Raw genomic sequence first — 60,948 nt, 5'->3', positions numbered from 1 at the left:
TTTTTTTTTTTTGAGACAGAGTTTCACTCTTGTTTCCCAGGCCGGAGTGCAATGGCACTGTCTCGGCTCACCGCAACCTCCGCCTCCCACGTTGAAGCAATTCTCCTGCCTCAGCCTCCTGAGTAGCTGGGATTATAGGCATGCGCCACCATGTCCAGCTAATTTTGTATTTTTAGTAGAGGTGGGGTTTCTCCATGCTGGTCAGGCTGGTCTCCAACTCCTGACCTCAGGTGATCCACCTGGCTTGGCCTCCCAAAGTGTTGGGATTACAGGCATAAGCCACCGTGCCCAGCCTAGTATGTCCTTTTAAAAAAACACATACATAGATATTATTCTTCTATAGAGAAAAGGTTTGCTTAGATTTACCTTGAGGGTCACCACTTACTCACTCACTGTGTCTTCTTGTTTTCAGATTCCCCTCTGGGATCATTTTCTTTCTATCTGAAGTATACTTTTAGAAGTTCTTCAGAAAAGAACTGTTGGTAAGCTCTCAATTTCTGTAATCTGAAACATTCTTATTTTGCACGCAATCCTGAAAGTCAGTTTTGCTTGATTTAAAATTCTAAGTTGGCAATCATTTCCCCCTGCACTTTCAAGATATTAGACTACTATTTTCTAATCTCCGTTGATATTGTTAAGAAGTCTGTTATAATTCCACAATTGTAGGTCATCTATAATTTTTCTCTGACTGCTTTTAAGAGCTGCTTAGTGTGGCTAACTCTAGCTTTACTTTTAAAGTAAATTTTTTTTTTACTTTAAGTTTTTTTTTACTTTAAGTTTTTTTTTTTTACTTTAAATTTTTTACTGAATTAAAAAAAAATTTGCTTTAAAGTAAAGCAATTTTTAAATTTGCTTTCCTGCCTGATGGTATACATTGCACTTTCAGCATTTTTGGATACCAGTATTTCACTAGTTTTAGAAAATCCTTGGTCTTTATCTCTTTAAAATTTGCCTCTTCACCATTCTTTCCTTTTGGAACTCCAATTATTTGTATGTTATAGTTGTTCATTTTAACCTTTATCTCTGTTAATGACTCTTTTATATTTTCTATCCATTTGTCTCTCTTTTGCATTCTGGGTAATTTTTTTAGCTTTTAAAATTCACTAATTTTCTCCAATCTGCTGTTAAACTCACCAAATTAAGTTTGTTTCTGACAATTTTTTATTTCTGAAAATTCCATTTTTCATCATGCCTGTGCCTTTATAGTATATTATTGCTTATTTATCTTTTGCAACTCTATTTTTTAATTCTTTAGATACTTAATATATCATTATCCTATGTTTGACAATTCTGTTCTTCGAAGTCCTTCAGGTTTTGTTTCTACTGATTCTCACCTATGGTTTATTAATTGTAAATATTCAGCTTCTTATTTGGTTGATCTGAACTGAGGTTGCTTTTCTTCAGAAAGGACTTGCATTTGCTTCTGCCAGGAGCCAAGGAGAGCTTTTGGTTTGTTGGTTTGTTTGTTTGTTTTTGATTTTTGTGTGTGTTCCCATTTATTTTCTGTCCTGATGATTTCCCTTACTTCCTGCAAATTCAGTATTGCCTTAAAAAGTATGTCTTTTGTTTAGGAACTATTGTGTTTTAAGCAGGAAGACCCTTCAGGAAGTTAAAAGCCCGAATGAATTCTGTAGTTGCAGAAGTTTTAAATGTTGGCTAAAATTAGATTTTTAAGAATAGACTCTTCATATATGAGAATTATAGATATAAGTTAGGTTTCTGGTCCAATAAATGCAATCAACACTCAATAAGCAAGAGTGTTGATTATTTACTTTATGGGACGATTGGCAGTGGAGGTTTTTGGTTACCTAGTGCATCAAAGTTCCATTTGTGACTGTTCATTTCTGAACAGAGAAAACAAAAATGAAGCCAAGGCATTTTTGAGTGACTATTAGAGATGACACTGAACTAAGACAAACTACCTAGAATTATTAAAGAAACTGGTGAGGGAAAACGGAATTTAGCTAAACAAAAATCTACTTTGCACACTTCCCAGGAAACACAATTTGGTATATTTCACTCTGGATAAAAAATGGTTATAATCAAATTTTGATTTTGTTTTTTAAACTGTATCAGTTTTTCTGGTCTGCTCCCTTTACATTTTCTCCAACAATTATTTTCAACCGTTTTGTCCCTCTTCAACCCTCAGAGCCAAACCTTCCTCCTCCCCTGTTGTTCTTAGCAGAAGGGATTGACTGTTTTTTAAAAAGAACAGACAGCATCAGAAGGGAACTGTCACATGCTGTGTCATCACAACTAGCCCCTCCCCTCAATACTCAGCCACTTCTTTTCCCCTTCTCTCCTAGTTGTAAAGGACAAGCTCCTCTTCTAAAGCCACCTGTACTCTGCACTCCATCTCTTCCCATGTCCTCCAGGACATGTGATTCTCTATCATTCTCTCTCTCATCTTCCATCATTCCTTTTCACCTTGTTTATTCCCAAGAAGCATTTAAAACATGTTTAGGTCAGAACTATGGAAAAAAATAACCAGCCCTCCTTCAACCCCCACATACCCCTCCCGTTACCCATCCTTTCTCTTTCCCTTGCTTTACAGCCAAATCTCAGAAGAGTTGTCCAGAATTACTGTCTCCATTTCGTTCTTATTTATACTCAATCTGGATTTTACCCTCAACATCCCACTGAAATTCTCACCGTTAGGTTTCCATGTTTCCAAATCTAGTTGACATTTATTGGTCTTCACCCTATGTGATTTCTTCATAGCATTCAACACAATTTCAAACACTCACAGTGCACACAGCACACACACATACACACACACATACACACATGCACCTTTATCTTAAAATGTTAGCTACAAGTGAGCCAACAATGTTTAGTTGAATACACTGTATTTAAAAACCAATTTATTTATTGTAAGACTATTAATATAATAATTATTCATTATTACTGTTATATATGTGTTAGTATAAATTATTTCTACTTTATGTTTCAATTTAGACCTTACATTGATTTTAAAAATTATATGCATAGGTAGGTTATATTATTTCTGAATTTCATTTCAGAAATTAGTAAAGAGATTTTCAGAAGATTTGTTAGAAGTCAGTGATTGTGGATGGGACTGAGAATTTCTGCTCTAGTGGAGCCAACTCTCTCTTGGTTGAGACCAGGGAAGTGGCCCAGCACAAGAGAGCTTCTGCACTCTAAGAGCCAGCTTCATTGCTTTGGGAAAAAATTCAACGTGTCAAACAGCTGAATGATAACTTTCTCTCCTGAACTGATATGCGTGATTTTGGTGGTTCCTTAGTTCTTACATGGGCTACCTTGGTAGTGGGTATTTTTCATCTATTTGATTACTTCTTTGTAAAGTTAACTCTCCCAGCTTTATGCATGGGAGGACACAGAGGAGTAAAGTAAACCTCCAAGTGCAAGATGCTTTTCACCTTGAAAATTGTTTGTCATGAATGTATTTCCTGGCCATGGTTCTTTCTTTGGAAAATCCTTATCATGAACTCAAAATGACAGGGCTGTATTTTGGTTATTGTTCCCAAGAAATGGTTTTTAGCCACTAGACCTCTTTCTTCCCTGGGTTTCTTGTCCCCTCGCCCTGTACCATAAGGCAGTCTGGTTGCTTCAGCAGGAAGGCTTGGCTGCATGATAGTTGGGTGGTCTCTGAAGAGAGTTCCTTTTGTTTTCCTGATGGACCTAGGGCCAATGTGCCGCAGCTCTTGTGAAGCACAAAGTGTGAGGCTGTGGCTCCAGGATGGAGTGTTTCTCCCTCTGCCTTTAAGAGAACACAGGGGTCATAGCATTATGCAGACGTGTACCTTGCTGGGGCTGCCAGGGGAATGCAGGCTCATGGGGAGGACTGAGGGGACAGAGATGTGTGTGTACTGATTAGTGTGCCATAGACTACAGCACAGCAGAGGCAAAGAATGCTATCTAAGCTCTTGTTGCTCGGAGTGTCCGAGGATCATCACCATCCAGGTCACCCAGGAGCTTATTAGAAATGCACAACCTCATGCCTTACCCCAGACCACAAATCAGAACCTGCATTTGAACCACATTCCTAGGTGACTCCCAGGCACATTAGAATTCAAGAAGCTCTGCTGCTTTTACCTGCACTCGAGGCCTCAGCCTTCAGACCACTCCAGGAAAACTTTTCACATCCCGACGCCCCCACCCGACACTCTGTCACCTGGATCTTGCCCATTTCCTCCCTGGCATGTCCCTTAGTCCCTTAGGTCTGCACATCTGTGCTTCCTCATGGGCCAGCTCTAGCACAGATCACTGTGTTCATCTTGGCAGTCCCAAGTCCTTGCACACTGCCTGCCTGAGAGGAGGCTCCAAGCTGAAGGCTTCTCGAGTCAGTGGACGAATGGATACATGATCTACATGGCAGAAATAAAAGCCTGAAGTTTGCAGAAGGTTAGGTGTTTATTTGCACTGCTTTTTAGACCGTCTACCAGGTTAAAAAAAAAATACACAGACTCCTTTGAAGGCATAGATTTTAGATATCAACATCAGACTGTGGCATTTGGGATTTCCAGAGCATGTCGTTGAGGCACTTTTGTACCCAGAGGCACATGGAATTTACCAGGCTGTGGGGATGATGTGCTCTCGGGTTGCTGCTGCCAGTAGCCTGGTGAGGTAGGGAAGACAGCAGTGGATGCAGTCAGGGCCCAGTACACAGCCTGCCTGCCTTTCGTGTGCTGATTGTCCAGCAGGTGGCACCTGTTCCCTCCTGCCACCCACCTTAGAATTGCTTCCCTCTTGATAAGCACCTTCAGCCAGAGGTGGGTGGGAAGGGGAGGACGTGCACTGGGTTCTGCTCTGTGCCAGCATCTTTGGTGTAAGGGGCCATTCCCTGGCCCAGGGCAGGCAGCCAGTACCCACTGGGGTTGGGGATCATTGGTGGGTCTCCATTGCCCATGCTCTCCCTGCCTCTCATTAGTAGGGAATCGATGGGCCCTTGTTATGCCAAGGCAATGCTAAAATATCTGCTTTACCTGCCTCCTTCTCAGCAAGGCTGTCTGTGGGCCACAGCTGATGCTCCATCAGTGCCAATTTATGAGACAAGTTTCTGCCGCTCAGCCTTGGCATGGCGGATGGAAAATACCTGCAGGAAGAGCTTCCCCGGCATGGCCTTCCCTGCATCAGTCATGTGCCTAATGAGCTATCCTTGCAGTGGACTTTTCTCCCTCTTTTCACTGAAGAACCCTCATGTGCTGCATAGACATGAGCTCATGAACCTCCCTGGGGGGCAGGGGCAGCCTCATCTGTGACACTCTCTCTGGGCAGCCTTCACCAGCCCTACTCTCTTCCTTCCATCAGAAGATGCCTTCGGGCCTAGGAGACTCATCAAGACCTCACCCTCTTTCTCTTCAAAGATGCTTTTTTAGTGGCAGAACACCCTGGTTCTGCAGAGGGTTGGGGGCTCAGCCAAGAACACCTGTTTCTTCACAGGGGAAGTAAGCTAGAGTCAGGAGGAAGCAGCAAGGATGGCCTGTGACTGGAGGACAGACGTCCTGTGGCCCCGGCGGTGCTCTTCCCTCTTGTGCTTTGGGGCAGCAGCATTTTAGGTTTGTAGCTTTGGTGGAAAAGTCGCTCCCCACTGTTTTGAAGTGTAATGCTCTATGAGGAGGAAGTTGGAGCCGGTGTGGTTTTCTGGGTCCTCTGCCAGAGGACATTTGGAGTCCCCAATATTTTTCCTCAGGACTGACTTAATGAAGACAGTCCTTCAGCCCAGGCAGGGCTCCACTCTGACGCCCGCGGAGCTTTACTCCCTAGAGTGTTTTCTCTCGCTGTCCCCCTTGGGCTGATTTCTAAAGGGTCTGCTGTAGGCCTTCCTGGGAGTCGTTCAAGCTAAAGGTGGAAAGGGTGAGAAGGCACAGTGGTTTAAAGGATGCTCATCACCAGGTTAAAGGAGGGAAGGAAATTACACTTGTTCTCAAGCCAGGTTCACTAATGGCTCTGGTAAGGAGGTGACTTCACTCTCCCAGGAGGATCCATTTGCAGGCTCCATGGTGACTTCTGACTTTCAGGGAAAATGTCTCCCCAACTCAGCAAGGATGAGGTGGAGCAACTTCAGCCCAATCCCTCCATCCTCCCACCATCAGGCGAAGGACCAGGCACAGACTCCAGGCCGACTGCCTGATTTTGCTCCTCCCCAGGCCTCCTGCTGCTGCCCCAGGTGGAGGGAAGAGACCAGCCCCCGCTCACATGCTCCGGGGCTGGCTCTGGGCAGAGCTGTTGCCTTCCCTCCCCCTTAGAGCCCCAGCTCTGCAAGAGCCTCGGGGAAGTAGCAAAAGGGAAGTTGTGGGGGTGGGGTGGGAAGGGATAAATCCAACCCACCACAGCACAAGCCTCTTCTGTACAAAAAGTGTGTGTATATCTCTGCAAATGTCACAATAGCATGATCTGCTCTTCTCTTAACATACGGCACTTGCTTTTAAATCTACAAGTTGAAATCTCAGAGACCCAACTTTTTAGCTAGCTATGTATCATTGCAAATCCTGTTATATATGTGGAATATATGTAAATACATATACACATATGTGTGTATATCATTCTGAATAGTACTGCATACATTTGAGTCCCAGGAATTTGGACTTCAAACCTCCTATTTGCACACAGTTATACCGCTCTGCACCACCAAGAAAAGAAAACCTAACAGGCTCAGGGCACCTTCCCTCGTGTGCCTGGTGTCCAGAGCCCAGGGCAGGCACCTCATACGTGGCTCGTCTTCTCGGCCAGGGAGTGGTCTGTGGGCAGCGTGAACCTGATGGCACCGTCCCTCTCCCAGCCTCTCCGGATCCTGGCGAGTCTGCGGCTGATGCAGGGCAGGAGAAACAGGGTTTTGGCCAGGATGACGACGCAGGGCACCAGCAGCGTGAGCGTGAAGGTGGGAGGCAGGTAGAACTTGTAGCGGCTCTCCTCGAAGGCGCGGGTCCAGCCATAGGTGAGCGTGTGCAGTGTGCTCAGCACCAGGGCCACAAAGCCCAGCGAGGACTGTGGAGGGAAAAAAAGGCTGGAGTGAGGGCGAGGGGATGACAGATGCAGTGATCCTGCCAACGACTCATCTGCTGGCCTGGGAGAGGGGAAGGAGGGAGGCTTTAGTACTCACCGCTATGGGTTGGAACCTCAGTCCTATCACTCTCTTAGTGGGATCTTAGGATAACTCTCAACTTTCTGTGCCTCAGCTTCCGCAACAGGAAAATGGGAATAATGCTTCTATGCTGAAGGTGTCTAAGGACTGACCAATTCACACGGATTCTATACAGTAACTATATGACCATGCTTTTTCCTTAACTTTGTTATTTGTTATCTCTGGAGGCTGCTGGATGATTTCAGATGGAATTAAGTTCAAAGAAGTTTAAAAAGCATTTAAGGCCTGCTGCAGTGGCTCTCACCTGTAATCCCAACACTTTGGGAGGCCTAAGTGGGTGGACTGCTTGAGCCCGGGGGTTCGAGACCAGCCTGGGCAACATAGTGAGACCCTATTTCTACAAAAAATACAAAAAAATTAGCCAGGCTGTGGCAGCATGTGCTTGTTGTCCCAGCTACTTGGGAGGCTGAGATGGGAGGATCACTTGAGCCCAAGAGGTCAAGGCTGCAGTGAGCCAAGATTGTGCCACTGCACTACTGCACTCCAGCCTGGGTGACAGAGCAAGACCCTGTCTCTAAATATATATAAACATATACATGTATGTGTGTGTGTGTGTGTGTGTGTGTATATATATAAATTTTACTAGTTATGTGTGTATTTTAATGTATATTAGAGGAACAAGTGTCTGCTTGCATACCAAAATCATAATTTCACAGATAACATTTGGCCTAAGTTAAGATAAAAAGTGGATTGATTTTAAATTAGCTTGAAGATAAATGGAGAGTAAATAATTTACAGATGGCATGTGGATTTGGCACCAGTAGTGAAGGGGACTCATGGGGCCTGTGGTCTGGGTGACCTGCCACCATATAGAAAGCCCCAGAACACCACACAGATGCCCTGTGTGCATGCCAGACCTTCACCTCCCACCCCACACTGGGTTATAAACACCCCGGATGGAAACCCCGCTGGGCCTACTCTTCCATCTGGAGGAGATTAGTGACTATGGGGAGAAGAGACCACCCAACTCCAAATGGAAATGGTCCCGGCCATTTTACAATGGAGCTTCGCACCCCTTGAACCATGTGTGGGCTTTTGTGGGTCACTTCCAGCCAAGAGTGGCTGATCCACCACCCAAAGCATGACTTTCTGTAGGAGCTGCAATGTGAAAATGGCTGGGAAGTGCTGCTCTATGACTCCGGCCTCTTGGCAGTATGAGTTCTCATGGACACGAAGGAAGAGATCTACTGTTGGTGCTGGTTCAACTGATATGAACCCTGGGCAGGCCACTTAATCAACTTCAGTGGGAGATAAGTAATTTCCAAAGCCAAAGTCAGAGGGGGAAGCGCTGAGTAGGTGCAGTAGCCTCCATCTAGTCCCCTAGACAGGGCAGGCAGTGACACAGCAGAGGGCCCGAGAGCGAGGGAGTAGTGGCACAGGGGTGCTCTGACTGAATTCTGCGAGCACCGGGGAGCCACTGAAAGCTTTGGAGCAGGAGAGACCTCCCATGTCTATTACACAGGGATGGAAATGGCAATGACCCATCAAGCAATGAACACATACGCATTTTCTCCAAGGAGACATTGTGAGGGTGTAATTTAAGAGTGGCGGCACACTGAGACCTCTGGGTGGTCTGCATGGACTGGGCCTCCTGGATTCCCTTCTAGCCCAGCTTGTTGGCATCAATCCAGAGCCTCAGCTGACAGACACTTCTCATTTGCACTCCCCTCAGAAGTGTTTCTAAGTGGGTCTGATTCCACATTGGGCCCCGTTCTTGCTCCTCCCTGTGTGTGTGTGTGTGTCCCTTCGTTTGCACCTGCTTCAGGACAGACACCAGGACAGTGAACGTCAGTGAGTGAAAGAACATGGCGTGGGAGAATTGCTTGTAATGCTTTTGCTAAAGATAATAATAAACATTTTCCAGTGGCTGCACACTACAATTTCACACACAGGTTCTCACGTTCAACATTCTTGGGCCCACGTAAATTAACCAAATAAAACCTTCTCTGTCCTTCCTCACCCTGTCTGGTTCTTCTTGGCTTTGTGTCCACTTCTGGAATCTTCTTCGCCCGGTCTTTAACAACTTCTGGCTCACCACGAAGGGTGAGGATGCCACAATTGGCTTTGTGCTGTCACCCACAGTGAATTCCTATCATTTTAATGTGGTTACCTCCCAAAGAGAAGCCTCCTTGACTGTCATGTCAGTTGCATGTAAGCAAATCCTTGCCGCTTCCAGAAGTGTCTGTCAAGAATTCCAAATTCCCTGCAACTTCTGAGCCACCCCAACTTTTCTAAATTCTAATCTCTTGTGTGGAAGACTGTGGTTAAAAAGATCCCCAGCACTGACCATCAAGAATAAGTCTTGGCTGGGTGTGGTGGCTCATGCCTGTAATCCCAGCAGTTTGGGAGGCTGAGGCGGACAGATCACCTGAGATTGGGAGTTCAAGACCAGCCTGACCAACAGGGAGAAACCCTGTCTCTACTAAAAATACAAAGTTAGCCAGGTGTTGTGGCACATGCCTGTAATCCCAGCCACTCGCTTGAACCCAGGAGGTCGATGTTGCAGTGAGCCAAAATCACGCCGTTGCACTCCAGCCTGGGCAACAAGAGTGAAATTCCGTCTCAAAAAAAAGAGTAAGTCTTGAAGCCAATCACCCTGATGTTCCCCAGCCAGGTGCCCAGCCCAAACTAACTGTGGGCCCTCCCACCCCTCCTCATTGTGGACTTATTGGTGTTGCCAAGATGGCTGGGTGATGCCCTTTATCCCCAAGAGTTTATTAGTCTGTGGCTATCAGACTGTGGTTTTCAAACCTTGCCACACATTAGAATCACCCAGGGAGCTGGGTAAAATACAAGTGCCCAAACCCCACTTCCAGAAATTCAGATTAAATTGGTTTGGGGCGGGACTTGGGCATCTGTTTTTTTTTAAGGTTTGGCAGATGAGGCTGATCGGCAGCCAGGACTAAGCCACTCATTTAGGAGACGGTCATCACCACACCCTTCTAGCTTCAGGGTGAAAAGTCCACACGGGCCCCACTGCTCAGGTCACTTGACTGGGAAAGACCTGGACCTATCTGTTCCTTAGACAAAGCCCCACTGAGAGCCTTTTGGCACCCACCTCTGTGTCGTGGGCTTTCCCAGAAGGTGCAGCAATGGGAGCCCATCCAGGCCTGGAAAGCCAGCCTTAGTAGCCCCAGTGAGGTCTTTGCATCTCCCTCAGGCGACATGCCCTGTAGCTCCAGTGTTTGGTCTCTGTGGGCCACTGTCCCCAGCCCCTGATCTGGAGAGTGATGAATTTTGCTGGGCACTCTGGGCTCTGCACAGGGACAGTGTGGAGACACTGCTCCCAGGCCCACCAGCGGCAGTCAGCTCCTCCTGTTCATATATCCTCATGCTTGTGCCATTCAAAATCCCATGGTGCAGACAGCAGGAAGCTGCAGCCTCAGGCTAGTGGTTCATACCAAGGGCTGACAGCCAAAGGCCAGCCAATAACAAAGGGCCTTTGACTTTTCTGTCCCAGTGGGAAGCTTGCATGATTCCAGGGAGTTTGTTTCCCAAAAACTCTCCTTGGGAACAATTTAAAAATCCCAGAACCCAAAGAAGCCCAAAAGGAGAGGGATTGTCATGAAGCAATCAATAAGATCCCCAAGCTAGGGTCATTTTTATTATACATAAGCTTGTTAGCAAAAAAGAAACAGCCAGGTCGTTGCAGCTCCTGCTGGTACTCAATTACTATGGCACGAAGGGGCTTTGGACAATCGCTCACGAAGCTGGGGTCAGGCTGGTCTTGTCATTATTTCAGGCAGGTGGCTGGAGTGGGCAAGGTCACAGGCAGTTCCTCTAACTCTGGGAGAGAACTTAGGTTCTAAAAGCTGAACCCTCATTTTTCTGTGCAGGTGAGCTGCTCTGACTGGAGTATTTTGCAGTCTAATATCTAACAATGTTTAACTGGCTGAATTGAAACAGTTAGCACAACCCAAACCAAACCAAAACAATAACAAAAAAATACCCAAAGGAAGGCTGGGTGCAGTGGCTCACGCCTGTAATCCCAGCACTTTGGAAGGCCAAGGTGGGCAGATCATGAGGTCAGGAGATCGAGACCATCCTGCCTAACACAGTGAAACCCAGTCTCTACTAAAAATACATTAAAAAAAAAAATTAGCCAGGCATGGTGGTGGGCGCCTGTAGTCCCTCCCAGCTACTCGGGAGGCTGAGGCAGGAGAATGGCATGAACCCAGGAGGCGGAGCTTGCAGTGAGCCGAGATCGCGCCACTGCACTCCAGCCTGGGCGACAGAGCAAGATTCCGTCTCAAAAAAAAAAAAAAAAAAAAAAAATTACCCAGAGGAACAGAAAACAAAATGTAAAACTTTGAAAACAGCTTTGGGAACAAAAGGATAAATGCGAGCACAAGTCACCTCTTTGTGGAATCAACACACTGTTTCAATGGTTTTTAGCTAAACAAAGTGTCTGAGGTGTTCAAACGAGAGCGACTTCACGTTGAATGGGGGGCTGGGTAAAATAAGGCTGAGACCTACTGGGCTGCATTCCCAGGAGGTTAAACGTTGCTAGTCATGGGATGACATAGGAGGTCGGCTCAAGATACAGGTCATAAATACCTTGCTGATAAAACAGGTTGTGGTAAAGAAGCCAGCCAAAAGCACCAAAACCAACATGGCAACGAGAGTGACCTCTGGTCATCCTCATTGCTCATTATACACTAATTATAATGCATTCGCATGTTAAAAGACACTCCCACTAGCGCCATGACAGTTTACAAATGCCATGGCAATGTCAGGAAGTTACCCTATATGGTCTAAAAAGGTAAGGAACTCTTAGTTCTGGGAATTTTCATCCCTTTCCTGGAAAACTCATGAATAGTCCACCCCTCATTCAGCATATAATCAAGAAGTAACAATAAGTATAAGCAGTTGAGTAGCCATGCCGCTGCTCTGACTATGGAATAGCCATTCTTTTATTCCTTTGCTTTCTTAATAAACTTGCTTTCACTTTACTCTATGGACAGGCCCTGAATTCTTTCTCGCATGAGGTCCAATAACCCTCTCTTGGCGTCTGGATTGGGACCCTTTTCTGGTAACAAAAGTATTACAGATCTAGGGGTCAGCCAAGGCCCCTCAAGAACCACGGCTGTCCCCATAGCCTGGTGTCTGCTGTGGACATGTGTGTAGGGGAGGGTGATGGGGCTCAGGTAACTTCTCACTAGCCATGCTAACTTTAAAGGAGAAGATTGCAGCTGACCTCAAAAGCCAGCATGCCACTGTTGGCTGCATGCATCCTGCATTTAACATGTCCAGCTCAAATCCTCTTGATGACCATATGGGGTGGACACAGGCACAAGTGAGCAGCAGAAGCTCCGAGAGCCTAGAAAACTTGTCTGATGATGCAGGGCAGGTAAGTGGGGGTCTTGGGACTGAAATTCATGTCTTCTGTTTCCACTGCCTGTGTTCCCTGCACTGGAAGTTGCCACACACTGCAGCGTGCGCACCTATCAGTCACTCAGGGAGCTGCAAAAATAGACTGCCAGAGCCATCTCTCTGCATCTGAGTCCATGGATGGGAGGCAGCCCTGGGTTATCTATATTTCTCCAAGAGTGCTCTGGCTTCAACCTATTTGACAGGGACTCACAGTAAGAATCATGTTTTACTCTACTGTCCGGTAGACAACGAGGTATGCTACATCTGCAAATGTAACTAGCAAATCCATATAACTGAAAAAGTATCCTGACACCATGCAAAACACTCCACTGTTTTCTTTGTCATTCTATTTTATTTCATTTTTAAAATGCTGCTTGTGATCCGTGGAATCAATTGCGTGACCCACTGGTGAGTGTCCGCCAGTTTGCAAACACTGACCTGGACCACTTTTAGGTGCAGGGTTGGGGTTCCTTGGCCTCTATCTCACTGTCTCCTACTGAACTCAGAAATGGATGGTTGGTAGCTTAGTCAGGGATAATGGAAATGTGGCCAGATACCCTAAGAATAATAGCAAAATGCTTTTTATTTTTCTTTCACACATAATCTCTTACTGTGGCTCATAAAATCCCTGTAGGGCATTAACTCCATTTTTCAGGGGTGTAAACTGAGGCTCTTGGAGCAGACATGCTCTGCCCACAGTTACAGAGCAGGGTTGTGGGGAGGGAAAGCTGGAACCCAGGCTTCCCTGGCGGCGCTGACATGTGCCTCCTCCATATTGACATCTGCTTTTTGTGGATGGAAGGCAGGCATTGATTTCCACAAGTAAAATCCTGCCTTTCTACCCACCTAACCCCCCCCCCCCCCGCCCCGCTCTTGCAGTGGCAAAAGGACTGTCCTATTTGTATTTCCACTCTTTAATATGTAAAGTAGAACGCAGCTGCTAGGGTCTCAGTCAGCTCTTGCTAACAAAATCAAATCCACCGGCTTTCTCTGGCAGCCACAGCCAGGGCATGTAATCTATGGCTGCTTAAGGGAGCAGCTTTCTGGTGAGGGGAGCAGCCTGCAGTCCGTTTTAATTGTGGATAAACCATGCACGCTGGATACTCCAGGTGGGAAGAGGAAAATCCTAGATTTGGGTTTGAGACCCATGGGGATTAGTGGCAGATAAATAAAATTCTTCCCCTTCTCGTATGCTAACATGTGTCAACCATGAGCCCTCCTCCAGGGACCTTCCGAGATGAGCAGAGCCAGGGAGATTCAGAGGCAGACACACTTTAAAAAACACACGGCTACAACTCTGTGTTGTTCCAATGGATGTGAAGCATCCCTGGTCAGGAGCAATTAATTTGGATTACATAAGAGCATTACGCTGTCACTGTCCCTGAGTCCTGTACCACATCCTCCCTGCACAGATTCCTGTTGATAGTGGGGGTGGATAGGATGGCTGTTCTCTGCCCTGATACAATGGCAGGATACAGCATTAGTCAGCTCCCACTCATGGGAGGGGAGGAGTTAATCCGCCAACACTGACCGCAGATTCTGTGTGGAGAACAGTGGGAGATGCCAAAGAAATGGAAACAATGTCCCTGCCTCCGTTTCCTTTATCACGGAAAGATGGCTCTGCCTGTCTTGTTCTCTATTGCATCACAGGCCTAGCAGGATGCCTGGCCTGCAGTAAGTGCTCAATAAATGTTTGTTGAATGAACAAATGCAAAAAGAAACTTTTGCCACTAGCAGCATTTCCCAGAGTATGTTCTGTGGAGTATTTTTTTTTTTTTTTAAGAGACGAGGTCTTGCTATGATGTCCAGGCTGGACACTTGAACTTCTAACTCCTGGAAGGATCACTCAAGCTCAAGTGATTCTCCCACCTCAGCCTCTGTTAGTAGCTGAGATCCCAGCCACATGCCACAGCGCCCAGCTTGTGGAGTGCTGATAGCTGTTATTTGGAAAAAAGGAGGGGGAGGGTGCTAACGCTCCAATAAGTCTGATTGACAAAGGTTTGTTTGTTGTAGATGTTATTAGAATCTTTGATGTACCAAAGCGCATTGTGATCTCTTAGGGGGAAGTGAATCTTTACTCAAATTCATTTCATGACAGACCTCCTTTTTCTGGATTTTTTCATAGGAATGGCATCCTTGGGAAAAAGCTGTGTCCCATCCCCTATAAACTGGGGTCCTAATGCTTGTCTCCCAATCACGCTGCGTGAATCAAGGGGTTAAGGGGTAACAACAGAGCCAGGCTGAGATGAGGGGTGGAGGGTGGTGGGCTAGGCTTGCTCACTTCCTAGCCCACTGACTCCTACCTAGACCAGCAAAATGTCCAATGACTTCATGTCATTCAATTTTGTTTGGAAAGCTCAAGAATTCTAGAAGCTGAGAACGGCGGACCCAGGGCTCAGTGTCCTGGTCTGTAATTTTTTCACATGCCTGTGTCTGGCTCCCTCATGTGCTGGGAGGTTAAGCTTGCAGCAGGCAGCCCCTATCAAGAGGCTCGGATGGGCCCTCTGGGTCAGGAAGGCCTGGCATCTCACTGAGTGGTCCTGCTGTGCAGATGATCAGAGCCCAGGCAGTTCTCGAAGGGAGAGCACTTACTCATGAGAGGTGGGCCAGGGCCACGCTGAAGCTGGCTGGCAAACGAGAGACTACTTTACCTGAACGAAGCTGAACTCCCTCCAGTTGAGCGAGTTTGCAATGGATGGCAGTGAGGTCACGGCCAGCAGGGACAGCGTGCCGAGGGCCAGCACTCCCAGGGAGAGGTAGATCTCCATCCGCCAGACCTCCTCCTCCACCCAGAGGTGGCTCTTGTTGGCCAAGACCTGACATGGATGGAAGGAAAACCATGAACACTGTGGCAAAGGCTGGTGCCCTGGGAGGGCAATGATGAAGGACACAAGAAAGACACACGGCAGGCGCTCACACTGCACCTGACATTACCTGGCTCTGTGATAAGCGTTTCTCAGGCATTAATTCATCGAATCCTCAAAACCACCCCACCAAGTAGAGATCACTATTATCCCATTTTAGAGATGGAGGAAATGAGGCACAAAGATCAAATCACTTTCCCAAGGTCACATGTAGCTAACAGATGCAGAGCTGGGATCAGGACCCACACAGTCTGGTGCCAACGACCGGGGCTCCTGGGGCTTTCACACATCTGCCCTGGGGCAGCCAATCAGAACAGTCACATCAGCAGAGTAAGGAGTCAAACCAGAAATACAGCCCTTAAGCATGGCTCCGTCTCACGGTTTTCTGGCCCCAGAATCCCAGGACAGGGGAGAGGAGCTCTCCTAGCTCTGAATCCCCTCAGCCAATGAGCTCACACCTTACTGGCTGCTTCCCTTCCCAGCCTGTCTCACCCTGGGCCCTCTGTCTTCCTGGACCCCCACACTGCCCCCATCACTGGCTCACACTCAGGACATACAAAGACACATGCAGACACTGAGCCCCCAACACTTCCTGACCCAAAGCTCTCAGCCTCCCCTCTTCCTACCCAGTTCTCTACTTCTGCCTGAGGCACACAGCCTTGGCTCAACTTTGCCAGGCAAGAGAGACTGACGGCCATTCACCAAGCAGTTCAGTGACCACTTACGAAGCACCTACTGTGTGCCAGGCCCTGGGCTACAGAAAATAAAGATACCTGCCCTTACCCTGCCCTCACAGAGATCTGGCCCCCACCACCAAGTTCCAGGACATATAAATTGGGGAGCCCCTATGAACCTGGAGATTTCTGACCCTTCTCTCCCCACCTTGCCACTGAGCCCCCTCCTAGCCCAGCCAACACTCACTCACATAGTGCCCTCATGAGGAAGAACTTTTATCAAGGTGCAACGAGGCCAGGTAGCAGAGTTCCTGGAAGTCAAGGTGTTCTCTGTGAAACACTGCAAAATGCCAGTACTTTTATTCTATAATATCAGCAGAAGAAGGAACAGTATTTCCATTAGAAGATGTGACTACACTTTAATAGGCAGCCTCTCAAAACAGAATGACTCATACAGGTTTTTTGAGAAAAAATTTCAGCAGAAAAAAAAATAACATGAGCTCAGTTACCAGATAAAATATTAAAAGTGAATCCACTGGGCTGAGCAAAATGGTTGTACAGCTTATAAGAGAAAGTTTAAAGAAACAGAGAAAGTGCCATCCATTGAGCACTTTTCCTGCAATTTGTGAAAAATGATTGCCTCTGTTCTATTTTAGGACAGGCCTGGCTCACTTTGGTGACTTTAAGCCACTAAGGGACCAGGAGTCTGGGGACTCAGCCTCTTGTCCTGACCACCAGTGGCATGTGACTCTGGCAAGTCTGTCTCTGGGCCTCAGTTTCTCTACCTAGGAGGTTTGGATGAGGTCATGTCTGCAATTCTCTTATTTTGCTTGTGTGCCTGCTGTGGTTGAAGTTACCATTAGCTGGAAAGGCGTGCAGAGGGCAGAGAGGTCTCCTCCGTACCTCTGCCCAGAGAAGTCTTACTCACACCTCACAGCATGAATTGGGTAAGTCATCTCCTCGCTGGAAGTTGTTTGTTCTTTAACTCTGCTTCATTAGTCATTCCTCTCTGCGTCTCAGGAAGATCAGGCAGTTAATGTCACAAGTCAGAGTTTGGATGATTATACACACATATACCACATTGGCTTGCAAAATGTCTTGTTTTTTTCCTGTAACATTTCCAGTCTGCAGTGACGCTGGGAAGGGAGGGATGAGGTGGGCAAGGGAGCAGTGGATGGCGAAGACCCGCATGAGGACTGAACCTAAAAGCCAGCCTTAGGAGTCCGTGAGATTCTCAGCCAGCCTATTAAACCACAGTGCTGTGCTCAGAGCTCCCTGGTGACCAGTGGCACACATGGCTAACTGGAACACAGATGTAACAGCTCCCCTAGTAAGTCTCTAGGTTTAGAGATGATCAAGTTCGCCACCTTGAGAAGGCCAAGGAGAGTGGTCATCAACAAGAGATGGAAAGACAGCATTCAGGTGTGGGATTTCCCTCTAGGTCGCAGGTCAGATGCTGAAGGACCAGTGAGGCTGCAGCATTAGCCCCTCTCCATGTCTTCACAGTGATTGATGGATGGGAAGAGAGTGGTACCGACCCACTGCCTGCCAGACTCAGAGGAGGAGGGGGTGGCAGGGTGTGGAAGGGCAACCTTGGGGTATAGAGACCACATGCCTGAATTCTGACGCCGACTCTGCCACTGGTGGGCAGTCATGAGACCCTGAGGCAGTCCTTTTCCTGGCTCATAGCATCATTGTATCTTGCTGTGTTACTGCAGGACTAAAAGCATTACATTTGTGGAATGAGTAGCATGGGACAGGCACACAGTGGGCACTTAATGTAATAAATGGCTGTTGTTCTTAGTGGCAACAAGGCAGTTAGACTAGTTCTTGCTCCAAGCTCTACGTGCACTCCTCTTAAGATGCCGGATACTGGCTTTGTGGTGGCCAATTTAAAAATCAGTCACTCAGTGAGCGTGCACTGTGAACCTGTGTTAGGAACCATGGACACCAAGGTGTGGAAGACCCAGTCATGGACTTCTAAGTCGGGTATGAAGTAGTGTGTAAGAAAAATAATAGAAGTATTTACAAAATACAACAGATTACAGAGGCAGGTATGGGGAAGTAAGGGGATAGTCTGGGGGAGCTTAACAGAGGTAGGGTTTTGAAGGAGGAATAGGAGTTTGCAAGCTGTCAAGGTGTCCCGGGGTAGGCATTCCAAGCCAAGTGGAATGAGCTCTGCCCATTTAGAGGACAGAGTGGGACCCAAGTGTTGACACGTCACAGGAGAAGGGGAGATGAGGCTGCGGAGGGAGTCTAGCTGCATAGTGAGGGTTCCACCATTATCCCAAGGACATTGGAGTCACTGAACCTTTTCAGCAGTGACATGGTCAGATGGGAGTTTCAGACCATCCTATGCCAGCCATGTGCAGATGTAGCTTGGGGTGAAGGTAATAGGAGAACAGTGTGCAGGTTAAACATTTCTTTGATCTTGATCTTTGATTTTGATCTTGAAATGTGTATTTCCAGGGAAATACACAAGCAAATGCAAATGCCCTGTACTAATATCAGTTATTGTTGGTAATAATACTGTCTGTAAACATGGTCTCAAAGGTTTTCTCTACAGCTGGCATACACCTTTGCCTCCTAATCTGCAGACTCAGGGCTGTAAGGAAATCTTGGAGGAGTTTCTTGTGCCTAGACTAATGTGCTCCCTCGACCCAAGGGCCTAGTGGGCAGTTGGGGTGGTGAGTGGCCATGTGGGGACCCTGTGGTGAGGTGCCCATGGGTTGGCAGCAGAAGCCACACATCAGGCCTGACCCACCCAGGAGGCCCTGCTGTTTGGGGCTGAAGGCAGAACAGCCTCAGGTGCCCAGGCCCAGAACGGCGGGCATGGCTTACCGCGGACCATCCAGAATCTGCTTGGGCTGCTGTGTGTCAAGCCCCTGCCTCCCTCTGACCATCCACCCCGACATACCCACATCAGCCCTGGTTTTGCCCTTAAGAACTTTGCAGAACAAGTTTAAGCCCCTTTGCGTGAGAGGCCTTTGGTGTCTCTGACTGATCTCGTCCTGTGGGAGGGATGGTTGCCTGACAACCTCACCAGGGCCTGCAGCCCTAAAGATTTTTGGGATGCGGGGAAAATTACCTTGCATGTGCCCCTCTGTGCCCTGGTATTTGCATCAGGGCAGAATTGGGTTAACAGAATATCAGGGAGAGCCTTGGCAGGGCAGAGAATTTAGACAAAGGCAGTTGAAGGGTGGCAGAGGAGGGACGGAGCAGTGGTGTGTCTTTTGCCCTGGGGGGTAGTGGGCACCGTCACCGTCTTTCCCACTGCTGCTGGAAATGCCCGCCAGCTCAGGGGAGAGGGAGTGGGCTCCTCCACGCAGATCTGCCCCCTCCTGGGCAGCAACATTGTACTAGTCCCCAGGGAGCCCCGCAGAGCTTCCTGCCAAGGGGCTGGTGCTTTCTAGAAGTCAGTAAGAAAATATCATCAAAGAGCATCAAAAACATTAGCACTAGGAGAGAGCTTGATCTCCACATCAGGGCCTCGAGGACAAAAGAGGGGCAGTGACTCGCTCAAGGTCGGGACCTTTGTTCCAGTCAGCGATGCTGGAGAGCAGGAGTCCAGGCTCTAGCCTTCAGGCCTCCACACTGCCCCACACCAGCTGAGGCAAGGAGCCAGATGGTCTGTGTCTTTCTTACTCCTTTCTGTGGCCCCAGGGCCTGGCAGAGTAGGTGCTCAGTGAATGAGTGAATGAATGACCTAGTTCTGAAATCATTTACTCAATTGTGAATTTGGTTTGCTTGTAGAAAGCAGCGTGGGTATAAGCATGGATCTGGAAAACAGCTGGATCTGAATCCCAGCTCTGCTACTTACTGGCTGTGTGACTTTGGCCAAGTTACTTAACCCCTCTGTGCCTCAGATTTCTCATCTATGAAATAAGGATATAATAGCACCTGGCCTACAGGGATGAGATGGGGTTAAATGAATTCACAGTGGTGTACTCAGCTCTTAGAATGGTTCCTGGAACACAGTGAGCTCTTGTTAAGGGTTCATGACTGATTTCTTCCCTTCCTCTCATTTCCATCAAGCATCTTGCTTTTCTTTCTGAAGGCTGGGGTTCTTCCTTTGTCTTAGGAAAGTCTGAGCCCACAGATGCAATGATGCCGGTATCTGTGGGTGGCAAACGATGAGGGCAGTCGAGTAGCTGCTGGCAGAGAAGCAGCAGCCCTGACAGTGAGTAGGGGCTGAGGTCTGTGGTTCTCAGGAGGTGCCCAGCCCTGCTTCCCAGTCCTGCCAATCCCCCATCCTCGGAGGGGATGGTCCTGTGCTAGGTGTTTAGGGGAGGGCCCAGCCTCACCAAGGTCCCTGCATCCTGAGCAGGAGCAGGAGCTTCAGGGGCTGCCAGGCTGGAATGAGGGGTGGATGAGAAGTGTCTCACCAGCACCTGGGCCGAACCCTGTTGGGTGACTAGCGTCCTGGAGTGGGCAGGACCTATCCATCAACCAGCCCCGGGCTGGGCACTGGAGGTGGAATTAATTTGGAGAAAATAAAGAAAGACGGTGTTGCTTGAAGATGTGAGTTTGGGACTAAGAATCAAGCCCCATGAGCTTACGGACCAGGAGGGAGCATCAGGGGCCTGTTTCTGTGGGCACAGGTGCCAGCTGATGCCTGGGTCCCCACCTGGTGTGGCCTGAAGGCCCTTCACTTCCCAGGAATCCTGCTGGCAACCAAGCGCCATATGGATTTTCTAAATGAATGATTAATGCCACCCCCAGTAAAAAAAACAAACAACAACAATAGCAACAAACCCAAAGCTGGAACGCTCACTCCTGCAGCCTTCCCCATCTCAGCTGATGGCAACTCTGTCTTTCTGGTGCTCAGACCCAAACCCCAGAGTCATCCTTCATCACCCACAAAACCCTGGGCCCATTCCAGCAGCAGTTCCATGCACTCCAGCTTCACATGTGCCTTCAGGATCTCCTTGCTCCTCCACTGCTCCCACTGCCTCCAGCCTCCACTGCCTCAAATCTGGGCATATGCATTGCCTCCTCGCTGGCCCCAGCAGCTAGCTGCCTTTGACCTCCTACAGTCTGTTCTCGGCCAAAAACCAGAGAGAACCACTTAAAATGTCAGGCAGATCAACACCTATATTCAAACCTTCACCAGCTCCCTATTTCACTCAGAGCCTAATGCTGAAGCTCTTCCTCTCAGGCCTCGCCTGCCACCCACTCCTTGTTCAGCTCCAGCCCCATGGGCCTCCTGGCTGCTCCTCCAACGTACCAGGCACACTTCTGCCCAAGGACTATGCCCCGTGGCCTGTAACACCACCCCAGCAGGTCACCGGCCCCTCTCCCCTCCTTCCAGCTCTGCTCACATAGCACTCACTCTGCAAGGCCTCCCGGACCATCTTCAAAACTGCACCCCCACCGCCCACCCCTGCTTTCCTTTGCGCCTTAGCACTCCTGATCCTCTCAACGCCCACTATAACTCACTGCTGTATTTTGTTTAAGTCTGCCCCAACTGGGCTGTACCCATGGGGGCAGGAATTTTCATCTGCTTTGTTCACTGATACTCAAAGTCTTGGGCAGGAGGATGTGGGTGCTGCCCCATCAGAACAGAATCTGCAATTGGCACCCGGTAAGGCTGCACCCATGGGTATCGGCTGCACCTGGTTGGTGGAGGGCGCTGGACAAGCATGTGCTGAGTTGCCAGAGGGAGGAAGGGCATGGGGTGGGTACCTGCTTGACTGCCAGGTTGACCAGGTCGTAGCGGTGGGCACGGCGCAGTGGCAAGCAGAAGCTGTAGAGGGCGTGCAGGGCAGCGCAGAAGAAGCTGAGCAGCCCGATCTGCTTGCGATGCTGCAGCCAGTGGTCCAGCCAGTCGGGGAAGCGCTGGTACTTGGTGCCACGCCGCAGCTGCAGGGCAGCCGCCAGCACGCCGGGCAAGTACACTAGTGACAGCAGCACATAGGCCACGCACGGCAGTGTGGTGTTGACCACGGACACGGGCAGCTTGAAGAACTTGTTCTGGCTCTCCTGCACATAGGGCTGCAGAACGTCCCGGACGAAGTTGTAGGCATAGAAGCAGATGAAGAGCCCCAGGGCCAGCAGGGTGGGCACCTTCCAGGCCGGGAGGAGGCGCAGGGGCATGGCCTCCACCTCCCGGGCTGATGCCAGGGATCCCATGTCCACGGGCATGAAGCCCATGGCGAGCGCCATCTCCGAGACAGCACGCTTGGCTTCTGGCTGGTCACTGCAGATGGGCACCTGCGGGAGAAAAGTGGGGCAGTCAGACGGGGTCACAGGCCACAGGAGTGGGCAGGGCCTCACTGAGCAGCTGAGGGAACTGAGGGCCAGAGGGGCAGGGACTTGTCCAAGTGAGCTGCCAGTCAATGGTACAGGTGGGAGCCAATGGGGTTCTAGCTCCCAGGCCAGGGGTCTTTTCTCTGCTGCCCAGGCCTCCCAGCCTCTGGCCCAGCTGCCCAGCCAGGCCAACTACTCAAGGAGGGAAGCTGCCAACAGTAAGCGTCTTGCTCAGCTCATGGACATCAGCAGCCACAACCAAAATGCTCATCCAGGTAGTCCCCATGGGCCCCCGACATGGCTGTCTCCAAGCCTGTGGCCTGCCTTGGGAGACACTCAGCAAAAGAGTTTTGCATATGGTGCAGAATGGGCAACTGTGGCTGCAGCTCCATCCCTCAGTTCAGAATCACCCCCCTTGATGATGTCCCTCGGCTCAGCAGAGCCCTCAGCCAGCACATAAGGCCTTCTACAAGCCAGCTGCAGCCTGCCCTCTCCGCCTTGAAGCCCACTGCTCTGACCCACGAGGTCCCCCTGCAGGCACATTGGAGTCCTCAGATCCCAAGGCACCCCATGGGCCTTGTTGACACTGCATTGGTCAGTCTAGTCTCGAAACACAGACTGAACACCTACTCTATGCTGAGCTTTACATATATGATCTCTCAGCCTTGCCATGAGCCCGCAGGTAGGTACTATTGTCTTCATTTTTCAGGTGAGAAAACTGAGGTCTAGGAGCATTGTTTCCTATCTCTGTGCCTTTTCAGATTGTTCCCTCAGACTGGAATGCACTCCCTGCTCCCTGAGCCCGGCAGCATGAGGTGGGCCCAGGTCAAAGCCCTCCTCCAAGTCTTCTCCAGCCAGCTTGCTTGCTCTGTTCCCTCCAGGCCCTGCACCCAACACTCTCCACTGTTCCTCCTGGTCCATACCTGGGAGTCCCATGATGCAGCCTGCATTTAAGGTGCTGTAGTCAGGTATGGCTGGGCACCTTTAAACTGTCCTACAGAGCCTGGCACCTGGGCTCGACTCACTGGTGGAAGTTCTCACACATGGAGTCTGGCATTCTTTCGCCAAGAAAATGCATTAAAAACCAAGGTGGCATTAAAAACCACTTTGTCTTGGTAAGAGCGCCTCGTGGCAAGAAATGTATGCAGCTCTAGCTGTTCCGTGGAGCCATTATCTAGCCCCAGAAAAACCTGCTGTTGACTTTTCTGAGAAATCAGTTCTTGGAAGCCCTTAGAATAAATAAGATAAAATTTGAGACATGCCTGCCTTCCTCAGGGCCCGGTACATAAGTGCGTTACTTTCCTCCTTCTGAGTCCAATTCTAAAAGCCAAGTTTCTCTCCTTCTTGGCTCCAAATAGCAAAAAGCCATCAACCTTTTCCTCCTTGCCCTCTAGGAAACCCTGTTACCATAGCAGAAAGAACATGGGTTTCAGATCCACAGCAACTGGGTTCAAATCCCAACTTACCAGCTGTGGGATTTTGAGTAAGATCATTAATATCTTTAAGCCTTAATTTCCTGTTCTGTAAAATGGAATTTTGCAGTGATGCAAGATTAGCTATGATAATATACCAAAAAATCCTGGCATGCTGGCAGCACTCAATGAAAATTAGCCATTTATATTTATCGTTATGATGGATATTATTCCCCCAGAACCTACCTGCCTGTTACCATCCCTCGGGCCAGCCTGCAGGGTCCAGGCGGAGATGACATTGAAGGCCTTGACCACTGTGCAGGTGGGGAAGAGGGAGGCCAGGTACTCAGCATTGGACTCACGATGCTGAAGGTGCTCTTGCTCTGTAGGGTTGCTCACATCCACCAGGATCTTACCCGCCAGCTGGTCACTGAGACTGCACAGTGAAGAGTAGTGCTCCCGGAACACAGCCACAAAGATGACCTCCGGGGAGCTCACTGCCTCCTCCTGGAAAGTCACTTGGGCTGCTGAGGGGAACAGCCCGGCTGTGCGTTTGGGGTTGCGGCTCCCCACCACCACTTTGAAGCCAGAGCCCACCAGGCGTGTGGCCAGGGAGCGGGCAAAGTCCCCGCTACCCAGGATGCCCACTTTGGGGGCCTCATCGGGGACCTTGGCAAGGCTGCTGTCACTGTCCACCAGGTGGAGGCTGATCAGTGGCTTGTCCATCTCTTCTGGCATTTTGGTGGCTGCAAGAGAAGTCAGGAACCTGGTCAGTGGAGGGCTCCTGGACTGCCGCTTCTGCCACCTCCCTCCTCTTATACATCGTAACTACACGGCAGTCAGACATTCACCCAGCAGGTGTTCACCGAGTGCTACCACGTGTCAGCACCGGGGGAACAAGCTGAGCACAACACAGCCCCTTCCCTGGGGAGAGCTCAGACTCAGGAAGAGCAGGGAGGACTTCTGCCCTCCACCCTTTTTCCCTCCTGCTGAATTATTTCCTTGGGAAAAACTGGCAGAGTGAGAGTGCTGGGAAAGGGGACTCTGGAATTTCCACAACCAATGTGATGCAGTGCCATACTTCTTTTCAAAAGGATTAGGCAATGGACAGTGTCACTAGGCAGGAGTGACCATCTAACCCCAACCTCACCATCGCTGGGTGTTTGATGACCAGGAAGGGTGAGCATGTCCCTATGCTTGTCTACATTTTGCATCTTGGAGCAGTTCTTCTTATGCTCTCCCTGAAGCATGGTGAACAGCTTGGGGGCAGGACCTCATCTCATCTGACCTTGGACCTCACTGTGTATCATAGCCTGGCACGGAGGCAGTGCTCAGTGTTTGCTGAATGAATGAATGAACACCAAACCCTGATCTCTGAGGGCAGGACTGAGAGACAAGTGAATGGACCCCAAAGATAGAGTGGGTGCCCTGCGATCTTCTTTGCTGGGCCCAAGATATGAGTGGATGTGGAGGAAACCCTGAACTCAGGCCAGCAGTCTACAGTAAACATGGATGGAAAAATTATTATATATTAATTGTCACCAACTTCTAACTAAAATTTGCTATTTCCTTTAAGTACGAAGGTAGGCAACATAATTTTTCATTAATACTGACCAAGATCATATCATAAATTTACCTGTAAATAATTTATCCTAATACTATTTAAATTGAGCACAAATTTAAAACTATGCTAGCCAGGTGTAGTGGCTCACACCTTAATCGTAGCACTTTAGGAAGTCAAGGCAGGAGAATCACTTGAGGTCAGGAGTTCAAGACCAGCCTGGGACACACAGGGAGGGCCCATCTCTTAAAAAAAAAAAAAAAAAAAAAAAAAATTAGCCAGGCACAGTGGCACACGCCTGTCATCCCAGCTACTCAGGACACTGAGGCAGGAGGATTGCTTGAGCCCAGAAGTTGAAGACTGAAGTGATCGCACCACTGAACTCCAGTTTGTGTGACAGAGCAAGACTGTCTCAAAATAATAATAATAATAATAATAATAATAAAGTAAAAATAAAATTATGGTAGACATTAGATCTGCCACTAGAGCTTGTCATTTAAAGTGCTAATAAAGAAGCATGCATACTGCTACTGTAGTCTTTTAAAAAATATTTTCACGGTGTTTCCATATAATATGTTTCATTTGTAACCCTAAACTATTTTATTTGGTGCATGTAAGAACATTATTCTGAGCAGAAGTCCACAAGCTTCACTAGCCTACAGTTCCACAGGGCTCAAGAACCCCTGCCAGAGCAGCTGGGGTGGCTTTCAACACCCTGCATGGGCGTCTGCCTCTTCCCACCTTTCCACGACACTCTCCTGGAACCTCTGGACACCTGACCAGGTGAGGGAGTGGGTCCGGGGACTGACACAAAGATGGGCCAGGGAGACCAGGAGGCTGGGCCTGGCTCTGCTATGAAGCAGCTGTGTGTCTTCAGACAAGTCTCTGTGCCTCCCTGGGCCCCAGCTTCCATCTTTGTCAATGGAGATCACAATCTCTGCTCTCAGATGACAAATAATGCAATCTTAAGAGGTTTTCAAAACTGTGATTGTTCCTTTTACAAGGCAGCAGCAGCAGCAGCAGCTCCTATTAATGGATGCCTACCATATACCCATTGCTGCTGTCAGGCCTTTCCTCGGGTGATGGGCCTCCGGTCCTCACAAGAACCCCAGGAAGTAGATTCAGTTATCATTCTCACTTTACAGAAGAGGGAACTGAGGCTCAGGGAGGCTCAGGAACTTGTTTCAGGCAGCACAAATAATTGAGGGGAGGAAGAGCAGGAGGCAAGTCTGTCTGCCTTGGCAGTCAGAGCTTCACTCCGTCTTACTGCCCAGACAGAGAACAACGAGCTTTCCAGAGATGGCCCAGAGAGCTGCAGAGCTGGGACCACACTGGCTGGGCCGAGAGGCCAGGTGGGTGGAAGGGGGTGCATTCTCAATGTCAAGAGTCAGGGGACATGTGTTCCTGTCCTGCCTCTGCCAGCGTGGGAAACTCCCTTGGCCTCTTGCGCATCTTTAACGTGGTTTTGAAACATGGCCCTGCCTGTCACAGGATAGCAGGGATTGGCTGAGCTGAGACACTGACGGGTTGCTTTTGTGGGGATCATGCTTTCCGAGTCCACAGATGGGGGTGGCACACCTGCACACACATGCAGGCACCTGCCAAGACACTCACGCCGGGCACAGCCACCCTGAGAATAGAAGACAGTATTTTCTGCCTGGTTCTGGGAGCGTTTCCTGGGTGGTGGGCTACATTTTGTAGGTGACAACGGGCATCCTGACCCATCCTATAGTGAGTCCACGGCAGGCGGGTCTGCACCAGGCCCCTACTCAAGGCTGCTTGGTCCAGGAGCCAGGCTCTGGAGCCAGACCACCTGGATTCTGGTCCTGACTCTGCCTCATGTTAACTGTGTGACTATGGACCTATCTGTGTCTCAGTTTTCTCAGCTATAAAAGGGAGACCATCGCAGCACTTCCCTTATGGGCAGGTTGTAGGAGTAAATAAGTCAATTGTGTAAAGCACTTAGAACAGTGCTGGGCACATCATAAGCACCCAGCAAATGGCATTCAGTAATCACTAAGCAAACACTGGCTGCCAACAGATATGAAGCTCCGTGCCAGCAGCAGGGCCCAGGCGGAGGGAGGGCAGAAGACCCTGCGGGCACCCCTTCGGCGCCGGGGAAGGAGGATGAAGAGCTGGTGACAGTTATGTCAGCCCAGGAGCCTTGCAGATGGCCTCAGGGCTCACAGGCCAACATCTGCAATTTGGGCTGAGGTGATTTCAAATCCCTCTTCTCCTGTGGTCAGGAGGGCCAAGGCTCTTCTTGGGGTCAGTCAAGGCTGGGACAGATACACCCAGGCCTGTCCCCAACCACAGGGAGACACAAGCCCCGGGGAGTTTTGCCCTGATGGGGAGGAAGAGTAGCCACCCTGAGGCCTCCAGACCATCTTTCCAACATTTGCTAATGATTTGGATGATCCTAGGTAGGACCCCTCTGGACAGAAGCCTCTCCTCTGTCTCTGCCCTCTCTCTCCCCACTCCCTCCCATCTCCTGAGTGACTTTGTGCTGAACATTCCTAAGCATATAAAGATGAGTGAGAAGCGGTCCCCACCCTGAGGGCTTACGATCTAGTGTGTGTTGGGGGAAAAGGGGCTTGAATAAGACCCGCCGCCAATGACTGGACATGGGGCAGCTAGAGACAGAGCTCAGGAATGGCACAGGTATGGCCCGGGCTCTTCTCCAGGGGGCAGCCGAAGGGGAAGCCAGGGCAGCTTCACGCAGACATGCATCTGAGGATCCCTGAAAAACCCCGAATGATTCACCTCAAAACAAAACTGAGCCAGCCCAAAGTGAAGCAAGGCAAGAAGATCCAGATTTTGAGTCCTGTCTTTGTTGAACCCCAAACCTAATCACAGATGGGAAGGGATTGCTGGGGCTGGGCCTTGAGGGTGTTGCTCAGAGCCTGACTCGGTGTCTGCTCCCTTCCAGGGAGCTGATATGGAAGCCACTGCAGCCGAGGGGAGCTGGTCCCACCTCTGCCCCTAACTGGTGCTGGGACATAGAAGGTCCCTGGGCCTCTCTGGGTGGTTTCTCTAACAGCAGCTGCTGTACCAACTCAGCTCCAAGCCCCTTTCAGCCCCAGCAGTCTAGGGAACTATGAAAAGTCCTAGACTTATGGTCCTAAGGGGCCCTGCTTTTCAGCCATAGGATAAATGCAAACTAAAAGTTAAGCACCTCTAAAGCTTCTCTTGCCACCAAAATGCAGTCTGTGACAGGAAACGCCAGGTTGTAATGCTGCCTTGTACTACTCCCTAGGCGGCCTCTTCCTTGACCTTTCTGATGCAGGGACAGAGCCACTTGGCTAGGAGGAGTCAGGCAGGTGGGCTGTGGGTGGGGCTGCTGGGGAGAAATCATGGCCTCGCACACCATTCAGTAGCTGGGTGCCTTTGGGTGAGTTACATAGCTTCTCTGTGCCTTAGTTCCCTCACCTTTAAAACGGGAACACTAATTATACCTCTCTAAAAGCTGTTTGAGGATGAAATGAGTTAATATGTGTAAAAGCTCAGAGCTCATTTCTGACTGGTTGTATGTGCACTTGTGTTTCCTAACCTTGTATGCATGTGTGTGTTTGTGTGTGTGCACGTGTCCTATTTTTGTGTGCATGTGTGTTGTGTGTACTCTTCTCTAACTTCTTCACTGACAGTGGCCATGTTCAACTCTTCTGCCCCCTCCTGATGCTCAGCATGAACCCTCCTGCTGAAGGCTGGCAGGGGTTGGGGGCAGGACAGGTGGTACATGTCCTGGAAGTCCCAGAGGCCTGTCCCTGCGGCCTGAGGTGAGGGTGTGACTAACCCTGTCTGGGCCCTGGTTCCCTGAGGGTTCTATTTATAGAACTGGAGAGGGAGCAGACGGGATCAGATTGCAGCTCTGTGGGCCAAGGCCTGTCTCCTGCACGTAGACCTGCCCACCTCTCCTCCCAAGCTGTGGACAGAACTGCCATGGAGGATCGGGTGTCCTGGTCCCCTCTGGGTCTCTGCCCAGGCTTGTCTGTCCCCTCCTTCTTCCCGGCAGGGCTACAGCCTGTGTTTATGGCTGGGAGCCACGCCTGGCCCATGGGCCTGCCTGCCAGCTCCTGTCTGCTCTTGCGCAGGCCACTAACGGTTGGCGGCATGACATCCACAGCCCCGTGGCCTCTTCTTCATGGACACCGATCACCTTTCAGACATGAGTGGCCAGGGCAGGCTGTGGCCACAGAGGGTTTGCTGTGAGGTCAGTATGGATTGAGGTGCTGGGGCCACTGGCAATCAGAGGCTGGCTGTGGCACCCTGCAGCCAGATGGAGGAGGGGTGGCCTGCAGGCCAAGAACGGGGCGCCTCCCACGCCTCCCATGTGGGGACTGACTGAGCAAGGAGAGAGAAAATAACCCAGTTCTTGTCCTCAAGTAGCCCACAGTTATCTTCAATTTTTAAAAAATTTTTGTTTATTTATTATTTATTTATTCATTGAGACGGAGTCTCGCTCTGTCGCTAGGCTGGAGTGCAGTGGCGCGATCTCGACTCACTGCTACCTCTGCCTCCCAGGTTCCAGCAGTTCTCCTGTCTCAGACTTCTGAGTCTGAGTAGCTGGGACTACAGGCGCGTGCTACCACGGCTGGCTACTTATTTTCAATTAAAAAAATTTTTTTTATCTGATCAGTAAAATTACATTTGGGGGCACATGTTCCTATCACATTTGGGGGCTCTATTTCTTTATAAGTAAAATACATTTAAAATGTACACTTATGCAGCAGTGCCCTATAATGTATGTGGTATAAGTAATATGTAAACAAATGTAGGTGCAAGGGAGGCTCTGTATGTCCTCCCTGCTCCCAGGGAATGAGCCTTAACAAGCCCTGAGGAAGTGCACACACACCCTGGAGACCTTTGCCCCATGGGAGAGCCAGGCAGTGGACTAAAGTGTTCAAGGTCTCCTGACAAGGGCACTGACTTCGGACAGCAGGGACTGGGAGGATTCCTGCAGGAGGTGGGCCTGAGCTGAGCTTTGACGAATTGAGAGTGAGCCCAAGAAAAGCACTTCAGAAAGAGGGGCCTGCATTGAACAAAGGGGGCCCAAGATAGCCCAGAGTGCAAGGACCCATCAACAGTGCATGTCCCTGGGTGAACGAGTATGTGCCCACAGCCAGCACCAGGGCTCAGCAAGCCACAAGTGAAAACATAAATTCTTGCACACAGCCTGGCCAACATGGTGATACCCCATCTCTACTAAAAATACAAAAATTACCTGGGTGTGGTGGCGGGCGCCTGTAATCCCAGCTACTCCGGAGGCTGAAGCAGGAGAATCGCTTGAACCTGGGAGGCGGAGGTTGCAGTGAGCGGAGATCAAGCCACTGCACTCCAGCCTGGGCGACAGAGTGAGACTCTGTCTCAAACAAAAAAACAAACAAACAAAAACAAAAAACAAATTCTTGCACAGAACTCTTTTCTAGACTGAAAACGTGTAGAGAGGGAAAGAGGAAGGATCTGGATCTGGGGTCTACCCTGAGTATCTTCTCACTGGGAGGTACTGGACACGTCGGTCCTATCTCTAACCTGTTTCCTCATGTGTAAAATGAAAATACCGATTTTCCCTCAAGGGCATGAAGTAGCCAACGGCCGTATACACCTGGGGCATTGCTCTGTGGCTGGGATGTTTCTGGGAGTTCTTCCCCTGTGGTCTTTTTCTCATGTGCTCATTGTCCACCCCCCGCCCCCACTTCCCTGAGCTTTGGGAGGGCAAGATTGCTGTGTTTTGTTCCACATGCACCCAGAACCCCGCACCATGCCTGGCACACGGTAGAGGTTCTGTGCATCTCTCTGCCTGACTGCACACACCACTGGAGCCTATGTAGCCTCTGGGGGCAGAAATCCTTCCAAAATGCAGTACAAAATCAGATCCTCATCCAGCACCCCAGGGATCACCCCAGCATGCCTGGGGTTCATTTTCAGTTTTCACAGAGCCTTTGTATAAGCTCTGCCTCTTCTCTCATCCTCAGGACTTTGTGGGCACTGTCTGTCTCCTGCTTGCCTCTTAAAGCCCCCCAGGTCCTGCTAATTCGCTGCTGACGAAATCGAAAGAGCACAACATCGAAAAAGTGAAAAGCCAACTCAGAATGGAGAAAAGTTTGGCAAATCATATAACTGATAAGGGGACCTGTTTCTAAATATCTGAAGAACTCTTACACCTCGGTATTAAAAAGACAGACAACCTACATAAAGTGGGCAAAAGACTGGAAAAGACACTTCTCCAAGAAAGATACACAAATGCATATGAAAAGATGTTCAGCATCATTACCCCTCAGGGAAATGCAAATGAAAACCACAATGAGATACCACTTCACACCCACTAGGATGGCTACAATGATATATTTTTTTAAAAGACAGGGAGGATGTGGAGAAATCAGAACCCTCCTACACTGCTGCTGGGATTGTAAAATGCTGCAGGCACCGTGGAGAACAGCCTGGGAATTCTTCAAAATGTTAAACAGAGTTTCTATATGACCCAGCAACTCCACTCCTAGCTATATATCCAAGAGAAGGAAAAACGTATATCCACACAAAAGCATTTTCACCCATTATTCATAATACCCAAAAAGTGGAAACAATTCAAACGTCCATCAACTGAGGAATGGTTAAACAAAATGTGGCCTATCCATCCCGTGGGTTAATATTCAGCCATAAAGAGAAACTAAGTAGGCATCCATGCTCCAACAGGGATGAACCTTGAAAGCATTATGCTAAATGAAAGAAGCTAGTTGCAAAAGGCCAGACATTACCTAATTACACTTATATAAATGTCTAGAATAAGCAAATCAATAGAGACAGAAAGTAGATGAGTGGTTGCCAGAATGGGGGATTTGGAGAAAATGGGGAGTGACTGCTCACAGGTACACAGTTTCTTTTTGGGGTAATAGAAATATTCTACAATTGATTATAGTGATGATTACACAACTCTGAATACACCAAAATCATTGAATTGTTTCATTTACTTTTTAAATAACTTTAATGAGCTATACCTCACATTACCATACAACTCACCATTTGAATGGGTGAATTGCATGGTAATGTGAGGTATAGCTCAATAAAGTTATTTAAAAAGTTGTTACTTAAAATAAAAAAGGAAATTGAGATAAGGCAGACCGCTACTAGTGTGTGTAAACCAAGAGTAAACATGTTTTGGATGAGAGCTTAAGCACGCTCCATGAGCCTAAGTCATTGGATGGATTTTGTAACACCAATGTTGGTGGCTGCTGTGGTTTGGAGGCTTGTCCCCGCAAAACCTCATGCTGAAATCTGATCTCCAATACTGGAGGTGCACCTAATAAGAGGTGTTTGGGTCATGGAGGTGGATTCCCTCCCTGGCTGGGGGGCGGGCAGAGGAGCAAGTAAGTTCCCTGTTAGTTCTCACTGTATTAGTTTCCTCGAGAGCAGCTTGTTAAAAAGAGCCTGACACCTCCCTCCCCTCTCTCTCTTACTTCCTCTCTCCCCAGGTGATCTCTGCACACATGTTGCAGATGAGGAAATGGGACTCAGGAAGCTGAAGTGACTTGCCCAGGCCACCAGCTAGCAAGTGGTCAGGTGGGATATGAGTCCACTCCTCTGCTGGGCCCTTGCTGGCTGACCTTGCGGGTTACTAAAGTGACTGATACTAAAGAAATCCAGAGCATTCAAATGTTTGTCTTCCTTTTGAAAAAAACCTTTTCTCTTTACAAATTCCCCAGCCTCAGGTATTCCTTTATAGCAACACAAAGACCACACTAACACAGTGGCTCTGCAACCTTCTGAAGTTATGTCCTATTTGTTTTCCGCATAATTGAGGTTCCTAAGCCCCATGACCTCTGGACAAGTGAGGCTTATATAATCAGTACCATTACCTGTTGTTGTCGTAAAAATGGTGCCTTGGGCTAAACTGTCCTCTTGGCCTTTGCTCACACAGCTACTTCTCTGCCATCCATGCAAGCAGAGAGCCATTCCAGGGCCCAGGGGATGATGTGTGTGTGCCAAGTGCTGGGGTCTGAGGTCCACCCCACCAGCTCCCAGGTCAGATGTGTTCCAGGGGGAGTGGGGGAGGCACCGTCTGCTACTCACCCACATGGCTGAGGGTTTATAGAAGGATGTGCAGGTGGAAACATGCACACAGCTGCAAATCTGCTAAGTGGGGCATTAGATCCCTCTTCCTCCTAAAGTCATCCCTTCCTTAACCAGGTAGAGGATCATTTCAGCCCCTGAGACTCTCTAAATAACACAGCTGAAGCCACAATTGGTCACTGAGAGCTTCCCTAGCCAGGCCAGGCCACTCCCCATGATGTAACCAACAGGACTTGGGCTCGGGAAAACGTTAGAACACTCTGGATTTATTCAGGATCAGTCACCTTAGTAAACTGCAAGGTCAGCCAGCAAGGGCCCAGCAGAGGGATGGATTTTCATAACCCACCTGACCACTTGCTAGCTGGTGGCCCGGCCAAGTCACTTCACCTTCCTGAGCCCCATTTCCTCATCTGCACTATGGGGTGATGTTCCTCACTTTAATGAGGTGTAGTAAGGATTATATGAGACAAATAAAGTGCTATGCTCTGGGCCTGTTAAATTTACTCATTTTTTATTTTATTCCTCTCTAGGATATTTTGTAATTTTTTTTTGTCTGGGTAAAGCAGAAATAGATGCACCCAAATCAATACACGGTGTTCTCTGCCTAATGGAAAAATTTACTTTAAAATCTTCTTAAAATGTGCTCTAAGATAATGGCCTGGAGGTACATGCCCATTTCTCCCCAAGACAATTGGAGGAAAAGACCTGCTGCTATTTGGGACTCGGGAGTAGGAAGAAGTGGGAAGAGCAGAGCAGGAGATCTGGGGTGGAGGGAAGAGTAGGAGGGCCTGCTGCTCAGGGCCACAGCCCTGGTGGCTGGGCACTGGAGCACTGGGGTCAGCACTGGCCTCCTTGAGCTCTCTAGGGGATGCTGGTCCCAACATCTGGCTCCCTGACAGGGACAGTCATACCACTGGGGTCTCCAGGCCACTTACCCTTACAAGGATCAAGCCCACACCAACTGCTCCTCTGCCTCCATGGCCCTCCAGAGCAAGATGTCTCACTGGACAGTACTGTTTTCTTTCCTGTCTATCTTCTCCCCAACTCCAATCTCCTCAAGGTGAGAACTAAGTAAAACTCACTTTTGCAAACCCCAGCACTTAGGACACATCAGGTCAAACTTGAGCTGCATCAGGGTCACCTGGAGGACTGATGAAAACATATTGCTGGGCTCCACATCCAGAATTGCTGGTGCTGCTGGTGTGGGGACCACACCTTGAAAACTACTGCAGTAGGTGCTCAGGAAAGGGCTGTGGAAGGGGTGAATGAACTAACCACTCACTTGCATGCAAGAGCAACTCAGTTTTGACTTTTTTTCCCCTGGGTCTTTACAGTTGGCCCAGCTCCCAGCCCACTTGGTCCAGAAAGTCCTCCCTGCTCACGGGGTCTTCGAGTATCCATGCTGTCTCTGAGCTCCTCTAGGTCTTGAGGGTCACATGTATATGCCCTGTCCCTACACACCCCTTGGCTGCCCAGAGCTGGGTCTCTCAGGTGAGAAGAAGGCGATCAGAGTCATCGTGGCATTGTTAGCTGAGTCAATAAAACAAACCCCATGTGGACCACTCCCTGGCTACATGTGGGTCATTAGGCCCACTGCGGGCCTGGGAGAGGAGCAATTCTAGGGGACCATAAAGATCTTGGGGATCCAGGAGCCCCCTAACACCCTGACTGGGAGGATATTCCCAGAGGACAGAGTTTCCTGGCTGACCAAGAATCCAGATGGCCTGCCTGCCATCCAGGAATCTCTCACTAGCGTGCTTTGACAGCCCAGCCTGGGAGAACTGCTCACTGGGACAGTTCATTACTACCCATTGCCAGCGTATGGGAAGGATGATGGTCAGTGCTGGTTGGGAAGGGGAAGAGGAAAGCCCGTCAGTCAGCACCAAGGCCAGGGGCTTGAAGCAGCAGAGCGGGGGGTGGGGCATGCTCAAGCCCTAGGGTCCCTATGCTGCACAACTTTAGGAGGTGCCATTTACATAGTAATCCCTGTGGAGGGCACCCTCTGGAGGTGTGCATTGCACAGCCTCTGCAGTTTTATGCAATGGTTCGTCCTGCCAAACCTCCTCTGAGAAATTCTCTTATTCGTTATTCCCAGAGTACCTGCTGTGTACCCAGCATGGAGCAAGGCACTGGGGCCATGCAGGTGGCCAAAGATGACCTGCCCTCTTAAGGCTTTTAGGAGAAAGGCCAGCTACACAATGCAGGAAGGAGCAAAGTGCTGGAATGAGGGGATGACCAGGTGCTACGGAGCCAGGGAGGAGGGCTTTACTTTGCTCAGGGAGGCTGGAGAGCTGGCTTGTGGGGGCAGCCAGCTCCCTATGGGCCGGTTAATCCAGCCAGGTTGGAGGCCATCAGGCAGTGGCAGCTGAATCTGCAGCCTCAGCATCTGGAGCTGGGTGGTTTCTTGCTTTCCAGGGAGACCTGGAGCTGCACAAACCCTGGGACTGGTGGGTCTTGTGGGCTGTGGCTGTCCCCACCCCTCCCCTTGTTATGGCACAGGATTTGCTGAATCAGGGATGGGCCTCATCCCTGCTCCTGGGCAGGGCGAGCCATTGTGGTAAGGAAAGGGCAGAGTTAGCCAAGACACACAGAGGCAGCTCAGGGTGTCTGCCATGGAGCTCGGCCTGCCTCATATCACCTGATTTTTTGGCTTAGGGATGCATGCCTTATCCTGGTTTGTCCAGCTGTTGCACTGCCTTTTTCTGGAAGCCTCTGAGGGGCCCTCCCCTGCCCCTCAGTGGCTCTTTCTTTGGATTCCCAGGGATACTGGAAATCAGCCTCCACCCTCTAACCGCTCTGCATGGAAGAGTCATGCAACCACTTCCCAACCACCTGCCATGGGCCAGCTCTAACTTTTGCAAGAGCTCTGACTTTTGCAACAGCTTTGATGTTCGCCGGAGTCCCAAGAGCTCAAAAGGCTGGTCCAGGCAGCCTGGGAGCAGCTCCTGGATTCCACCTGGGCCTAGGACAGGGAGGACTTCATGCTCTGAGACTAACTCTGCACCTTTTGTCACATTAACATTGGAGGCACACACTGGTTCTCTTGTCTGTCACCTCATTGGATGGGGGCCAATAAAACTCATTTCTGTGCCTCTAACACCTACCGGGGCCTGGCACACAGTAAGTACTCAATACATTTTTGTGGTTTGAATGATTTAAGGACTAGATTCTGAGGGGAGTATTTGTGAGTTGGGAGGGGAGTATTTGTGAGTCATAGCTGTTCTCCCCAGAACCTAGCTGGGGCTCTCTTGTACTCAGTGGTGATGAAATAATAATACTATGAGTTTCTAATCCCTTCTGCAGCTTGGTGACATTGTTAGACCTGGCCAAGCATTTTGCTATTTGATAAACTTAGTAACACTGAGGACTTATGCAAAGATGAATTTAAACACTGGAAATAAATATTAACAAAGAGACTGCTGCAGATCTGGTCAAAGTGAAAATCAAGCACCAGATCTAAGGTGCACTGAGGTGCAGCCTGGTATGGGGGTACTCATGGAAGAAGGCTTCAGAGATGCCAAGTCAATGGCTTCAGGGTTTTTGGAGGCTTCTGGGCCAGGGCATGGCAACCACTTGGAGGGGTCTGCCCAGTCTCCATTAGGTGGGGGTGTCAGGGCAGGTGAGGCCCAGCTGCTGCCATTGGCAGATGTGCTGTCTCCTTGGCCCTTCCGAACCTGGGTCTGCCTGGTCTATGCCTCTGGCCACTTCCCACTCAGAGCTCTTGCTTGCTTTCTGCTCAGGTTATAGGCTTAATCTTTTTGCCTGGGAAGTGCCTTCCTCCCAACTAGCGAAATTCAATAGGAAGCCAATGCCTCTAGAAGGCAGAATTAATTTCCCTGCCTCTGACCCCTTGGCTCTGCAGTACAGGTAACAGAATGCAATTAGCATACGGTGATGTGTACTTTCCCTTAGAGGTCCCGGGGTAGGTGGTGGGCGGCCCTACTCCCCATCATCTAGATCATCCCTCCTCACATGCTAATGTTAGTATTAAAACTAACACCCTTGGATATGAACAATCTACGTCTCCCAGTCAGGTAAAGTGAATAACAGCTTCTGCAAAGTCTTTCCCATTTTATGGATCTGAAGTTTGCAATAAAAGTAAAAAGCAGGGCACATTTTATGCAAATAAGAAGTTTTCAGGGAAGTCCCCCACCCTGTGACTGCCCCATGTAGAAACTCCGGACCTCCCCTACAGCATGAATTCTGTCTTCCGCAACAGAGAGGAGCTGGGCAGGCACATCCCAGCACCTAACAAATGCCTGGCATGGCTGCAATAACCAGGAGTCAAATGCAGAGAAATAGCAGCGAGGCGAAGTCGGGGATCGTGCCTGCGGATGTGGGCACAGGGTTTGACCTGTGGAAGGCTATCATTCCTTCTACTTTGCAGAAGAGAAAACCGAGGCCCCGGACAGGTTAAAGGACCTCCTCGGGGCCCCGAGTCGGCTCTTGCCTGCCCCGGATCCACTGTGCCCTGGGCCCATCCAGTCCCTGCATTCAAGCTGCCTCTGGGGTGGGGAGGGTCTGCTGCTCATTGCTCAGGATGTGAGTAACAGCCAGTCACCCAGTCAGCACCAGACTCTGGTGTCTTCTGCTGTCTTCCTCTTGGGTTTTCTGTCTCCTCACTGAGCTGCTCCAACTCATGCTTTCCAGCCCCTCGTTCTCAGGCTGTTTCTGCAAATCCAGGGCTGCCCCCTATCCCAGAACCCCCAGGCTTCATTCTCACTGGGCCTGGGGTCCAGGAGGCCCCACCTGATCCCAGGTCCGTTTTGCTATCCCACCCCTAGCCTCCCACAGCTGACCTGAGGGGTGAGAGGCCAGAGGATGCCAGTCTCAAATCATGGTTTAAAAGCTCGGTTATAGCCACACACATCTAATTGGTATGTTTCTATTTTCTCTGTGGGCATTTTCCCTTTCTGATGGACTCCTACAAACAGTTTACTGTTATATTTCTTGTAATACTGCCTGGAATCATTATTTAGACATCATTAAAAAATTATTATATTTTTAAAAGGAAGGCTGAGAAGTTCCTACAAAAGAGAATACAGAAAGCTCAAGCACACCTGAACCAATCTCCACAGAAATACACATGCGCACAAGTTTGGTCTGATGGAAAAGAGTTTATCATCACACCACTTTGCAAAATAAAAGTGAATGAATAATTTAGAGAGCTTTTTACAAACATCTAGATTTTCGAATCATTCTAGAAAAATCCGGTTCAATTACTTGCAGCAGCAGTTCCATGCGAAACCAATGCAGAAATGTTACCAATAAGAAAAATTTACAATTCCCAGTGGGCCTGCGTTCCACAGAAATGCATCATAAACATTAACATCCTTAAACACACACACACACACACACACACAACTGTGTGTGATAAATCCTTGAACCCTTGAATTTTAAAAGCCTCCTGACTTAATAACCTGGACTCCCTTTCCTCAAAAGGGGACCATGAAAACGTGCAGATGATACATATTTCCCATTTTATGCTGCACTTTTTGCAGCCTGTTCCAAGGCAGTACAGATCTCTGGGAGGTGTCGAGTTCCTCGGACCTCCTGGAGATTCAAGGGGCACCCTCCAGCAGGCCAGGGGTCAGGGGGTTGGGGAGCTGGTGGGAGGGGTTTGCACAGGACCCATGCCACCTTGGATCTGTGTCCTAGCCAGACTTACCAACAGCAGGCTGGTGCGACATCTGGCTGACGTGAGGGTCTGAGGTGCTCAGGTCACTCGACAGCCTCACTGTGAGGTGAGCCACCCTTTCTGGCTCAGTCTCCAACCAGGACAGCCTGGCTTTGCTTCTGACTCTTGGTTTCTCAGGAGGTGAGGGGCCTGCCAGGGGCTTGCACAGCCAGCTGCCTCCCCCAGCCTGCACACCAGCTCTTGGCCACAGGGACTGGACTGGGAGTGGTGACTGATGCTTGGTTGGAGAGTGCACTGAGAGAGCGCAGCTCTGGCCTGCTGCTTCCTGCTTGGGGAGGAAACCTCACTGGTGATAATTAGTGGCTCAGACTCAAGTCTCTTTGCTACAGGAACTGAGGCGGGACGACCAGTAGAAGCCAGGATGCATAAAATGAATAAATGTCATCTAACGCGCGCACACACACGTGAGAGAGAGAAAGAAAGGGAGAGAGACGTTTACTCTTCGGGATACAAAGGCAAACATAATGGCTGCAGAAAGTGGCAATTTATCAATTTCTGTGGGGGAAATTTATTGCAGTCACCATGGCTGCCACTGGCTTAGTGATAATGCTGTCAGCATTTGGTGCCCACAAAGGCTTCATTGTCATCTTTACTTGCTTGTCAGTGCTCACAGTGGGGAGAAAGACAGACAGACAGACAGACCCACAAACAGATGACAGCACTTGTCTCCAGGGCGAAGCATGGACAGGGGCTGAAGAAGACACAGGCACGTTTCTGCTGGCTGGGGATGGCTTTTCAGTGGACCTTGGAGGCACATCAGCAGCCCAAAGGAGGCTGCAGGTTTGGAAGCTTTTGCATTGTTGAAGTGAATTATGTGCAAGTCCATTCTTAGGGATAAGTGTATTCTATTGTTTTCAACTTGTTTGGAACCTAACCATCTTGGAATAGGGCACATCTAAGTATCCCTGGCATCTTTATCTCAAGCCCGCGTGCAGAGCCTGTTTATCAGATCCCTGAGCATCTGATAAACAGGTTCTGGGCAGGTTTCCTCTATCATCACCAAACACCAAGCCAAGGCCTCATTGTTCTCTGACTGCTGTGGCCCCCTGGGTCTCCTCTCTCCTACTGGAGTGAAAGCTCCTGTGGGCAGGGCTAGATTCCTGAATCTCCCCGGAGTCCTGCAAAGGCCGGTAGGCAGGGACTGACTTCCACTACCCCTCCTTCCAGTCCCTGCCCACTCCACCCCCCCACCACAGCCAATGGCATTCCTTCCATCTCAAATCTTTGACATCCTCCTGGCCCATCCCAATCCCCCTTCCTTGAAGATCCAGCCCAAGGCCTTGGGCACTTAAGGCACCTGCCATCTCCCCCAACCCCCACCCCTGACAATCTCTCTCTGCTCTGAATTCAGAGTGGCAGCTGTGTTAGCTGGTGGACCTAGCTGGACAGAGCTGTGTGTGAATTCCGGTCCAGCCACGTGCTAGCTGTGTGACGTTGGGCAGGTTGCTTTCCCTCTCTTTCCTGATGATTAAACAGTGAATGTGAAACCCCTAAACACATGTCTTCCTTAGGACTGCTTTTGTGTGCACCTTTCCTTGCTCGGCTGTGGCCACCCACTGCACGTGGCCCCTCTGCCACTCTGGGTGCTCTATGGTCAGCTGAGGGAGAGACCGATGTGCCCTCCACCCCTGCACATCCTCACAGCTCCTCACATCGCACTCTGCTTAGTGAACTAATAATACAAAAATTAGCCGGGTGTGGTGGAGCACACTTGTAATCCCAGCTGCTCGGGAGGCTGAGGCAGGAGAATTGCTTGAAATCGGCAGGCAGAGGTTGCAGTGAGCCGAGATGGCACCACTACACTCCAGCCTAGGTGGACACCTGTTGAACCAGCAGGTGTCAGGCAGTGCTTTCAAATATTCATGCACACCAGAATCACCTGGGCAGTTTAAGCGGGTGGGTTTCTGGGCAGCCCCAGGCCCAGAGTCTCTAGTTCAGTGTGTTGGTGTGGGGTGGATAGGACTCTATTTTCCTATCAAAGCTGCCGGGGCTGGGGGGTGGTCTCCAGATCTCTTTGGAGAAGCTGCAATTTGAGGAAATCGCACCTCAGGAAAGCAAACCTTTTTGTTGCTTTTGAGAGTACAGGAGCTGGAGAGTATGCGTTCCTGGAGGGCTCCAGGTCAGCTGTGACAGCTGCCCCCTGGGGTTCTCACTGAGATCTTGGCTGTACCCTGAGCTCCCTCAACCTTGGGACTTCCCCTCCTCTCAGCACCCCCCACACAGCCACGCCAGATGTTAAAGGTCACGGGAGGGTAAGCAGCAGCCCTACTGGAACTCACACCAGCACAGGTGATGCAAGGTTTCCAACCTCCAGCCTTCAGATCTGGGAACACAAGAAGGGCAGGGCTTTCCCAGACGCCCTCCCCTCCACCCGCCCATCACCCTGATTTCTGGCTGCTGGGCCCAGCACTGTCTTGCTTCCTTCCCTTCCAGTTCCAGGCACCACCTTCTTTCTGGCCAGTCCAGAGACGTCTTCAAGGGCCAGAGGGTCATCTCCAGAGGGCCTGGTGTCACTTCCCACAGCTGCTCTGGCCTTACACCCAGGTTGGGACGATTTGATGGACAGTGGTGCGTCCCCTCAAGCTCCACTGCATTCAGTGTGCTACTGACCCATGTGCAGGCCTAGGCAGTCACCCAGAAAGCCCCCTTGGATGCCAGCAAGCCCACTGTGGCAATGTGCAGGCCAGACCTCACCTGGAGGGCCCAGCTCACAGCCACTGTATCCTCTAGCTGTGCACTCAGAGTTCACCTTCAGAGAGACCCTCGCCCTGACTGGGGGTATACTGTTACCCTCTCAAGCCCACTAGGAAAATCACGCACCACTCCCCACAGCCTACTGGCCACCCCACCAGTTGGATGCTTATAGAAATGGGAAGCAGCCAGGTGTGGTGGCTCACATCTGTAATCCCAGCACTTTGGGAGGCCGAGGCAGGTGGATCACCTGAGGTCAGGAGTTCAAAACCAGCCTGGCCAACGTGGCAAAACCCCGTCTCTACTAATAATACAAAAATTAGCTGGGTGTGGTGGAGCACACCTGTAATCCCAGCTGCTTGGGAGGCTGAGGCAGGAGAATTGCTTGAAATCGGGAGGCAGAGGTTGCAGTGAGCCAAGATGGCACCACTGCACCCCAGCCTAGGTGACAGAGCGAGATTCTGTCTCCAATAAATAAATAAATACATACATATAGGAAATGGGAAGCTCGTTCCCTTACAGACCCCAGCATGCTGGCTTTGGGAGCCCTGCTGTCTACACATGAACCAAGACAGCTGACACCACCAAATAGAGCTTAGTGGGCCCATTCACCAACCCCAAATCTCTTTACATGTACCGAAGTCGGCTTTATAATCTTGGGGCAGTATTTTTTTTTTACGTGTTTAATAAGAAGGCTTAAACATGAGATCTTTGCTGAACTCCCACCTGGCTCTCATTAAGCAGAAGGCGGAGATGGAGTAAGTCACAGCCCGATTGAGGAACAATCAGTGCTCACTTGTTGCCCACGCTGCCTGGTAACTGTGGGCATGCAGAAGACAGACTGACTGGGAAGAGTTGAGTATCCAACAATTCTCCAGTGACAGTGTTCTTATGGTGCTGAAGCAATGAATGCCTGGCCCATTCAGTGCAGTGCTCATGAGACCAGGCCACACCCGAAGAGGAACACACTCTGCCCCTGGGTTGAAGTGACAACGCAAGAGTTTCTGATCCACAAGCAGTCGCCTATCAGCCCTGATGGCAGGCACAGTGGTTGATCCCTCCAGCTCAGTAGGTGAGGGGAGGGGGTGTCACTGGTTTTGCATCCTTGCTCACTCGTGTGAGCTATAGGTCGAGCCTCACCGCCACCGTGTCTCCTCACTCAGATTCACAAGTACGCAGAGGGCATGGGTGTTTGTGGGGTGGTTAATGACAACAACACTCATCCTGCCAGAAGTGGGACTCAGCTGGTCTTAGAGTGCCTGGCTCAAAGTTAGTGCCCAGTAAGTGTTTGTTGAATGAATAACTGAAGAGGCAGAATTTGGACAGGAGAATGTGGCAGTTAGTTAGTGGCTAGGAGTCTCAGGTTAGGGGTGGAAAAAAAGAGGTTGGGGTCCACATGTAGTTGGAAAGTCACATGGTTGGGAGAATAACATTATCGACCTCCTAAGAGTCTCCAGGTACAAATGAGCTCCTGTAGATAAAGTGTTTGGCCTGGGAGCCGGCACATGGGAGGCTGAATGTCAGTGATGAGGACTGGCATTTCAGGCAGGATAGTGGTGGTGTGTGGCATGCCAAGGATGTGACGGTTGGAGCACACAGAGGCCCGGGACCCGTGGGAGGCTGTGTTGGACAGGTGGGTGGACCCAGCTGCAGGAGACAGACGGGAGGAAGCGGGACTTCTGTAGCCCAATGTTTGAAGACCACCCAGTCTCCCACCCCAACCCCTGCCCCTCTCCTCTCCAAGTTCTGTAATCTCCACAGCCTCGCAAATTGCGATGGGTTGGCAGGGGTGGGGTAGGAGCAGAAAAAAGCATACACCCTTCCAACTCCTAGAGGGAAGAAAGGCGCCAACTTGGCCTTAGGTTTTAATAACTACTTAAACTGGTAAACATCCTCATTTTAAATCAAGAGGCACCTCCCTGGTCTAGATGCTAGAAAGCAGTTTCATAGTGCTCAACCTGCTCAGCTCAGGCCTGCCCAGCCCAGGAAGACCTGGCCACTATGCACCGTGGGTGGACAGGAAAGAGAGGATCCAGCCTCAGCTGGAAGACCAGGGAGTCTGACTCCCCAAATGACCTGCTTCCTTCCCCTGCCCCAGCCTGCCTGAATCTCATCTCAGCCCTCTCAGTTGTTCATTTGCTGGACAGGGAATGCAGCAGGCAGCGCAGACTGCCAGGCTGGGAGGCATCAGCTGAGACTGAGCTGGGAACCCTGAGGCTTGGAGCCAAGGCCAGCTCTGCCACACAGCACGGAACGTGGAGGCCACTCTCTGGGCCTCGGTTACCTTTTCTAGGAAAGCTAGTGGTTCGGTCTAGAAGAGCACTGGGCCGGAAGGCCCCTCACTGGTTAACTCGCAAACCTGAGTTGAAGAAGGAGGGATCCAATATTTACTGCACTCCTAAAACTCAGCACTTTACACAGTCCCCCAGATAGGCATCCTTGTTTTATGAGGATATCCTGTTTGAAGCCCTTGGCAAGGTTTTGCAAATGAACAGAGGTTCAGAGAGCTGAGGGCTTCATGTCACGGGGTAAGGAGCTGAGATTTGGACTCGTCCATCTGACTCCAAAGCCAGACTCTCTCCCCAGCACTCAGTTAGCGACCTTTTCCCCACCCAGCTCTCAGGTGTGTGCCTTTGGACTTCGCTTCAGAACTTTCACTTTTTAACCACCTGAAGCCCTGCCCAGCACCATGGTCTCTGATAAGTCCAAGGAGGGGAGGACTGTGGGCCAAGGATAGGAGATATGAATGGGAGAGGAATCTACCTGTTTGACATCTCTAGGCTGGAGAGGGAACATGTGTGATCCCAGCTTGACCTGGCCTGGTCCTGGGGACCTCAGCAAACCTGGGGCAGGCTGTTCAACCCCCAGGTGGACAAGTGGCCCAGCCTGAGCTCCCTGCTGGCTCTGAGGCCAGCATTAGACTGTGTCAGTTCCACACATGCTGCCAGATTGCCTGACTGAGGCCACCTGCTCCACTTAAGCCCCCTTCAGGACACTAGTGACACCATCTACCCCACCCCGCCCACTTACCCATCAGACATTGACTAAGCATCTGCTCCCTGCCAGTCCCTCTGCAGGCCACCAGGGGCAGAGATGAGTAAGACACAGTCTGGGTCCTCCAGGTGCTCCTAGCTGATTCAGTCAACTTCGGATGGGACTTGGGGATCTATATTTTTAACAAGCCTTGCAGGTGACTGAGAGGACACACACAGGTGAGACCCTTTGGTTTTGTGGACCTTCTGGCTCTCAGCACTGTATTCTTGGGGCTGCCAGAATCCTCTTGAGGACACAGCCTGTTTCACCCCAGTGGTAGGTTCCTCTGGGCTCCAAGTCACATAACTCTGGGTTCAAATTCTACTTCTGCAACTGGCTAGCTGTGTATTCTTGCAAAATATGTGGACTCTCTGAGGCTGTTTCCCCATTTTTAACAAGAGATAATGGTGCCTTCCTGTTGTGAGGATTAACTGGGATATTATGCACAAAGCCCTTAGCAAGATGCCTGGCACACATAAATGGCAATATCTGCTGTTAATTATATTATGGCTGCACTCTGATAGACAGAAATACCTCCCTGGGGGTATTTCCAGAATCCCCACTTCTGGAGCCCATCTCTGAGGTGGCCCTGGATACCTGGGAGGCCTCTCCTTGCCCTCCGCCAGGGCTCCAGCAGGACCTTCCTGCTTCTCCCCACGGATCCGGCTTTCTGGTCCCCAAACGGCATATTATCTGGGCCCATCCTCCCCTTCATTTACCCAGAGTGACCAAAGTTCCAACCACACCTCTCCGGGCAGCCTGTCCCCAAATTTCGGGGAAGTGGGCAGGAGGGGGAACTTTGCCGGGCAAGGGCTCCGCGGGCAGAGGCGGGCACTGGTCAGGCCAGCCTCCTCCTGGGCACCAAGGTCGGGCGCCCCTGCCCAGCCCCTGCCCCTGCCCTGTTCGGCTGCGAAGGGACTGGGAGGTCTGGCGAGGAAGAGCCTGGAAGATCCCGCCCACAGCTACCAGCCCTCCTTTGGGACCGCTGGCCAGAGCCCCAACCGTGGGGCACACGGGACCTGTGGACTCAGCCGGGGTCACCCGGAGGGGCGCCCACATCTGCACCCGGGGCTCCACAGCCTGCTCCCCGCCACTGTCGCCGCCGGCCCTGCTAACTCGCGCGGCGCAAGCGGCTTCCACGCCTAGGGAAGGAAGGCACACGGGGTGGGGGCCCCGGAACCCGGTTTCTTTGCCGCCGGGCGCACGTGGCTCGGTCCCAGGGGACAGAGGTCGCCTCCAGACGTGTGGCGGCACCCGAGGTCCGCGCGGCGATGGCGCAGGGTGCAACCGGGCGGGCGTCTCGGGGACTGGGCGCAGCACGCAGCCCCGTGGAGACCGGGGGAGGGTTCACTCACCTCTGCGGCCCGCCGCTCGGAGCAACCGCGGCAGCTGAAGGTCCGCGGCGAAGGCGGTGGCTCGGCCCCGAGGCTCCTCCTCTCCCGCGCCCCACCCGCCCGGGAGGGCCGGACCTGCAGGGGAGGTGGCCGCCCGCCAGCCCGCCGCAGCTTATCCGGCTCGGCCACCTCCCCCGGGGCCGAAATCAGGAGCCGCCGGGTCCTCGCTCCCCGCCCAGCCCTGCAGCCCCGGCAGCGGTGGCAGCGTCCAACCACCCTCCTCCCCTGGCCCCAGGCGGGAGGTCGCCAGCCGGCTCCAACACTTCCTGATTTGCAGTGCCCGGCACACGGCTGAAGTGAGCAGAACTCCGGGACCGCCTCTTAACCCCGCCACGGAGGGCACCGTGGCCAGGGTGATCTCTGGGCCCGCCTCTCTTAACCTGAGGAGCACCTCGAATCCTTGTCCATTTTATAACCGAGGCCAAGTGGCAGCCATGGTTGCAGGTGGGAAGAGACCAGGGCGCCAGATTGGGTCCGGATCCCTTCCCTCTCAACAAGGTTGCACCCAGGCCTTTGCGGTCCCCCGCAATCTCTGTCCCTTGTCCACCCTTAGGGCAGACTTTTGACCCTTCCCAGCAGTCCTTAGGTTCCAAGACCGATGGGATGGCGGGTACCTTTCTCCCGGAGCTGCCTCCCTGTCTAGGCCTTCTGGGCTCTGAAACCCTACCCGTCCCCCCTTCCCCCTGGGACACTGCCCGCTGCCCTCCGCACCTCCAATGCCAATGGCTTCACAGCACTGCAGTGAAGCAGGGAGTAAGTAAGGTGAGGCTGTCTGCGGGCACCTTTCTAGAGGTGTGCGCCCTGGTCCGAAGCCCTTTCTCACCTGTGGCCACGGTTGCCGGCTGCAGTTATTCTCTTTACAGGTGAGGAGAGGCTTTTCCTCTCAGATTTGTGGAGGCTGAGTGGGGGTTCCTGACCCCTGGCACTCTTTCTAGAGTATTCCTGGGAGGCATATACTATTAGCCTCTGATAAGGAGCTTCAGGTTATTTTTTGGAAGTCTAAGAATCCTGTTTTCTGCGGAGCCAGCCTCTGTCGGGGAGATAAGCCTCCCTCCACAGCTTCCCCCTCCACAGCTTCCCCCTCCAGAGCTTTCCTCCTGCCCGAATACCCACCTCCCAGCTCTCTGCTCAGCCAGGGCCCAAGGCCAGAGCCTCTCCTTTCTCTTCCAAGAACTTTCCTGTCCCACCTTGCCCCAGGGCAACACCTCTTGTGGCAATTCTCACAGGTCCTTTATCCATTCAACACTCACAGTGCCCCAGGTGCCAGACAGCACTCCCAGTGCTGGAGACACAGGTGCCCAATGGAGGTTCCTACCCTTAGGGTGCCCGGGCTGGTGAGTGGCCCCTGCAGTGGGTTGTAAACTTTGAGAAGACAAGACCCAGTTCCTAGCCCCCTCTGGTGCCCCTAGTATGCTCCCCCCGCAGTAGCTGTTCTTTTGATGTCTGCTCCTGCTGATGGGGACGGCTGAATATCCTTCCTTTAATGCCCAGGCACAGCACAAGGGAACCGAGCTGGGGAAATGCAAACACTGAGAGGTCTTCCAGCATCTTTGGAAGAATCCCTGGGAACCAGTGTCTTTTTGTGGGGGCTCTCCAGGCATGAGTAAGAGAGAGGGAGACTTTTTTTGAGAGAGGGGAGCGGGGCTCTCCATGAGTAAGAGAGAGAGAGAGGGAGACATTTTGAAGGCTGGGCTGGCAGAGGTCTATAGAGGATTATCTTAAAAGGAACATGAACTCCTGTTGGAAAAAAACAGAGGGGTCTGAAATTTCTCACAGAGAGGGAGGAGGTGAATACCCTACTTGGGCCCACACACCTTGGCAGAGAGGCCACCACCCACACTGTTGACCTTTGGTGCTTGTTCTGTCCACTGACCCTTGGACTAAGGGGGCCTTGAGTGTGAGCTTATCTCACCTGGCATGGAGTCAGGTGTTTCCAGAAGCTTGAGGGCCAAATTTCCCAAAGCAGATGAGCCCTTTCCTACTCCAGGGAGGAGTGCAATGTGCTGAGCGTTGTTGAGCACCTTCTATGGGCCAGACTCTGGTGTCCTCTGCCAAGGACAGAGCAGTCAGAGCCATCCTTGCAAGATGTTTGCCAGATCGCATTTCTCCTCTGCTCAAAACTCTCCCCCCTCCCCCAGCAAAAGTAAAGTCTTTGCAATAGCTGTGGCCCAGCGTGATTGGCCTTCTCTCCGCCCTCATCCTCTGTCTCCCTATCTCTGCTCACACTCAGTCCCACCTCAGATAGATCTGACAGGATCCTGACCCTTGCTGTTCCCCTTGCCTGGACCCTAGGCATCCCCAGGGTCCCTCTCTACTTCCTTCAAGTCTTTGCTGAAAGGTCATCATTTCTGTGAGGCCCACCCTGATCACCCCCATTCCTCATCCATGTACCTGCTTGCTTTCTTTTTGTTCCCATAGCCTGTATTACCTTTGAACACACTATAAAGTAGAGTTTTTTGGACTGTTTTTCAGTAACAGTCTACTCCCATAGAAATGTGAGCTCCTCCTGGGCAGGGATTTTTATGTTTTATTCCGTTCTGTATCTCTAATGGCTAGAGCACTGCCTGGCTCATAGTAGGTGCTCCGTTAAATACCTGCTGCATGAACGCACACCCGTCCTCACCCTTCCTTGCCTCTTTTAGCATCTCGGTAATGTCCCCACAGCTCCTGCCCACTCTGCTCTCCTCCTTTTTATGCCCCCCAGCTGGCCTGATGCTGATTCAGAGGGGCGCTCCACTTATGCACTTAGGGATGTCTGCCCCTGGAGTTGCTGAATATTCAACTTACAGAGCCCCTGGGATTGCCCTTTTCCTTGAGGACAAGGCTAGCCATTTGGCTAAGAAGAGAATAGTGTCCAGGAGAAAATCTAGATTTATTTCTTATTTGATCAGGAAAGAGAGGGATGTTGTTCACCCTCAGCTTCTTGGATTAATCCAGCATTTATAGGCTGGGACAGAGCAGATCCACTTCACAAAATAAATCCTCCATGAAAACGAGATGGCCACAGGAAGCTGTGTGCCCCAATGTACTCTGACACCCCAGCCAGGAGCCAGGCCACTTGGATCTGGTCCTGCCCAGGCCATGGTGGGCCATGGTCCCAGGAAAGGTGCCGCTCCCCACTGATGCTCTCCTCACTAGACCAGGTGCTGCAGGCCTCCTCCAAGTTCTGGAGCACAGTGGAGGCATTGTCTTTGCCATCACAATGACCTGATGGGTGGAGGCACATCAGCAGCACTCAGAGCTGAGGCAGGGCAGGTAGTGGGAGAGGGCACTGAGCAGGGAGGCCAGCTGACAAAGGGGTGCTGGAGCCTGGGACTGAACCTCACAGATTCCACTTTCCATGGCCCATGATGGTGAGCCAATATTGTACAGCATTATGAAGTGTGGCTTACGGGGCATTAGGACACCCCTCCCCCCACATAGACACACCAAATGTCCCTGCACCCCAGAATTTGGAATTCTACTGGAGCATAAGGTTGTCCTCCTTCCAGTCTTCTCTCAAAACATGAGCACTCCAGAGAGGAAGCACTGTCTGAACTCTGTGTCGTGAGAATCTGTGTGCCTGCAGGGAGATGTAACTGTGGCCAGCACAAGAGTATGGAGTAGGTTCCAAAGGAAGTTGCTTTTTATTTGTTTATTTTGGCTTCTGGGAGCATTGATAAAGGCAATTGCTGAAGGAAGAGTGGATAAAAGACGCCAGGGTGGAGGGTGAGTGGGGGAGCAGGACCAACCATCTTTCTGAGGTAGCTTCCTGGCACATAGTAGGTACTTAAACTTCTGTGTATGATCAACGGTCTTGGCTTGTGACTAGACCAAGATCGCCAACCAGAAGGGAGGGAGGCTGACCCAGCACATCCCAGAAGCATTTACAGAGCCAAGGAAGAGATTCTTCTTGCCGGTCTATGATAACATTGCATTGCCTTTCAGCTGGGGGAGATTAGAAAGGCACTCATTACTAGATCATGGGAGATGCCTGGGTTTTAACTCCTTGCTGCTCGGAAGGTGGTGATCGTGATGGCCTGGGAGGGTTTTTAGAATGGCAGAGTGTCAGGCCCACCCCAAAGCTCCCAAATTAGAATGGCATTTTAACAAGACCCCCTAGGAGATTGTATACATGTTTAAGTTTGAGAAGCGCTGGTCTGCATTACAACCGAGGAAACTCACTACTCCCTCAGCACCTGCATCAAGGTAGATTCATAGAAACCTAGAACTAGATGACACTTCCCCTCACCAGGGTACATGACAGTATCATACTCTTTGCTTGCTTAAAAATCCTTGTGAGGCAAATAATCTGATAATCTTCCGAATTTCTACAAATATGGATAAATAACTCTACCCTTTTCAACACTCAGTGCCTATTACACAAAGCTCCAAGAAAAAAAAATCACGATTAGTATTTTTACTCTTTTCCCATAACTGATCGTATTTCCCCTTTTACTGTGGTAGCCAGGATACTCAGGCACATGTTCACGACTATATCATCCTTATTAAATATATTTAAATGCTACTTTCTTTCCCCCAGTCCATGATTTTTTTTTGTCTGATTTACTACTAGCCTTATTGCTAAGCTTTTCGATGTAAGCCGTCCCAAGGAGCCTTTGGAAAAAGTCAACCGTGTAAGCAAAATAAATAGGAAACTTCTGTGCACTCCAGTAAGGGAGCCCTCTTTCCCCTTGACTGCTGTCACCTTTCGTGGTCGTGGCACGTCCTCTGCTGGATTTTTGAGCCAAGGACAGAGGGTTTGGGGAGAAGGAGGCCTCCTTGGACTTCTGCCAGGAGTTACTGAGAAAAGAACCCAACCAGCTGGGGGGCCAGTTGGGGGGAAATCTGCACAGGATGTTCACACTGTGCCCCTCCCTGCTTCTTTCCTGACCCCCAGAGCCCACCTCAACACATCTGGAGTGTAGGGTGCTGTCTGCCCTGTCAGACCACTCTCCACACACAGCCTGGGGCAGCAACAATGGGACAGTTGACTGGTGCTCACTCAGCACAGCAGGGGTGGTGGAAAGACACGTGTCAGCTGAGGCTTGGCTTCAGGGCAGGCAAGTCACAGCCAAGTCACAGCCCAGCCCAGCATAGGCAAGGTGTAAAAGTCACTGGCCTCAAGGTCATACTCAAACACACTGTGATCAGAGGTGGAGATAAATCCGCCCCGCGGGGCTGGGATATGTTTCCGCATGCCCGATTCTGTTTCCTTGGTCTTGGCCCTCAAGGGGAGGGAAGGGAAAGGAAAGGGAATTTGCTGAAGTCCCACCTGGGGCAGGCATCGTGCTACATTGAGGTCAGCCCCCTTCATTCCCCACTGAGACCCTGCAGAATGGGTGGGATCAGCCCCATTTTTCAGATGAAGAAGTGACTTTTTTAGCATCATGCAGTGAGGAAATGGCAGATACGGGATTTGGACCAGGTCTGCCTGACTCTCAGATCTTCCACTACCTTTGACCCGCTAGGTGGAGGGCTCCTGTGAGCTGTGGCCTACACACCTGTGGTGATCCCTCAGTACTGAGGAGTAGGATCAGCTTAGTGTGAGGGCCCAGCAGGGGCAGTCCATGCAGAGAGATGAACCTGGGGGATTTTCTCCCAAACACTCCTCACAGAGCTCCCTGGCCTGCCTAGGCAAGATTCTACCAGCTATCCCCAACCACTGGTTGTGTCTACCTGAGATCTGCACAGCCCAGATGCAGGTCTGTGGAATATCAGGCATGTCACCGAGAGTCTGGTTCTATGTGATGTGCTACCTGATTTCATGGACACACGCACAGAGGGCCATCTTCTCAGAGCCATCTTTAGGCGTTTGCTGGTTACGGCAGCCTGGGAGAAGCCAAGTCACTGCAAGAAAAGATAAGGGAGATAATGGCTCAAGACCCTCCCTCAAAGGTCTTGGGCCATAGCTACCCAGGTTTGGGGCCTCCAGGGAAGAGGGGAGATGAGACTTTGGCTTCTGGAAGCTTCCATAGGGTAAAGGAACATGCACAGGCTTTGAAACCACATGGACCTGGTTCAAATTTCGCATCTCCGCTAAGTCTCCATTTCCTCCACTGTAAAATGAAGTGTATAGACCTCTCATCAGGTTGTAAGAATTAAGTTCCCAGGAAAGTGCTGGGCACTTAGTAGGTGTTCATTAAAAGGCTGTCAGATAATCTGAAAGGAAAAGAAAGGGTGTTCAGAGAGGAAGGGAAATACTGAAGAAGCCAGTTCCCAAAGGAAATTTACCTCCAGGCAGGCTCTGCTCTTCCCCCTTGGGAAAGGTCTTCTTCCTTATCCTGTGTGATGATCTAAACCCTCCTCTTCTCTGAGAAGCTCTCAGGGAACTTGCTGTCCTCTGGCCTCCCCCTCTCCCACAGCGAGGAACCCCAAGTGGGCAAAAGATGCCAGCGGCCCCTCCTCCTCTTTCTCCTCTTCTCATAAGAACATAGGTGTTGTTGGCACCCTGGTCTGGGAATCAGGAAACCTGGCCATGCCCCACCCCCATGGCTGGCTGATTCATAAAATCTCTTCTTGTTGGACCTCGCACTCCTGCCAGCTTGAGGTGTCTGAGATCTTGGTGTTGGAAACTTCCCCTGCTACTTTGAGAGTTGCTAGGAACAGGCCCTGGCTTTTGCAAGGGCGGAGGTGCCCTGAGAGGCGCTTCGGGAGATGGGGCTGGGGAGGGAGGAGGCAGATGATGAGAGGCCTGGTTTGCCTTTGGTGAGAAGTGAGGCTTTATCATGCTGGAGGTGGGAGCACAGGAAGATATTTTAGGAGGTATGCGTCTCTGTGTGATCACAATAGCTAATATGCTTTTGAGTGCTTGCTACATCTCAGATGCTGTTCTAAGCATTTTGACTGTATTAACTCATCTGATCGTCATAATACATTTTCCATTTTTGAATTTGGAAACTGAGACGCAGGAGGTTAAGTCACCTGTCTGATGTGACATAGCTCAGAAAGTGGCAGAGCCAGGATTCAGACCCCTGGTTCTGTTTTGGTTCCACCTCCTACTACTGCATCTCTGTTGTCTGGACACCCTTATTCATCTCTGAAAAGACTTTCTCCCTGGTAGCCATAGGGAGAGTGGACCAACAAAGGAAGATGCCAGGCTGGGGTGAACTTAATGGGCGACTGGCAGGCGGAGTCTCAGAACTGTGTTTTGGAGTCTATTTGGGGGACTCAGGAAGTCTTGCGTGTTGGGAGCCTGCCGCCCAGGCCAGGGGCTGAACGTTTAATCAAGGAGTTCAAACAACTGCCTGCAGCAGGCCTCTGGTTGGGGCTGAAAAGTCTGCAGAAGGCAATTTAGTTCAGGTCCTATCTTTTGACTGCCAAGTCCAGGAAGAGAAGTGACTGCTAGCCCCGTGGCCCATCTATTGACTTTCACACCTAGAAAGAACAAGGTTTTTGAAGTTACAAGGACCTGGGTTTGAATCTTGAGCCTCAGTTTTCTTACCGGTCAAATGGGAACATTAGGTAGAGTAAACCAAGGGCAGATGGTGCAATGTAGGCCTTGAACACATTGAATTCCCCGCCTTCCCTCGCCTATGAGCCCTTGGCTCCTTGTCCTTCCCCACAATTCTGTGGATTTCAGAAGCTCCAGGGGGATGAAAGGAGAATGGCAGAAGCCAGGCTGCACTCTCCCTTGGCCCCAAACCCAACTGGAGGGCCTGATTTGGGTGGTTGCAAGGCCCAGTCTTCCCTTAGCTCTGCCATTCAGTTCCACACTCTTTCCTGAAGCCCCAGAAATCCTCATTCTTGGGGCCCCTTCTCTTCTCTTTTCTGCTCCAGGACCATGTGATTACTCTTATTGCTTGGGGAGCACCAGCTTGGGTGAGACCCCAGACCTTCTCCCTCCTTGGGCCTCCATCCCAAACAATCCAAGAAGCCTGAGGTCCCTGCAGATGCCTGGCCCCACCCACCTGGACATGAGGGCCGCTCATACCTGGTATAGGTGGAGTTGCATTGAAGCCTGGAGAAGATCTTTTTTTAAAAAAAATTGATATATCAGCCAGAGTCGGTGGCTCACACTTGTAATCTCATCATTTTGGGAGGCTGAGGCAAGAGAATCCCTTGAGCCCGGGAGTTACAGGCCAGCTGGGTAACAAAATGAGACCCCCATCTCTACAAAAACACACAAAAAATTAGCTGGGCGTGGTGGTGAGGGCCTATAGTCCCAGCTACTCAGGAGGTTGAGTTGAGAGGATTGTTTGAACCCCCGGCGGTTGAGGCTGCAGTGAGCTGTGATTCTGCCACTACACAGGAAAATAAGAAAAAAAAAAATTAATTGATATATCATAGTTGTATATATTTTTGGGTGCATGTGGTCTTTTGGTACTTGCATACGATATGTAATGATCAAATCAGGATAATTGGAGCATCACTTCAATGCTTCACTTCAAACATTTATCTTTTTTGTGTGTGTTGGGAACATTACAGTTCTTCTTTTCTGGCTATTTTGACTGATATAATAAATTATTGTTAACTATAATTTCCCTACCAGACTACCAAGTGGGAAGATTCTAACCTGGTTTAAATTAGAACTGCTGAGAAGTGGGAGAGGAGTAGAGATGTCGTGACCCTGCCGTCCCCAATTAACAGGAACTTCTGATGGTAGCCACTACAGGCGGCGGGCAGGAGCCCCAGAGCAGGGCTCAAACACAACACAGGACAGCCCCAGGGGAGACATTTACTGTGGAAGGTGGGAAAGGAGCTTCGAGTACCTTCTTGTCATGAAGTTCAGGAGGTCACATCTCTGCTTGTGCCCCTTCCTGGAATGCAGAGCTGCCTAAATGCAATAATTGCCTACAAGACAGAGTGGGAATACAGTGTATATGCAGATTTATGTAAATAGCATGCAAATGCAGTGGCCTTAGGCTGAGTGCCCTGGGATGGCAGCTGGTTGGGGATGGGGGGCCCCCCTCTTTTTTTACTTCTGACTTTGCCTTCAGCCCCCTGAGGATCCTCACAGGGAGAGGCCCACTGCCTTCCCTCCACACAGTCCCTCTTCACAGCAGGCTTCAGCAGGAGACAGCAAGCAACTATGGTACACCCTGTGCAGGAAGCACCATGGGCATTGAGGGGACACCAGAGGGGAAGATTCCAGGCACATGCACGGGCATTGTGCAGACCATGTGATTCAGTACAATGTCCTCATTTGATAAAACAGGAGAGCAAGGCTTGGAGAGATGTGGTAGATTTCCATCACACAGCCAGCGGTGGCAGAACCGGAATCCCATCCAAGGCTGCCCGACTCTGATTCCACACTGTCTTTGCCATGCTGCTGCCTACAATGCTGTGCCACCTGATCAATAAATAATGTACCAAGGTGTGCATATAAATGTGAGCATGAGGTCACCTAGAGCTTCCAGATCCTTTCTTTCTTTATTTTTTTTTTGAGATGAACTCTTACTCTGTCATCCGCGCTGGAGTGCAGTGGCGCATTCTTGGCTCACTGCAACCTCTGTCTCCCAGGTTCAGGCAATTCTCCTGCCTCAGCCTCCTGAGTAGCTGGGATTACAGGTGCCTATCACTATGCCCAACTAATTTTTGTATTTTTAGTAGAGACGGGGTTTCACCATATTGGCCAGGCTGGTCTCGAGCTGCAGACCTCAGGTGATCTGCCTGCCTCAGCCTCCCTAAGTGCTGGGATTACAGGTGTGAGCCACCGTGCCCAGCAGACTAGATCTTTTCTAATACCTCCTGACCCCAGCAGTGGGGCCCAGGCCTACCTAACATGGCAGCCTGGATGCACCTCTCTGTTCCTAGGCCTGGTGCCTGGTTCAGTAAACTTTTTTTTTTTTTTAATGCTTGAAAGCTCATCTTTATGGTACTTAAAGTCTATTTCAATTATTAAGGGTCTTTGTCGCTTTTTTCTTAGGGCAGACTTGTCCAGGCCAGACCATACTCTGTGGGGAGTTGGGAGTTGGGTTTTCTTGCTGCAAGGAATATATGTTCTTTAAGGCAGTCATCTGCCTTAAAGATCCTAAAGTGAGGAATTAGGGGAGCCTTATACTTGAAAGGGAGGTCCCCTTTGGGCCGGGGGAGCATTGGTCTGAAGGCTCAGGTATGGAGGATGCAAGAATATCTCCTGGCGAGGATTGAGCTGGAACCTCCCTCCTTCCCGCTCCCATCCTAGTCCCCCCGGCCTTTAAAAAAATTTATCTTATTTTATTTTGATTTTTTAAGATAGAGTTTCGCTCTTGTCACCTAGGCTGGAGTGCAATGGCTCAATATCGGCTCACTGCAACTTCCACCTCCCGGGTTCAAGTGATTCTCCTCCCTTGGCCTCCCAAGTAGCTGGGATTACAGGTGCCTGCCACCACACCCAGCTAACTTTGTATCTTTAGTAAAGATGGGGTTTCACCATGTTGGCCAGGCTGGTCTCGAACTCCTGACCTTAGGTGATCCATTTGCCTTGGCCTCCCAAATTGCTGGGATTACAGGCTTGAGTCATGGCGCCTGGCCCTATTCCCCATTTTAGTTCCAGAGAATTAAGTATACATAGACATGGATTGAGTGGAGCACTAAGGTTGGGCTGCCACCTGTGTAAGCTGAGAGTGCTGGACTTGGGTTAACGCTGAGCTTTGACTGTATTTGCTCAACCTCACAGCTGGGCCTAGCTGTTCTGTGGGGAGTCAGGGATCCCATTCTTCCTTTGTGATCCCACTGGAGAGAGCTCATCCATGAAGTCATTAGCATCCATGCACCATCAACATGGTGGACATTCCAGAGGCTGGAGGAAGTGCTCTGCCCTTGGGAGACAGTGGAGACAGTTTTCTGGAAAGTACTCAGAAATCACAATGGTAGGATTTGGATAGGGTGGGAATGTATACTTTGTGAGGGGATACATTTCTGGGTAGAAGATAGTAGGGGACTATGTTATAATGATTTCAGCTTAGAAAGCAAGAGTGCTGGCTAGGCATGGTGGCAAAGGTGCTCTCTTTTTGGGAGTCACAGGCTGGGGGGCTCAGAGACCCACATATCCCAGCCTGGCTCTGACTCAGGGATCAGCCAGGCAGAGTGTGGTGGATTAATACCCAACAAAGCCAGGGTGGTGACCAATGGCCAGAGCTGGTCAGAGGCTGGAGAGGCCTGGTGTCCAGGCCCAGCAGCCAGACACCTACTGCTAGCCTCTGAGCACTGAGATTCCTGCTCAGTTGCAGCATTTGGGAATTTAACTGGATCCCAAATGAAATGAGACACAACTTTTCACGTCCCCGGACATCACACAGGGGCCACGTACAATTATGGATAAAATGAGGCACTGCATCCCACTGCAGAGGGCCAAGTCCTTGGCAGAGGGCCACTGGGAGCTGAAGCTGCACGGAGAGCTGGGCTGTGGGGCAGTGCTGGGCTTCTTGCCGAGGCAGGACAGAGGTGGGGAGGCCTGAGCACTTAGTTGGGGATGGAGGCTCAGTCTATTTCCCGGGACCATTAGTGAGACAAGAGGCTGCTGAAAAATTTAGCACAGGCCCCGGTAATGCACTCTGGAAAGGAGCCTCCCCTCAGGTGCTCATGTAGCATGGTGTGGACTGAGCCCTGGGCATAAGGCGGCCAGAGCTTGTCTGCCTTTTGGAAAATGACAGTGAGGAGCAAAACAAGGAGTTGCCCCCACAGACTTCCTCAAGTGCATGTTTGGGCAGTGAACCTGAAGACTGGGGTGACTCTAGCATGAACCCCACTGGAGTCTCAGGTCCAGGAAACCATCTTTGACTCTCACCCTGGGGTTCTGCCCTGCTGCCTTGAGGTCCTCCCCCATGCTCTGAAGACAGACCCCATTCCCCTGTGGGGTCACGGAGAATGATACCCCAAAGTAGGAAGCGTTGGCAGGCTGAGCACTTTGAATTAAAGGAAAATGCAAGTCCATAGAAGCTGCCTCAGAACGAAGAATTTTCTAATCTTCTCTTGTTTCTCCTCTACCCCCTCCCCAAGTGCAGGAAAAAGGGGCTCTCTAGAATTTCCTTATCTGACTAAGGAAACTTCTTTCCAAAAGAAATGCAACTGTCTTAAGGCCCCCTCCCTAGAAATCTCATCAAATAACCAGGAAAGATTAACCACCCACCTGCAAGGAGAAAAGACTAAAAGCTGTCACCAAGCCCGGACTTTTCATCTATTCTTCTGAGGGCAGCTTTGAGGGATTACTAGGCAGATTTACCTACATAATAAGACAACCTTTGTTCACAGTGCAGTTTTGCCCCTCACTTTCCCTTAAATTGCAGTCCCATTCAGCTTCCTAAGAGGACATTTACAGGAAAATATCTGCCTTCCGGGTCCATTTGATTTCCCTCAAAATTATTTACTAACCTTGAAAATTACCTACCCCCATTTCCCTCTCTCCTATGAAAAGGGTGCTATTTAAACTTCAGTCATCTGGCTCTTCTTTGAGCCTCATATTTTGCATGGCTCCTGTGTTTATGTATGTTAACACATTTGTATGCCTTCTTCTCCTATTAATCTCCTATTGTCCCTTCATTTCCAGCGAACAATCAGGGGGGCCTAGTGGAAGATTTCCTTTTACCCTTACACTCCCAGTCAGCCCCAAAAGCCCTGTTTTTGAGGCAGAAGCCTTGCCGTAAGCACACCTGGACAGAGGTCCTGTGCAAGCAGAGGCGGGAGAGTGTGCTGGGGGAGGAGCTGCAAGACGGGATGCTCCCTCAGCTGATGCCAGGGCTTGCCCCTGTGAACTGGCTGTGCTGCAGTCTGCAGGGCAGCTCCTGCGTGCCAGGTGCTCCACAGGCATCATCTCTGACATCTTCAGTGCCCTTGCAGGAAGCCCCTCCATATGCCTGTTTCTCAGTTGAGAACACGAATCCTTTAGTGGTAAGAACTGAAGGCAGGCTGGGCACGGTGGCTCATGCCTGTAATCCCAGCACTTTGGGAGGCCAAAGCAGGTGGATTACCTGAGGTCAGGAGTTTGAGACCAGCCTGGCCAACATGGTGAAACCCCGTCTCTACTAAAAATACAAAAATTAGCCAGGCTTGGTGGCAGGCACCTGCAATCCCAGCTACTCGGGAGGCTAAGGCAGCAGAATCGCTTGAACCTGGGAGGCAGAGATGGCAGTGAGCTGAGATTGTGCCATTGCACTCCAGCCTGGGCGACAAGAGCAAAACACTGTCTCACAAAAAAAAAGAAAAAGAAAAGAAAAGAAAAAGAAAAAGAAAAAGAACTGAAGGCAGTTGCATGGTGCACGGCGCTTTACAAACAGTCAAGCTGAATGCAAATCCAGCCTCAACTTCTTTTGTGCTGCAGCACTTGAATCGTGATGTTTCTTCCAGGCCCAAGAGTTCTCCTTTTGGTTGGCAAATATTCATGTTTTCAAGCCTTTGTTGGGTGGTTCATTTGTCAAATGGGTATAAGGCAATGGTTTTCAAGCTTTTCCACATTGCAAACCTAACCCCATAGACACATAATCAAATAGAAATTATACACTCATAATTGAAGCAAAAGTGTTATGAGACAAAAGTTACCCTTAGGGCATGTAATAAGATCTGATATTTTACAATTTCATTCTTTTTCATTAAAGAAAAAGCTTGTTGATCCTACCCTCTCATAAAGCTGAAAACCAACATTTGTGAACACTGGCAGGTAGCTGTGTGTCAAGGTGAGGTGACACCAAGTACATTGTGGTCACTGTGGTGGTGGGTTGGTTGTAGCCTTTTGGGCTTCCTAAACTGGAGCTGTTGTAAGTGAGAAACATAGATGGAGGATTGTCTCAGCCACACACCTGCTCTGACATGTACCCTGAGGGTGTGGCAGGGTTCAGAAGCATCCATTCTGCATCCTGCAGGGACACAAGATTCCCTACAAGGTCTGGGTGCCTTTGATTTAGTCACCCTCTCTGCTCCTAGTTCCTCCTCTGAGCACTGAGAGGGCTGTAGCCTATAACATCCATGGGCCTTTCCTGCTGGACATTCTGGGATGGTTCCAAGTTGAACTTAACTTCCGTCTCCCTTAACCTTCCCCACTTTTCTTCCTAGCCTATAAAATCCTGCCCAGTTAGAAGTCAGAGCCATGGGTGGACAAGCCACTGGAGGGTGATGGGGGGTGGCAGTGAAACTGCCTTGGCAAAAATTATGACATGTGAGCCAATGTGAGCCCAGTGATGGCTGGGAGCACCTCTAAAGCAATCTGAGAGAAATCCCCTCTCTTGGTTATTTCTACCCTTGTGTTATCTCCTCCTTATTCTATGTTAGTTGCCCTCTCCCCTACTTGGGATCCCACTCAGCATCTGGAAAGCACTTATTGGCTGGCTCCCTAAACCGTCCTGCCTTCTCTGGCTTAGGCTCCAATCCCGAGGGCAGGTGTCTTTGCCTGGCGTTCTACTAAGAGCAGAGCCACAGCCTGGTCATGTGTGCCTGCATGCATGCAGTTTATTTGGGAGGAGAGCTCAGGGAGCAGGGTGAAGGGCTGGGGCAGTGAAGTGGAGAAGGAGGGGAAGTCAAGTCAAAAGTGTGTTGTTGAGCTGATCTTCATCCCACCGGATGCTTCTGCGGAGTGTGTATGCCGCTGCCTCCCCACCCTGCACCCCACATACCTACCACATGGCTGAGGGTTGCTGCAAGAGTCCTTGACAGTCCTGCACTCCTGAGCTGTGCACGCCTGTGGGACTGGGCTTCTCAGGTGACTGACATCACAGTGTCGAAGAGGCCCTGGGGCTGCAGAAGAATAAAAGCCTGCAGGGGGCATGCCGGGCAATGCTGTGGTCAGAGGGTGGCTGAGGGGTATGAGATGGGCACAAGAGGCATGTGATACAGCCAGAGCAGCCCCAGCAGGGCCACAAAATCTAGACGCTGACTCACATGCACCTGGTGAGTGTGGGCACAGTCCCTGCCCTCAGCC

The 60,948-nt window shown here is 50.4% G+C and overlaps 1 protein-coding gene across 4 annotated transcripts; it reads right to left on the bottom strand.

Annotated features, from left to right (window-relative positions):
- Positions 1-4,376: 4,376 nt before the first annotated feature.
- On the bottom strand, positions 4,377-46,182 carry STEAP3 (STEAP3 metalloreductase). Of its 4 annotated transcripts, none has more exons than XM_030801224.1 (6): positions 46,101-46,182; positions 38,992-39,406; positions 23,945-24,444; positions 21,723-22,250; positions 15,151-15,315; positions 4,377-6,969 (listed from the first exon to the last, which is right to left on the bottom strand). In XM_030801224.1, the coding sequence occupies exons 2-6, from the start codon at positions 39,011-39,013 to the stop codon at positions 6,688-6,690; spliced, it is 1,497 nt and encodes a 498-aa protein (XP_030657084.1). In that variant the 5' UTR covers positions 39,014-39,406; positions 46,101-46,182; the 3' UTR covers positions 4,377-6,687. The 4 variants fall into 4 exon arrangements, with proteins under 4 accessions (XP_030657084.1, XP_030657086.1, XP_030657087.1 ...); XM_030801226.1 differs by lacking the exon at positions 38,992-39,406 and adding an exon at positions 30,481-30,548 and having other exon boundaries at positions 46,101-46,152; XM_030801227.1 differs by lacking the exon at positions 38,992-39,406 and adding an exon at positions 12,324-12,555 and having other exon boundaries at positions 46,101-46,147.
- Between the last annotated feature and the right edge of the window lie 14,766 nt (positions 46,183-60,948).

The sequence above is a fragment of the Nomascus leucogenys genome, chromosome 20 (genome assembly GCF_006542625.1).
Source record: "Nomascus leucogenys isolate Asia chromosome 20, Asia_NLE_v1, whole genome shotgun sequence".
NCBI classification, from domain to species: domain Eukaryota; kingdom Metazoa; phylum Chordata; class Mammalia; order Primates; family Hylobatidae; genus Nomascus; species Nomascus leucogenys.
This window is presented reverse-complemented; position numbering and strand designations above follow the sequence as displayed.

Excerpts from the sequence above, each read along its gene's own strand:
- STEAP3 (XM_030801224.1), bottom strand. The coding sequence starts at position 39,013 with ATGTCGCACCAGCCTGCTGTTG. Across the intron at positions 24,445-38,991 it reads GTCGCACCAGCCTGCTGTTG|CCACCAAAATGCCAGAAGAG; the intron begins GTAAGTCTGGCT and ends CTTCTCTTGCAG. Across the intron at positions 6,970-15,150 it reads GGGAGTTCAGCTTCGTTCAG|TCCTCGCTGGGCTTTGTGGC; the intron begins GTAAAGTAGTCT and ends TTCCCTCCACAG.